General features: G+C 36.4%; 5 protein-coding genes, 1 long non-coding RNA gene and 1 pseudogene across 6 annotated transcripts; 4 read left to right on the top strand and 3 right to left on the bottom strand.

Annotated features, from left to right (window-relative positions):
* The first annotated feature begins 5,039 nt into the window (after window positions 1-5,039).
* On the top strand, window positions 5,040-8,515 carry LOC132626674 (uncharacterized). The gene is made up of 2 exons (XM_060341625.1): window positions 5,040-6,713; window positions 8,085-8,515. The coding sequence occupies exons 1-2, from the start codon at window positions 5,379-5,381 to the stop codon at window positions 8,256-8,258; spliced, it is 1,509 nt and encodes a 502-aa protein (XP_060197608.1). The 5' UTR covers window positions 5,040-5,378; the 3' UTR covers window positions 8,259-8,515.
* A 20,851-nt stretch (window positions 8,516-29,366) lies between these two features.
* Window positions 29,367-30,135, top strand: LOC132628692 (uncharacterized). Its single transcript, XM_060344457.1, has 3 exons — window positions 29,367-29,744; window positions 29,841-29,933; window positions 30,004-30,135. Exons 1-3 carry the CDS (start codon window positions 29,367-29,369, stop codon window positions 30,133-30,135), a joined length of 603 nt encoding a protein of 200 aa, XP_060200440.1.
* Window positions 30,136-30,528: 393 nt separating this feature from the next.
* LOC132621083 (uncharacterized) lies at window positions 30,529-32,959 on the top strand. Its single transcript, XR_009575410.1, has 3 exons — window positions 30,529-30,660; window positions 30,763-31,367; window positions 31,477-32,959. It is a non-coding gene; the product is annotated as an uncharacterized LOC132621083 (long non-coding RNA).
* Window positions 32,960-33,704: 745 nt separating this feature from the next.
* LOC132628691 (uncharacterized) lies at window positions 33,705-35,810 on the bottom strand. Its single transcript, XM_060344456.1, has 5 exons — window positions 35,395-35,810; window positions 35,227-35,236; window positions 34,687-34,969; window positions 33,976-34,586; window positions 33,705-33,761 (listed from the first exon to the last, which is right to left on the bottom strand). The coding sequence occupies exons 1-5, from the start codon at window positions 35,808-35,810 to the stop codon at window positions 33,705-33,707; spliced, it is 1,377 nt and encodes a 458-aa protein (XP_060200439.1).
* Window positions 35,811-42,320: 6,510 nt separating this feature from the next.
* Window positions 42,321-43,454, bottom strand: LOC132628690 (uncharacterized mitochondrial protein AtMg00810-like). Its single transcript, XM_060344455.1, has one exon. It carries the CDS (start codon window positions 43,452-43,454, stop codon window positions 42,321-42,323), a length of 1,134 nt encoding a protein of 377 aa, XP_060200438.1.
* Window positions 43,455-45,617: 2,163 nt separating this feature from the next.
* LOC132628688 (uncharacterized) lies at window positions 45,618-46,542 on the bottom strand (annotated as a pseudogene).
* Window positions 46,543-53,874: 7,332 nt separating this feature from the next.
* On the top strand, window positions 53,875-57,113 carry LOC132626673 (ethylene-responsive transcription factor RAP2-3). The gene is made up of 2 exons (XM_060341624.1): window positions 53,875-54,161; window positions 56,373-57,113. Exons 1-2 carry the CDS (start codon window positions 53,954-53,956, stop codon window positions 56,942-56,944), a joined length of 780 nt encoding a protein of 259 aa, XP_060197607.1. The 5' UTR covers window positions 53,875-53,953; the 3' UTR covers window positions 56,945-57,113.
* The last annotated feature ends 14,976 nt before the right edge of the window (window positions 57,114-72,089 follow it).

Below are 72,089 nucleotides of genomic sequence, written 5' to 3'. Positions count from 1 at the left end.
TAATAAATTCTTACAAAAAAAGGAGTAAGATTTGGCAAATGCCATGCTACTTGTTCAAGTAGCAAAAATAAGGTTGCAAGCGTATAGGGGTGAAGAATGGGATTCTCTTATTGCTAGGGTGTCTTTGTTTTGTATCAAGCACAAAATTTTGGTACCTAACTTTGAGGAGCTATATTTTAGATCTTTAATATCACGAAGGAGACTTGGTGACAATAAAGTCTCTCATCATTATCGTGTGGAGGTATTTTGCAATATTATTGATTGGCAACTTCAAGAACTTAAAGATCGTTTTGGCGAAGTGACGACTGATTTGCTTCATGGAATTTCTTGTTTGAATCCAATTGACTCATTTTCAAGTTTTGACATCAGGAAAATAATGAAAATGGCTAAATTATATCTTGATGACTTTAATGAATTCAATATGGGTTCTCTTGAGAATCAACTTGCAAGTTACATTATTGATGTTCGTGATGTTGATGAAAGGTTCTCCAATCTAAAAGGGCTTTGTGATCTTTTGAAAAAATTAGTTCAGACAAAGAAGCATTCAAATTATCCTCTTGTATTCTGCTTAGTGAAACTTGCTTTGCTTCTGCCGGTTGCCATTGCATCCGTTGAAAGAGCTTTTTCAGCAATGGAGTCTATCAAGAATGACTTGCGAAGTCAAACGAGTGATGATTTTTTTAGCTGTTGTTTGGTGCCTTATCTAGAAAAAGATGTATTTGATAATGTTTCTAATGATGCTATTATTAAGATATTTCAAGCTATGAAACCTCGTAGAGTACAATTGTAAAACTCCACGGTTCTTGCTTGTGTAGTCTAACTTAGTTTCTTTGTTTTTGCTTCAAAAGCTCCCAAGCTTTTGCTTTTGTAATATGGCATCTTCAAGTTGCCTTTGTTAATGGAAACTTTTTACTTTATTAGCTTTTGCTTAGTTTATTAGCTTTTATTGTGGCATTTTATTGTGACTTGTGAAGCTATTAATTCTTTTGTTGTGATGGTTTACCCTTACTGAATATGACTGATCTAATCCAGGTTCTCTGTGTATATTTGTCTACAAATATGAACAGCTTATATGTGATGAAAAAAGCTATTATGGTGCTCAAACTATCAGACCATAACTAAGCAAATTGGCTTGGTAAGATGGATGATCCAATTCCTTTATGATACCAAGAGATGTCTCCTAGGTAGCTGATATTTTTCTTCATCGTGAGCGGAGGTGCCTTCACAATCCTTTTGATTAGTAGTGTCTGGTAGATTGGTTCATTTAGTTATTAACTTCTTCTACATCCTTTTGTTCCTAAGAATAGTGTTCTGAGTGACTGAAATCGTATCGTACTAGAGATTGTGTTCACAGTTCATTTTAATAGCACTATCTTGATGCCAAGTAGTTGTTTGTAGCTTAGATACCCATTTTTCGTTTTTTCTGTTAATTTGGGAATTGAGAAACTTGATTTGGAATGTCATTTCCAGGTGAACTAACTCCTGCTCAAACACTGGACATGATGTGTTCTAAGAATTATGTCTTGATTGATATTAGAACAGAGAAGGAGAAGGATAAGGCTGGAATTCCTCGTCTTCCATCTAGTGCTAAAAAAAAGATGATTCCTATCCCGTAAGTTGGAATTCTTCAAGTTTATGTTCTTGCTTAGTAGAATTGTTATCCTCTAAGAAAACGTGAACTATGCTCTATCATTACACGCATGAGTTTTTATGGTTTTCTTTTCATATTTATCAATGTGCCTATAAGGTACTGCTAGCAACAATTAAAATTAAAACATCAAAAAGGTCATGTTCTAACTCATTGTTCATCTACACCTTGTGTAAATTAAACTTAGCCTGCCTATTATGTTCCAGGTAGAGCTGCAGCTTCTTTATTGTTTCTCGTCGCATATCTGTCGAACTTTTATGTCATGTCTTGTTCTTGGTTCTCCCTATTAGTTACACTGATTTTTTTGGGCTGCTATACTTTGTTAGTTTTTACTTAGTTTTTGATGCTTTCAGATTGGAAAAAATAAATTTTCTTTTTGAAAATTTGACATGGATGATGAATATTGAACTTTGATCCGACCCCTTTTTTTATTACTGATCCGACCCGCTCATTTGCCAACACAAGCGTGCTTATTTTATTTTTTGAACCCCCTGAATGGAAATCCTGCCTCCGCCACTGGACCCAACCCGCCATGACTGGCACCCACGCTAACTCCTAGTGGATGAACCAATACATAAAGCCATCTACTCATTCAAGTCCATTTTATATTAACCAATTCAATCAGTTTATAACCATTCAAGCACAAGATAATTCAAAAATTAATCATGCCATAAAATAATAACGTAAATGCTGAAGTCCTAACTATTACAACCCCAAAATCCGAAAGTCACCGCACAAGGACTCTAATCCAAAACATGTCTAAGGAATGTATACTATCTAAAATAAATAACCATCAATGTCTGGACGGAAATAGACATTAACAAAAGAAGATCTTCGGGCGGTCTGCAATGGATAAAAGCTCACCCTAAATCTGTCAGCAAATTGCCTCAACGCTAAATATGAGGTCGGATAGCAGTCTCTGGATCACAATCTGCACTCAAAAGAATGCAGTAAAGTAGTATCAGTACAAACACTATGTACCGATAGATATCATAGGCCGACTAAGATTAGTATCATGCATGAATCATAAAATCAATAAAATAAACAAATCGGCCAACAACACATAATCACTATCCCAACAACAAATCAACCAATGATTATAACAAACAAGTCACCCAATGATATCAAACCAGTGAACGGAAACAAACAACAGAATTAAATCTACCAGCAACGACCAAACACATGTTGTACATACATGCTAACTGATGTCATTGCTCAGTAGTCATGACCTGCAGGGCACTTATGGTGTCCATGTACCACTCGTTCCGGACTCACTCCTCGGACCCGTGCTCATAACTAGGCCACATCCTCACCCCAGTCAAATGTGCCTGCTCATATCTAGGCCTCATCCTCACCCCCCGGTCAAATAAACCTTTTCATATATATCCATATCTATTGTCACATTGTTTTCAATAATCGAATTATCATTTTGTGTCTCAATTTCACCAAGAAGATCATATTAACTTCTCACCACAACATCATCAACCTATAGGTTCCAACACAACGAATAATGGCACGAAGCCCACATAATCACTCAATCAATAGCATATAGGAATTTCAACCACACACATTATGTTTGAAGAATAGACATGCTTTCTCTTATCAATTTCACAACACATATAATCAACTAATCAAAGTCTAACTCAAGTAGACCGTAACCTACCTCAACCGCAAAGTTGGAACAATGCAGATTACTCCACTATAGCCTTCCCCTTCTGTACAACCACGAAACCCTCAAAGTCTAGAAATCAAGATGCTAAATAAGTCACAATCACTCTAGTCACAAAATCGATTCAAAGCACACCCTTCCCTTTAGCCTCGTTCCAATGGGTGAATGATTTAGGTGTAAATTAGGCTAACATTGGCCGTGGCAACCACCAACCATCAATTTACAAGGCTATTTAATCAAAACATCTATTACAAGCAGTTTCCATGGTCAAACTACCATTTTTATGAAACCCTAAGTCTCAACCCTAAGTCTCAATTCACTTAGTTCATGTTTCTAATGGTTCAATTCTTGATTAAAAAGTGATAACCCAAGCCATTAGATGATAAACACACAATGACAATCATAAACCCATCAACTATTGAAAGTCTATTAAGCTCTAGGGTACTATTCCCAATTCACCATTGTAGACCCATAAAAGGGATGATAATCATGGAGATGAAAGCGTAATGATGAAAAGAATGGTCGAGACTTACCTCTCAAGGATATTCTTGCCCTAGCTTGAAATTTCGTCCTAGGTGCTTGTGGGGAGCTGTTTTGGAGTTTTATGAATAAAGAATTCTGAACTAAATGTTTAAAAGCCGACAGTCAGTCCCCGTCGACCGCTGCGGCTGTCCACCCGTCGCTGCAGTGGTCCTGCTACAGCGGGCAAGTGCCCGCTGTAGCGGAACATAACAAAATCATCCCACCGCTGTGGCGAGCCTGGTCCCGCTGTAGCGGTCCAGTGTCTGCCATAGCCGAGACCCCATTTTCCCAAATGACCGCGACACTTCTTCCGCTGCAGCGATGCCACTGAACTAGTATGCTCGCTGATTTCACAGTTTTTCAACTCTACCACCCAACACTTCATCCGAGGACTCACAAACACAAACAAAACATGCACATAGATATAAAAACACCATACAGACTCACACGTGGCCTCGGAATTCCCAACGGAATTCTAAGTTCCTACGTCACTCCCCAATGGACTAAACACAAACAAATAATAATCACACACAAGCCAAGTTTTCAGTTCTTGGACTTATACGTTCGAGTTTCTATAAGCTCGTTCTACCCTCGGGAAGGTCCTCTATGGTAGGGTGATCCTATATTTTCCATAACGACCGGGAGGGTTGTTACAATAACCTTGACCTTTTTCAAGGCTTGCTTCACTAAATTCATGCCCGATAGCCTAGCCTCACCAGGCTCAAACTAGCCAACTGAAGAATGACACCACCTACCATATAAAGCCTCATACCGTGCCATCTAAATGTTGGACTGATAACTGCTATTATAGACAAACTCTGCTAATGGAAAAAGTCAGACTCAATGACCTTCATAGTAAATCACACACACTCCCAATATATCCTTTAAAATCTAATGGTCCGCTCTAACTGGCCATCAGTCTGCTAATGAAAAGTTGTACTATGCTTTACTTGTGTACCCAGCTCTCTGTGTGCAGACCACTACAAGTGAGCATGCATGAACAATGTTCCCAGTTTATTTTCGTAAACTAGAGAACTTGTAACCGATATCTTTTGAGTGCGCTCTAGATAAATGTCACTCCTAATGCAATAGTATGCGACGAGCTCAAACTGAAAAGGTTGTTGGCAAAAATAATTAATCTCAATTTTTTTATATGGAAAATCACTCGCTGAACTAACTGTGGGTTGCTTCCAATTGTTAATAATGAAAGAAGAAAAAAAAAACAAAACAAAACAAAATGGGCCTCCTGGCAATAAATTCCATGTTCCTTTTAATTACCCAAAATTATCGGCATTTCCTCTTCTTCCACCTCCACCGTGTCGCTTCATTCTCCGATTATCATCTTCCCGGAGCTTCACATTAGCATCATCAACCTAATATCTCCGGTATCTCAATTATCATTTTTTGTTTTCTTCTTATTTTTAGTTTCCATTATCATCAGATACGTTTCAATATTTTTACTCACGTCTCATTCTTTTTCTCTCTGATCTACAATATTACCCCCTATCCTTCCTGATCTGTACACTAAATAAAGAAACTATGAATTCAAATTACGGGAAATCAGGTAGTAATAGCTTCGATTTTGATCTGGGTTTGAACCCTGGTCGATCATCATCTCGATCTCTCAACGATCAGAAGAATAAAACATCATCGTATTCTTCTTCATATTCTCAATCAAAACCTAATTCTGGATCTTCATGGACTCAACCCAACAAATCAACATGGACCCTTCAACCAATCGGGTCGTCTTTATCCGGCCCCAATTCAATGGCTGGTGATATATTTGGTAAGACTTGGGGATCTTCAGTTACTCCTTCAACCACTACCAATTTAGCTTCAACTGTTGGTATTGCTAATAAAAACCCTAATTTGTTTGGTGATTTGGTTAGCTCTGCATTGGGAGGTGGAAATAATAAGAGTAATATTAATGTTCCGTTAAAAAATGCTGCCCCAACTGCGAATAAGACCGCATTTTCGATGGGTGGTATGGCTGATAATCTGCCAAAGAGTGGTAATTCTGTGAAAACTGGTGGTTATAATGTTAATAGTTATAGTGGTAGTGTTAATCTGAGTGGTGGTAATAGTAAAAGCACTAATCTTGGAGGTACACCGTTGAAAATTATGGCTGGAAGTGGAGTTGGAGTTGGAGGGATGGGTGTTAATAAGGATCCGTTTGGTTCGCTCGTTGATTTTTCGACTAAGCCTGGGAATAATATGAAGTCGAGTAGTAGTAAAGAAACTAAGAAGAATAGTTCAGGTGATAATGTGTTTGGGGATTTCCAAAATGCGGCGAAATCAGGTGGATCAGGATTTCCATCTGATCCGTTTGCTGCGAGTAATGTTAACGCTTCAACAGGGTCGAATTCGGGTGGTGCTTATGCGAAAGTAGATGATTTTGGATTCACTAGTGCTCCGAGTCAACCGTCTGCTACTCAGTCTTCGGGTGTGGGTGATTTTGGATTCGCTAATACTCAGACTCAACCCTCTGCCACTCAGTCTTCGGGTGTGGGTGATTTTGATTCGCTTTTTGCATCAACTACTGCTTCATCTGGGGGTGAGAACCAGCAGTTTACAGGGGGTGATGATTGGGGGTTTGAATCGGAGTTTGTGGGTGCTAACGATAGCAGTGGGACAACTGAACTTGAAGGGCTTCCACCACCGCCTTCCGGTGTCAGTGCATCCGCAGCGAAGAACAAAGGAATGGACAACCACAAGCAGGGACAATATGCTGATGCCATAAAATGGTTGTCGTGGGCAGTCATTCTTCTTGAGAAGGCCGGTGATGAAGCTGGTGTAACAGAGGTTCTTTCAAGTAGGGCTTCATGTTACAAAGAAGTAGGAGAATACAAGAAGGCCGTGGCTGACTGTACCAAGGTATGATCATTAACCATGCTTTGTTTGTCGCGCTAAGACCTCTATTTCTTTTAGATATTAATTTATGGTCATTTAGTTTTAATGCGCTGTTGATGGTATTTCATGAAAGATTTTGCACCTTGTTTTACTTAAAAAAATATTTACAGACTTTTTTTTGCAGTGTAAAAGTCAGGCTAGCTATAACAAATAAGGCAATAAGCTTTCATTAAATCCTAGTTTCAGAAGAGTATTTGCTCATTTACACAATTTACTAAATAGGGGAAAGTGGTATTGACTAAAAGCACGCATCAGTAGGTGCATTCTCCATATTTTCTTTTGTAAAGCTGAGTACAATTTGAATGAACATCAATGAGAGAAAAGGTGATACAGTGTTATAAACAATGTTCTCTTGCTATTTTATACATTTCACATGTGGTTTTGATTGTGTGTGATATAGAATCTTGGCTGTTCGGGTATCGTCATCGCATATATTATCTTATACCACCTATGACACTAATAAAGTTGTAGAACTTATAGAAGGTAAAATTTTAAATCCAGATGGTGCAAACATAAACACTACCATTCTGTGTTCTTCATGTCATTGCTGACATGCTTCATCTAGATTCGTTTACTTGTCAAACAGTATCTTTTACATGGACAGTTTCTGAACTAATAATTCAGATTGAGGACCTAGCAGATATAAAGTGCAGTGTGGAAATCGATATTTCATATTTACACCATGTCATTTTATAAATATCAATTTATTTTTCATTGAAAAATGATTAACACTGATATACTAAGTAACTAGGCAATGATTAAGAAGAAATTAGTGAGACAGTCATACATGTGGTCAACATATGAAGCAAAATAACATAAGAAAGTGAGCAGCCATAAAAAAGGTTTAAAACAAAAAGGGGTTTGGAGAGCTAAGGAGGTAAGTGGTGTGTGAAGGGGAGAGGGTCTGTGTAAGTTGGTTTATTTCACTCCTAATCCCAGCATGTGATATATTAGGCCATCAAGGGGAGAGGGTCTGCGTAAATTTGTAAGTTCTTAGTTCTTCTCCTCGTAAAGGGTCTACTTGAGGGATCCACTTGACTTGGGTTACCTTCTAGATATGCATCAATTATTTTCTTGATGCCTCTGGAAAGGAAAAGTAGAGACCTTCTCTGAAGTAACTTTTGTTTTTGTCAATCTTCTGTGGGAAGTTATGTGCATGAATATATGAATAATACAAAAGAGAAGTTCAAAAGAAGTAACTGGAGAAAGTCTGACCAAAAAATTATTCTGGAAAAGAAAAGAAGAAAAAACCTTTCTCAGTATTTAGAACTTTGGCTGATTAGATGCAAAGACATTGCCATGAGTAACGACTTATTGCTGCATTTTGTTGTGCAGGTGCTAGAACAAGATGGCACGAATGTTTCCGTCCTTGTGCAGCGTGCTCTGTTGTATGAGAGTATGGAGAAGTACAAGCTTGGGGCGGAAGACCTCAGAACTGTTATGAAAATTGATCCCGGTAATAGGGTGGCAAGAAGTACCGTACACCGCTTGACTAAGATGGCTGGCTAAGAGGGCTTTTCACATTAGTTCTCTTAGCTTTTACTAGCACAGATGATTTGAGAACTCCCCTTGTCATACCAATTCTGGGGAACTTTTACGTAGACATTCTTCCCACATATTCTGGTTCTTGTTTTGTGATCTATTGTATTTTAATCATATTGTTGTTTGCCTCTGTGAACTTTCATTATAATATCTTGAAATTGCTTTGTACTGGAAATTTGAACTGCTGCAATGATTCATTTGATGTGTTCTCATGCTTATGGTCACAGCTTGTGTGAGATTAATGCCGCTGTCTATTATTATTACAGATAATTAATATCTAGTTCTAATCAAACTTCAGGTGATTGTGATTCTAACTATTTGATAGTGAAAATAGTTTAATACTTGTGAAACTATCTCATAAGTCATATGCAACTGATATTGCACGTTGCAATTCTGCACAATTGAACTCTTCTGCACTATGTTAAGCCTGACAGCATTTCCTAAGATCATATTAAGTGTAATACTACTTTGTTCTGAAGACCAGCAAATACAAAATCGAATACAATAAGGCTCAACAGAAATCATGTGCTGCTAAAATTGAGATAAACTACAATAGAGCATGAGGCAAACTCGATTAATTTTTAACAGACTAATATGCTTTCTTCCAATCACACAAAATCAATTAACGTATAAAGTTTGTGCATTTTTATCCTACCATAAGTTTGCATCCAATCATATTCATTATCCTTTGTTGGAGAGTTAAATAGTGAGCATTATTATAGTTATAGAAAGAAACAAGATTGAGAAACCTCCATGAAAAGAAGACAGCATAGATGAGGGAAGCAGAGTCACGTTTTGTGAGAGATGCATAATTGAGTTCCTTTGTACTGTTTCTCAGCAAGAAGCCATCTCAAAAAAGGCTTATAAGTTGTTGGGAAACAATAACCTACAAACTACTTTTTAGCCTTATTTTTTGCTTCCCAACAGAATACAGACAATGGTCTGTGCTCTTGCTGTTCACTTCTTCTGGGTGACGCTATTTACTATTCTCATCTTTCTGTCCTTTCCTCTTTGCTGATTCTTTTCAGTTGCCTTTTTTCCTTCAACTGATTTTTTCTTCAACTGATTCATCATCAGTGTTTTTTTTGTCCTTCTATCGCATATTTAACTTGTGATTTTAACCACACTAGTTTTCCCCCTCTTTCTACTTTTTCTGCTTAACCTAATTCTTTAAGGACGCGTTTGGTTTGTAAATAAATTATACTAGTACATAATGTGGCAAATATATCCTCAAACTGTGCGCGTGAGATCAAATATGCCCTTTATATGGGGGCCTGGTAAGTCTAGGGCTGTAGGATTATAACACATGTCAAGATTTGGTGCTAACTGACTAATTAATATCATAATTAGGTTAAATGAGGAACTGTTTAAAATTAGGGCATATTTGGACGAAATATTTGACGGTAAGACATATGTGAGTTAAAGTATTAACAGAGAACAAATCTGCTCAATCTCGCATAGTACGAAGGCATATTTGGACGTTTCTTGTTTATATTGTATTCTGAAAACATTATCCAACATAGAATGTGTTATAAAAATGATATCAATGGTATCCGGCTGTACTTGTATCGGAAACAAATTCAACCAAACACAAAATAATAGGAGTATCCAGTATGTTATCCCGAAATTATTATCTCTTTCTCGGTAACCTAATAACTGTTGGGCTCAAACAACCCAAAGATATGGTAACAGGGTCAAAACAACTTATGCCCCGCTAGGCATAAGTTCGATTGCTAAAGGGAAAAAAATTGAAGACCCGCCCACTTGAAGGGCAAAACGTGCAATTTCCTCACCGTAGCATGGTGTGATATTGCCCTTTTTGAGCCAAGCTCGCATGATTTTTCCCAGATGACTTCATATCATTAAGAGTATCCAACACCTTATAAATAACTTATTTTCCTTTTCATTTACCAATGAGGGGCTTTATCAAACACACCCCAACAATCTCCCCCATGAACTAAGTTCCACCTGGCCCATCACCATGCATGAGATAATTTGGAGATTAACTATGTGCCACTCAGATCAACTGAGTATTTATGTCCACCAAAGCCCACTAACTTCTATTTTTGTGTATAATTTGAAGATTAATTGTATGTAACCTACATCAACCGAGTATTTATGACCACCAAAACTCACTAGCTTTTTTTGTGTATGCGTCTTTTAAGACGAGGGTAAAGATAGAAAACCAGCAAGTAGATGGACAAAGACACAAAGTCAGGTCAGGGGCGGATTTAGACTATTCTATAACCCCCATAGGAACCCCATACATTCTCGTGGATCCAGTATTTGTATTGAAAAATCCAGTAAATATATAAAAAATACAACTTGAGAATCCTTCAACAAAATGTATTGTTGGTCTAGTGGCAGAGAAGAAACTCTTTAAGCCCTTGTTCCTCTTGGTCAAGGTTTCAAGTCCCTTGGTCGTCACTCGCCTCTGAGTCAGGCCATATGCCATCACTCCACCATCTCCATACTCATTTTGCATAACCATGGTTGTGATATCAATTGTTGGGCTAAAACAGCTCGTATAATCATGGTTGTGATATCAATTGTTGGGCTAAAACAGCTCAAAGATACTTTTAACATGATGTGATATTATCCGCTTTGAGCCAAATCCGTATGTTTTTCCCCAAAGGGTCTTACACCATTAAAAATATCTAATACCTTATAACTAACTTATTTTTTTTTCCAGCTACCAATGTAAAACTTTATCCCCACACACCCAACAACGACGAGTTGCCATTTTGAAGAGCTCTTGAAATGTTTTTTCAAGACTTCTGAAAACTGTCTACTTGAAATTTAAAATGCAAGAGTTAACCTTGAGATTTTAATTTTTCACATAACTAACATGAGAGTGGGAATAGCCAACTGACTTGAATTTCGAACCGAGTAATTTTGCAATTCGAGTCGTAAATTTTTTACCATTTACTTCTCTCTTTATGACTTATAAACATCAAATAGATATGTTTCAATCTGCAATTCTAAAACTGAAGATAATGTCTACTATTTGCAATTTTAGGTGACAAATTATCATGTCTTGCGGGTTGATGATTGAATTCTTTCTTTAGTCTGCGGATAAGATAATATGAGAAATAATACTACACAGTTAAAAAAGGAGACGATAACATTATTAAAAAAAAAAAAGATAATTACGCTGTGATAAAACCTATGCGTCCACCAAAACAGACTAGAGGACCAGGTCCATGAACTGTTTAACGGTTAAGTGCGGAAAGGTAAATAAGATAAGATATTTTACGTGGAAAACTCATTGCTCAAGGGATTAAAAATCACGACCTACCTCTTGTAGGCTTTCAGCTTCACTAGACTGAGCAAAGTGCAAGGTTACAAGTTTTTGTCCTCGGAATTAGTTCCTAAATCTACCCCTCACAACACCTCTATTGTAGGTGAATCTAGGTCACTAATTTCCCCTCACAAACAACTCCACAACTTTCACCTCTTTTACTCCTCTAGGTCAAGAAACTAATACACCTAGACTATCCTACAATCCTGGTGTACTACTCAAGGGAACCCCTTGAGAATTAAACCCACAATGACTAACTCTAGCCAAAGTGTTGACACACTGTTTGAAAACAAAGAAAAAGACAATACCTACAAACAACCCTTCTTTAAAGGAGTGTAGGTTTACAATATATAGAAGAAGGAACAAAGACTCTCAACAAACCTAAGGACTTAAAGAATCTTCAGTTCTTGGATCTGGTCCTTCGGCTTGTTGTAATGACCCGTTTGGTCGTTATAGTCTTTCGGCAATTCTGCCCTTTCTCGAGCATTGATTAGCTCACTTTTGACTCGAGGGGACCTTTGATACGCTTCCCGAGGTGTCTAGACATGATTCAGACGACTTTTTGTGAAATATGAGCCATAAGTGAAAAGGAGTTGACCCAAAGTTGACTTTTGGGTGATAGTTGATCGGTTGACTATGTCCGCTCACTTTGTTCCAGTTCAGGTTTCCTATACCAAGAATTTAGCCAAGTTGTACATTCGGGATATTATGAGATTGCATGGGGTCCCTATTTCTGTTGTATCCGATTGAGGTACTATCTTTACTTCTCGTTTCTGGAGGGCATTTCATGAGGAGTTGGGTACCCAATTGGATCTTGGTACAACTTTTCATCCCCAGATCGATGGCCAGTCCGAGCGGACCATTCAGGTGCTCGAGGACATGTTGAGAGCGTGTGTTATTAATTTTAGTGGTCATTGGGATCAGCACTTACCATTGGTAAAGTTTGCGTACAATAACAGTTATCATTCGAGTATTGGCATGTCGTCTTTTGAGGCTTTGTATGGTAGGAGATATAGATCTCCGGTTGGTTGGTTTGATGGGTTCGAGGATCGACCCTGGAGTACGGATCTGTTGAGAGAGTCCCTTGATAGAGTGAGAGTTATTCAGGCCAAGCTTTTGGCAACTCAGAGCCGGCAAAAGATGCATGCGGACCGGAAGGTCCGAGATTTAGAGTTTGCGGTTTGTGACCAGGTTCTATTCAAGGTTTCACCCATGATGGGTGTTATGAGGTTTAGTAAGAGGGGCAAGTTGAGCCCCAGGTATATTGGTTCATTTGAGATTGTTGATCGTGTGGGTGATGTAGCTTATGAGTTGGTTTTGCCACCAGGCTTGGCGGGAGTTCATCGGATTTTGATGTTTCGATGCTGAAAAAGTACCATGCCGACGATACCTTCATTGTTCGTTAGGATTCTATAACTTGATGGGAATTTGACTTATGAGGAGGAGACTATTGCGATCTTGGATAGGCAGGTTCGGAAGTTGAGGTCGAAAGAGATTGCTTTTGTAAAGGTGCAATAGAAGCACCGCCCTGTTGAGGAGGCTACTTAGGAGACCGAGTTCGACATGCGTAGCTGATATCCCCAGTTACTTACCGATTCAGGTATTTCGACTCCTTTTTATCTTATTCGCTCGAGGACGAGTGATGGTTCAATTGGTATATGATGTAACGACCCGTTTGGTCGTTATAGTCTTTCGGCAATTCCGCCCTTTCTCGAGCATTGATTAGCTCACTTTTGACTCGAGGGGACCGTTGACATACTTCCCGAGGTGTCTAGACTTGATTCGAGCGAATTTTTGTGAAATATGAGCCTTAAGCAAAAACGAGTTGACCCAAAGTTGACTTTTGGGTAAACGGGCCTTTTTCGAAAATTCATCGATTTTGAGAGGTCCGGATGGTCGTTTAGAACTTGTGTGCATATCTGGTTCGGTTCCCAATGCACTCGGATGCATTTTAGGACTTGGGTTGGGAAATTAGAAATGAGGTATCGGGAGTTGACTCGATCAATGAGACCTCTGTTGGAAATTCCGAGGCTACAAATGCGTTCTTAGCGTATGTTTATGTGGATCTATGTATGTAGTTTGTCAGCATATGGCTTCGGGAGTGGTTCGAGATTTCAATTGAGACTTAGAAAATTTAGTTGGGTTCTGGTACCTGGTGCCCGCATTGGCGGCACCAGTGTCGTCCCAGCGGCACCGCTGTTGCGGCGGGATGACCGCTGGGGTGGCCAAGTGTTATCTGGCCCAAATCATCCCAGCGGTCTGCGGGGGCGCTAGGGCGGCGTCGCTGTTGCGGCTCCGTTACCGCCGTGACGGTAACGGGCCTGTTATTTCATTAAGTGTGCATTAAATAAGCCATTAGGCTATCATTTATAGCCATTACAAAAACTGAGCTCTTGGGGATTGTTTTAGAAAACTATTGGAGAGAACTCTGGGTGGTAAGTCTTGCTAATCACCATAGATTCCTCTTTCCTTAATAATTTCTTAGTAATAGAAGATAAAAGTGGAGTTAATGAACGTTCCATCGAGGCTTATTAATGATGAAATTGATAGAGTTTATGCTAGATTTTGATGAATCTAAGGTTGCTAATCATATATCTTCCATTATTAGAGTTGAATTCTGGAATCAAAGAGTTAAGATTTATAACCAAAATTGGGGGTTTTACTTAAATTCGAAATTAGGTGAATCCATAAGTTAAATCAGCAATTAGTTGTTGGGATATGATCACCTAGTGCTTAATTGGATATTTTACTCCCGAATTTCCTGTTTTGGCCTTGTGGGCCCCGTTCCCCCAATTTCTAGGGTTGGATTTAACCTAAATAGCAATATTAGTATCGTTCTTCACGATTTCTAATCTAGATATTGAATATGCCTAGACTTCTTTGGTTCTGAGGCTCAGGGGAAGGGCAAGGCAAAAGAGTGATTGTTGGTGTTTGTTGTTCGGCCATCTAGGTAGGTTATGGTTTACGTTTGGTGAGACTTCGTATAGCGAAGATAGATTTAGATTATATTGTAGGAGAGATCATGTAAACATTCCGGTATAAAGTTGGGTTGGATATTGCTTTAAGTTGGGCCCTGTTGTATGATTGGGGCTAGACACCCCATTGTGTTGTGACTTGATTGTTCTATGTGTTGGTTTGATGCCACGTACTGTTAGTAGATATTGAACTTTGTTGTTCCTTCTTGATTGTGCTATTGTAGTATCTTACGGTTGACGTTAAGATGAGGATAGAGACCTATATGACTTGTATAGTTTATCATGATATTGTTGGCGTACCCCTTGTTGGTATTTGCGGCCTTGATATATTGTTGGGGTACCCTTTGTTGGTACTTGTGACATTGATTATATTGTTGGCGTACCCATGTTAGTACTTGTGATATTGAGTTGATTCTTGATGTTGACACATGCATTTCACCCATTCTCATTTTCATGATATACTATTAAGATACTGTTGGTACTTGGTGAAACATTGTGATGAGCTTGGCTCGGTTTTTAAATGAGAGTGATGTGAGAGTCCGATATCCGATGTTAGTCCTGGAATCGTAGATTGAGTGAGTGCATGGACTCCGCGAGTCCCCGGGGTGGTGCCGGTGAGAACTCCCGTGGGCAAAGATCCGTGATAAGTGACACTTAGACTTCGCGAGTTACCTTGGGTTGTGCTACCAAGATATCGATATTTTCGTTCGGAGTACATGTGTACAAAGCATTTGTATGGCATTGCATTCATACATTATTGCATTACATTGCATTCACGACTTACTTTGAGATAATGGGTGTTGTTATTTGTGATGTTGGTTTCAGATTGGACATATTGGGACTTGGCACATTTGGGATTAGATGCTACACTTAGGCTATGACACATACCTGGTTTGATTATGTTTGACTTATACTTGTTGGTTTATCTACCTATCTTGCTTTATTGTATGAATTATGTTAGCTATACTTAGTCGGCCTATGATACCTACCAGTACTATGGTTTTGTACTGATCTGTACTTGTTGGGTTCTTTTATGAATGCAGAGTATCAGGCTGGGTCATTATCTGTCTCCGTGGCTGATAGTCGCTTCAGCATTAGCACCGAGTTTTCAGGGTGAGCACGAGCCATTCGCTTCCTTGAGGACTTTTCCTCTTTTTTGTCTTATTAGTCCTATTTTGAGAGATAGACAAATTTATGTATTATTATCTCAGACTTGTATATTTTCATAGATGCTCTTATATGACATAGATCAGACCCTGGGGGTGTTTCCTTATTCCGCACTATTCTATTATATATTATTATGAGACTTACGTATTTATTCTTTTCCGCTTGATCGATTTAATTATTCATGTGTTTACTTATCGCTGGGTTGAATGTTCGCTTACCGAGGTGGGAAAGGTAAGTGCCCGCACGTTTTAGTCCAAATGGGTCATGACACTTGTTGAGGCTTTCCTCTTTGGAGTACCTTGAGAAAGGTAGCGGGTGCACTTGAGAGAAATATAATTTTCAGATTTGCAAGTGTTATGTCAAATAATCCCAACATGTTGAATATATATAAGGCCAAGAAATGAGCATGTGAGGAACTTGTGACCACGGATAGTGACCTTACAGAAGCCTTAGACTTTTGGCACACATACAACTGTTCTGCTATAGTTCTGCGTGAACAGTGCAACAACTTTACAGTTGTTATTGTGCTGTGCTGCTCTCAAAGCAGTGGAGGACCTGGTCCCTTTCTTGTTTGTCAAATCATCAAAACTATGGAATCTTATAACTCATCAATTTCCCCCTTTTTGATAATGACAAACTTGTGCATGATATTCCCCTTGAGGACCAGGTATCCTTGCATAGTCAGCTACAACAATTTGTTGAGCAATGAGAGAAAGTCAACATTCTTCATCTTCTATCAACACTTAAAGAACATGTCATGTTCCCCCCGTGGGATTAGAGCAATGTCTTCCAGACTCAATTGGATCCAGGTTCAAACCGATTCCATGAAAGAAAATGATCCAACTTTATCAATCAATCTTCCGTCTTGAGACCAGGTTCCCCCTATCGATTTGTCCCTTAACAGCAGGTGATCATTTTTACTTTTAAGAACAATTAGCAATTAGCCGCCACTTAGACACAGAGAAACATCAGTTAATAACATTATCATCATTTATTATATCCAATTTCATCTTCACTTATCTAACATACAAAAAAAATTCATACTTCACTTATCTTCCCCTTGTTGTCATCATCGAAAAGAGTTATCAACAGCACAAACTTAAAGAAGTGCAGAGATATTAACTCAGGTTGTTAAAGCGACTCAACATGAACAAAATCAGAAGCAACAAGACATAGATTAAGGAGAAACATATGCATAAATCAAAGATATCTGCCACTGATAGGACCATAGCAGTCAATATGAGCATAAACATACATAATAAAGTCCTTAAAAACATTATCAGTATTATAGTACAAAAAGAAAAGACAAAGGAATAGGAATAGAAAGAGATTAGGAACAGGGTGATCAAGAACTTGGTTTAGCAAAGAAAGAATCAATGGGTGGCTAGTTTGTTGGAGTTGAGAGCTGCAATCAGCGTGTCCACTCTAGCATCTGCTGCGTGATGTGCAGCCAATAGTTTTTCTTGGAGCTCATCAACCTTTCTCTTTAGTCTGGTATTGTCTTCTCTTAGCTCAACATTCTCGACCTTCAGCACCGTCCTAGGACCATGTCCTTCTACTTTCAGATTTGCATTTTCAGTCTTTACCAGAGCATTTTCAACCTTCAGCATCTCTATATCTGCTAGAGCTTTATCGTTCGCCTCAATCAGTCACGAAATGGTGGAAGTACATCCTGCTCCTCCTTTCTTAGGTACGATTTCACATTCTTCTAGTGTACCTAGAGAAAACATCTATTTCTTGATTCCTTTGGTGGCAATTTCCACAGTAACCTCAAAATGTTTAAACACTTTTGTCAGTAAGAATCCATAGGGGAGTCCATGTACACCGTCCTTAGTATTAACAAGCTTCACCATGTGTTCGATCATAAGAGAGGGCAGGCTGACTCTGTTTCCAGCATCCAAAATTTCCATAAGGACCAGGTCCTTCTTAGAAGCAATGCATCTTTTCTCTTTTCGAGGTAACAATACTTTGTTGACGAGTTCAAAGAGAAGCTGATAGGTGGGTTTTATCTATTTTTTGCATACGGTATAAGTGGTTATCTCTTCACCAAATCTGACTATCAGACTTTTGAATTCGTTAGAGGCCTTGTCATCCCCAAGCTTTTTCACACTCTCTATGGGTACTCCCAAGATCTCACCAAAGTGAGTCTCATCCAATGTAAAATCAACTTTTCCAACTTTGTACACCAGAGTGTTATCATTGGTGTATTGCAGGTTCACAAAGAAGTCAGCAACCTCTTCCTCATATGCTAGAGCAGGGCCATCAAGAATATGGTACCATCCTTGAACTCTCAGAATTTCAAATAGCTCAACCATTCCTTGGTGCCCCTCCACTTCTGAGTCAAACACCCTGCCCAGTAATACCCTCTGTCCTCTTAGATTTTCTAATCTCAGTAATTGTTTCTCCCTCTTTGAACTTCTCTGTTTAGAAGAACAAGGTTCCTCATCCATGCCTTACTTTCTTATTTTTAAGGACCCAACATCTTCCTTTTCATGTGATTTTCGTTTCTTAAGGGTCTTTTGTACCTTTTCCCTTTCAGCACCATCTTTCTCTCCTACATCAACCTCTACTCTTGCCTTTTTTGTGTCAGCAGCAGGTTTTTCCTTACCCCTAGAGCTCCTTCTTATCAGAGAGGTTTCCTCCTCTTCCTCTTTTTAAATTTCATCCACATTTTCCACAGCTTCTTTGTACCTTAGTTGACTCAACTCAGCAGTTTTTACCAGTCTCTTTCTCTTCTTTGTACTCTGCTTACCCTTGGACTGTGAGGCAAGTTATCCTCTAGTCCTTGGTCTGGAAGGGGATGGACTTTCGATATGTTAAGAAGAAGTCTTCTTTTGTGCAGTAGATTTACTCTTTCCCAACTTTCCTTTCTTGAATGTTTTGCGGTACCATGTCCCTTAGCAAATACTTTATCAGAGCCAGATCCCTTTGTTGATGACTTTTTCCAAGGGACGACAATAGTAGATAGAGGCATAATATCCAAGGTTTCTTTGTTGGGACCAGGTACCTTTTCAACGATATCTACTTCACTACCCCTTTCCTGGATCGCTATCTTCTCCTGTACTTGAGCGCTCACTTCTTCATCCTTTCTTTGCTTTTCTTGCAGTTCTACAGACACGCACTCCTCTCCTACATCGACACATCCACTTACAAAAACTTTTATATTCCCAAAAAGATTTGCACTACCCAAAGATTTGTTCAAGTTTCCACTTTCTACCAAGACTTCAGGTGTAACCTCATCCCTAGTTTCCATATTTTCAATGCTTTTATCAACATTATCAGCAATTTGGGATACACCCAGTCTCTCTTTACACTTAGTGCTTTCAAGAACAACATTTGAATTTTCAAATTACCCTCAATTTCTAGTTCACACCCAGCATGCATATATTCTTGATTAATGTACTCATCTACGTTTGCTTCTTAGTCCAAGAGATTTGGATTACCTAAGTTTACTGCTGCTTCATTTGATTTTTCTGAAACTCTCTCCCCTTCTTTGGTAGCATCTTTGGTAGTTATCTCCACTCCACCATCCTTTTCAACTACTTCCTCAGTAAACCCGAAGAGTTTGAAGGTAGTGACAGAATTGACACTGATGTTGGAGATAGGTTTGTCAACTGAGAAGGGTTTGTGGATTCAAAGGCACAATCTTGTGATTTTTTCTCTTTTTGAGTTTCAGAGGGACCGGGAACGGTTGATTTAGAAGCAGAGCTTATTTGGTTTTCTTTATGGGAATTTTAGGTTTCTAACTCAAATACAAAGAATGGATGGTCAGTTTGAAGAGGGGCTTGAGAGGATGGATATGTAGAGATGGCTTCAGAGGCATTTGAGGAGGTTGAATCTTGGTTAGACATAGCAAGATTTTGGGTATGAAGAGGTGATTTTAGAGGAATAGGAAAGGGGTTTGATCTAAAAAATATATGAAGTAAAGAGAGAGAAAGCATTTTGGTTTGAATATGTATGAATAAAACCCTTTTGATTGGTCGAGAGATGGTTATCAGACCAACACGGGTCAGATTTGGAGAATATAAATCGATATGATGAATTTTGAAAAGGCGGGAGAAAAACTGACAAGGTATTCAGGAGACATTAGTGAAGTATCTACATGCTCGACAAGACTACTAACCTGAGCCAGAGAGACCAGGTCCCTTGGCATTGAGATTGTTTAGGCAGAGAAATCTAAGAGATGCAATGTCTCCAACGTTTAGGCAGAGAAATCTGAGAGATGCAATGTCTTCAATGCTTATGTTGTCCAGAGATTGTCATGTAAGCATACCTGTAATAGTATAGGAGTGAGTTAGATATTAAAAAGAAACTTTAAGCATTTGTACTTATTATCTCAACATAGCCAATCATTGAGGAATATGCTCAGTTCTAGCTGATTTCTCTCTGGGTGCCCCCTGCTTGATGCTTTAAGCAGGATGTATGCACTATAATTCTCCATCTTTCATAACTTCGGATGACTTGACTTTTCCTTCACATTTTCCCTTAGAAGAGGCTGTTCCATATTGTTGTGAATGCTGCTACTCAAGTGCTCAATTTGCTGTGGATCGGAGCAACACTCCAAATGATAGCAAATTCATTTCAGCTCCAAACGGAATATATTTAAGCCATCTACCTTGAGGTCGTCTTCAAAGGAGGATGATGAGGACCAGGTCCTTTAAATTTTAAGATATTTCTGAACCCTCTTAATTATCAACGAGAGAAACTCCGCTTTGAACCATGATAGACATCAGAGGTCTCAGTATCCTTTATCCAGAGTATTGAATACGCTTGAATCAATCAGTAGAAATGTTTCCTTCTTTGATGATGAAGAGTTGTCACTTTCTTGGATTCAACTCCCTGAGTACCACGTCCCTTGATAGAGGTTGATTCAACTGAAAAGGACCTGCCCATCTTTGTAGTAGGTGACAATGCTTCTAAGACATTTTCATTTATAGCACAGAGAAGGATCAAGTATCCATTTGTGAATGATCTTAGGATTAGCTACATTAACTTCTCCTTAGTTAACGATTTTCTCTCACTTGTAGCCAAACCTTTCAGTCTTGGTGCACAATCTCACAGAAGAGTGTCTTGTAGTTTTGCTCATATAAAGAATGTCTCATTTTTTTCATTTTTGACACCGACACACTCCTGTTCTTTAAGGCTTTGAGTGAAAGACTATCCATTTCTTCGGTCTTATGCTCTGAGCAGTCAGCGTCTATGTCTACTGCCCTTTCTCACTCCAGCCTTTTCCTTTGATCACTTGTTGACCCTAGGAACCAAAACCAGTTTGGGTCCCATTTGATAATAGAATGGATAAACTTGATCTTTGTTTACCCATCCTTGTCGCTTACTCTTCTTCTTCCAGGGATCGGGTCCCTTGTCTCTTATTCTGTTTTCAAACACCTCCCTTCTTCTCTATTCAGCTCGAGCTCTTGCTTTGACCCATGTCTCATAATAACCAGTATGGTCATAATGAGAGTAACTTTAGTTTTCATACCCAGATCAGCATTTGCCCTGAGTATTGTGTGAAATTCTGGCTCTTTCCGCACCAATGCTTTGTTTTACATCATAACAAGCACAGACTGGAGTAGCTTCACCAAAAGGCCATGCCCAAAGATATGACATCTCAAGATTAGTCTCAACTTGCTTCACCTCCTCCTGAATCAGCTTATTCCTTTCAAGTTCAGCAGTGAGGTTCATTTTAGCCTTTTCAAGTTTTTTTTTCAATCTCAAGATGAATCTCACTTATTCCCTGTTTTACCCTGGACGGAGTGTTCATTTGCTTCTTTATTTAACTGATCAGTAGAGAATTGTCTCTGGTTGCTATCTCAACATGCTCCTTTAGATTTACTATAGTGACAGCCATATCATCTCTAGCTTGTTTCAACACACTAACCGTCTCACATATAGAGGTTTTCTCATTTATCAAGCTAAGACGGCCAACAATCAGCAAGTCTATAAAAGATAGCAGTTTCTCTTAAGAGTAGCTTTCCAGACCCTTTTGAACATCAAGAAGGTTTACCTCTTGATCAGTATCACATTCAAATGCAACAAGTACAAAGATGGAGACATCTTTTAAGGCCTTTCCAGTGTCTATCATGGGTATCTCCTCTGTTGCAGCATCATCTTCTGATTCATTTGAGGAGTCTTCCCACACATCCAAGGCTTGCTCTACTGGGATGTCATTATCATTTTTGTAGTTAACCTTGTCGTCAGGGACCTGGTCTTCCTCTGCATCTTTCTCTTGATATTCCTGAAGGTGGAAGGAATATGTTTTCACACTTCGACCAGGTTTCCCACATTTTTTACTGCAAGGGTTTTCTTTGATAATTCTACTGCTGCGTCCTATCTTTGACAACCTTCTGGAGATGGTAGCAATTGCAAGCTCAAACTCATCTGAATCGCTTTTAGTCTGGAGGCTCTATAGTCTCAACCTTTTACCTTCTTCTTTGTATGGTGGAATAGCCATGAGAGATCCTTTCTAGGTGTTACCCTTTTAGAAAGAACCTGCTCTGATACCAATTAATAAATCGATGCGTCCACCAAAACAGTCTAGAGGACCAGGTCCATAAACTGTTTAACAGTTAAGTGCAAAAAGGTAAATAAGACAAGATGTTTTACATGGAAAACTCCTTGCTCAAGGAATTAAAAACCATGACCTGCCTCTTGTTGGCTTTCAGCTTCACTAGATTGAGCAAAGTGTAAGGTTACAAGTTTTTGTCCTCGGAATTAGTTCCTAAATCTACCCCTCACAACACCTCTGTTACAGGTGAATCTAGGTCATTAATCTCCCCTCACAAACAACTCCACAACCTTCACCCATTTTACTCCCCTAGGTCGAGAAACTAATACACCTAGACTGTCCTACAATCCTGGTGTACTACTCAAGGGAACCCCTTGAGAATTAAACCCACAATGACTAACTCTAGCCAAAGTGTTAACACATTGTTTGAAAACAAAGAAAAAGACAATACCTACAAACAGTCCTTCTTTAAAGGAGTGTAGGTTTACAATATATAGAACAAGGAACAAAGACTCTCAACAACCCTAAGGACTTAAAACATCTTCAGTTTTGGGATCTGGTCCTTCGGCTTGTTGAGGCTTTGCTCTTTGGAGCACCTTGAGAAAGGTGGCGGCTGCACTTGAGAGAAATATAATTTTCAGATTTGCAAGTGTTAGGTCAAATAATCCCAACATGTTGAATATATATGAGGCCAAGAAATGAGCATGTGAGGAACATGTGACCATGGATAGTGACCTTACAGAAGCCTTAGCCTTTTGGCACACATACAGCTGTTCTGCTACAGTTTTGCGTGAACAGTACAGCAGCTTTACAGCTGTTATTGTGTTGTGCTGCTCTCATGGAAACCAGTGGAGGACCCGGTCCCTTGCTTGTTTGTCAAATCATCAAAACTATGGAATCTTATAACTCATCACGTTGTATGTTAATTTGGGTAGCAATGCGATCAAAATTGACTCACATTTCTAAATCTTAAAAAAAAGACTCACTCCCTCCTCCTGTTCCCTCTCTCTCTGCACCCACTCCCTCCTCCACCTCTCTCTCTCTCTCTCTCTCTCTCTCTCTCTCTCTCTCTCTCTCTCTCTCTCTTCTTCACGGGACCATAATCGTTGGCATCTCTGAACAGCTGGTGGTCAACACCACCGAAAAGGTCAGAGAGAGAGTTTGTTGTCAGGTCTGGTGGTGGTGTGGCTGGCCGGCGTGCAACTGAAATTTCTCTCTCTGCAACTGAAATTTCTCTCTCTCTCTCTCTCTCTCTCTCTCTCAAATCTGGTGGCGGTGTCGGAGTTCGTCGAAGAACGGAATTCTGGCGATGGCCGGTGGCTGCTGTCGTTGGTGGTGTTAGAGTTAGTTTTTGTATAATAGTAGTATATGGGTGTATACACACCGTTTATACATTGTTCTACACCTATATACATAATTCTTATTCAAAATTGATCCAGATCTAAGTTTATACCCACTTAATATAATATTGTATAATTGTGTATAAATGTGTATAAGTGCGTATTTTCGTGCATAATATTGTATAATTATATTTTTTAGTGTATATACCTACATATTATACAATATTTGTATAATTGTGTATAAATGTGTATAAGTTTGTATTTTCGTCTATAATATTGTATAATTATATTTTTAGTGTATATACCTACACATTATACACCTTCAAAAACCTATATACATAATGTACATGTCTTTTGTATATAAGTGTATAGCTTTGTATAAAAGTGTTTGTGGGCTAAAGCTTTGCAATGTATGTTTTGGGCTATTTGTTTGCAATGTAAGTGAACAAATTGTATATTTCTGAAATTTTCCCTTTAAAAAAGGGGCATAAAGCACGATGATTTACTTAATACGGGGCGAGGCATAAGCCACGAGACATGGAGCATAAGTCCAATAAATCTTTAAATTTTTAATTTATAAATTAATAAAATATCATAATATATCATAATAACATAAAACTAAGAGAAATACATTAAACATTTAAGAAAAAAAAAAGAATTAAAAAAAACATATTGAATAATGCAATAGTGCAAGGTTATTATGAAATACAAATTAATTACCACATTTAACTTTCAAACAATTAAAACATTACAATTTCTTAAGAAAAGTTATCCAACTACACATTTACCTCCCTAAAGTAAATAAGCGATAAAACTTTATTGGTATTATAATTTAAAAAATTACCTCTTTATGAATAAATAAAATTGCTTTGAAATAGCACAGTAATATAAGTCTCATAAATTTGAGAGACATATATAGAACTAAGACATGAAGATCAATATATTAAGTGAAATTTCAGCTATCTATTTTCCAAAAATGAGCAAATGATATTCACCCTCACGATGTTTTCAATTACTAAATATGCAATACTATGACTCGTTATTTGAGTTATTCTCAATCTTGATATTTTTTAAATGAATTCAACTTTAATCATTTTATTAAAGAATTTTGAGAGTCAACAATGTTAATTAGGTAATTCCCCACACGATTTTGCACAGGAATGATAAGACAAGCCCCGAACATTGAGGGTTAGGTGGGTTTAGGGTGAGCAATCAATTGCTTGAGGCATAATCCTCACAAACCAAAGAGCATTTTGCAAGTGATCCACCGACAGGCTACCCCTGGGACCCAAAAAGCTTTTTACAACAACGGATGATAATTTATTGAAGGAATAATTACTTGGCATAGCTACTTCTAAGAGGTAATTATTAATAATAATTATTTTTTAATTTATTTATATTTAGTAGCTATAGTGATGTTGTAAATTACCATTCGTAGTTATACCAAAATACATCAAACTTCTGTGGCCGGAGTAGTTATTGAGTGTGGCTCTACCCCTACCTGCCCAGGTTCGAACTCAGCCAACTACATTACTTTTCTTACATATTTTTCCTTGCTTCTTCTCCGTGTGTGATGCCAACTACATTTCAAATAAAGTTCAAATATATGTGACATCAAATACAACTGAACATGTACACTTAAATACTAAGAAGAGATAATAAGATAGTTATTTATGTAAGTTTACCTTTGTTGAATTATCGATAATATTAATATTAAGAAATGTACAAATATTGAAACCGAAAGAGATACATGTGAGAAAAAATGCAAAAAAGGTCGAATTAGTAGCTTTTGTCCTCCGTTTAACTCTTGGTCCAATATTAAAAAATAGAGGGAATTTTTTTTTTTTTTTAATTTTTGCCCTTGACCTCCTAACAGAGCTCAAACTTGAGGGCAATTTTAAATTATAGTCAAAAGCTGATTGGTAAATTTGGAATTTTTTATCAAAGAATTCATACACGTCACCCGCCTCATGCTGAGTTAATTTTCTGGATGGTCACCCAAGTTTAGGGAATTTCCTACAAAAGTTACTTTTGTTTCATTTAGGATAATAAAGTCACCCAAGTATCACTATTTTCCTCAAAACAATACCCCAACACCTCAAAAGCCTCTTTCTCTCCTAGTTGGCATGCCACGTTATTAAAGCCCCATATTTAACTCATCAAACTCATTTACTTAAATTCATATTCTATATCCAATAAAAAATGGCCTGGTTAAAAAGCGGCAAAGAAACAAACTAGCATGTAATCTAAATGAATTAGAATTAAAAGATGATTTTTTTAAATCTATAGATACCTTTTGCATGAGAAATAAAAAGACCTCGATGGTATGGAAATGGTGCCAAAACTTACATTAATATATTATAAAAGGGCCAATCCAAATTTTTTGTAGTATTTAGTTGTAGACTTTAGTTACATTACAACTAAGAGGTTCCTTCTTCCAAATTTTCTCCCATAGTTGTCTTTTATTACTTCATCTACTATAAGATATTATATAAAGATTAAGTACTTTCAAGTCTTTTTTTGGTAATACAAAATCCCTTAGACTAACTTTTTTGAAGATGATGTAACGTGTACTTTAACTTTTTCATATGCCACATTTTTACTTCTACTATATTTCTTTATTACTTAGGGTGTCACACTTTAAAAATTTAACAGATAAAATTGATCTTCGTTTGAATTAGATATTGTTACCTAATTTGTTTATTTTTATCTAAATTATTTGTTAACAATATTGAAATTTGAATCCCATCATCACCGTGTTGTGTTGGTTTGTGCATTGATTAGCTATATCATTCATGTTTAACAAAATTAAATTTTTTCGGATACTATTTGGTATATTCTAATATTTTATTTTTTAAAAATGCATGCGTACTTAAATATTGCATAGTTTCTAAAATGATAACATAATGAACAATGTATGTTGTAGCTTATACTCCATTCATCTAAAAAAAAAAATAGTGTCAGGCGTACTACGCGCAGTGGCGAAGCCAGGATTTTTATTAAGGGGGTTCAAATATAAAAAAGTAAACACACAAAGAAGCCAAAGGGGGTTCAACGTCTAATATATATACATAAATAATAATTTTAACCACATATAAACAGTGTAATTTTCTGTCGAAAGGAGTTCGGACGAACCCTCTTGACCCTTCCTCCCTCCGCCTCCGACTACGCGATATGAATTCATAAATATATTTCTTAATTTAAATTTACACTTTAAAAATTACATAAAAAGAAGGGAAATCTACATGGCATAGAGAACATTAGGATTTATTTATGTTTAGTAGCTATACTTTTCCTAAATTACATCTCATAGCAAAGTAGTGTATCTCAATAACAATACATAACTAATACAATAAAAGTAAGGATATTAGTAAAACTAACCGTAACTTAAGGTCTGTATGCACAAATCACCCCCATTCAAACTAATTTCTCTCTCATTAACCCCAATCTCTTCCGTGTTTTCCTCCGTTTTCATTCCCCACGATTCTCCATCAGATTTCTTTTACCTAACTACTAGCTACGCACTAATAGGTAAGTTTTTAAGTTGTTTTATACGATTATTTTGTTAAATATCTTCTTCCATTTTTGTGATTTTAAGCAAAAGGGTTTCCGCCAATGCTAGGGTTTTTTAACAAACTTCAATTTTGAATTTTGGGTTTAATTGCAGACGGAAGCACTCCATGCAGAGTTACTAGAGGTATACCCAATTTTGTACAGAATTTTGATGATGCTCCATCTTTTGATTTGTGTATAACTCAAGATGAAAAAGATTTTGCAGGCTCAGTTGCTAGAATGGTCGCAGAGAGTAGTATTAAGATGCGACATGACCATGTAAGTATGGAAACAATGGATGAGGAAGGTTCAAAATTTATCAAACAAAAATAGGTCGTTCATCCATCGAATTCCAAATCCCCCGCACCGAGTACTGAAAAGCGAAGAAAAGTCATCGATGGCAGTTCAGTTAGCAAGGGCAAAAATGTTGTTGAAGATGGACCTTCCAAATAATTGGAGGTACTGTATTTCAGTTTTTCTCTAGGAATCTTGTATATGTTTTTAATATTGAATACAATGTAATTAGAATTATTTGTTCTGGATACACCTAGAATAGCTTACTTTTGTTTTGACAATAGTGTATATATATACACATACAATTACTTTTGGATACACTGTATACTTGATTATTGTATTTGAACTGAGACTGCAAAATTCTCTGTAAATGTTTTTTAATAGTGAATACAATGTGACTAGAATGCTTTGTTTTGGATACACTTAGAATAGCTTACAGTGAATACTTGAATATTTTGGATACACTGAATACTTGATTATTTTATTTGAATACACTGCACTTGATTACCTGTATATGTTTTTAATAGTGGAAACAATGTGACTAGAATGATTTGTTTTTTATACACTTAGAAGAGCTAACATTTGTTATTGACAATAGCATATATGTATACACATACATTTTATTTTTGTGATACACTGTATACTTGATTATATTTATGAATACAGTGTACCAGCAGATGCGTTGATGTATATGATATAATAGTTGAATTTAATGAAATTATGCAGAGTAACTTCTTTGTGAAAGATACTCCTACTCACCCGGTGCACATGAGTTGTTAGACCAATACAAAAGTATCTAAACAACTAAAGGAAAAACTTACTGACAAGCAGTACAAAATGTTTGGGGAAACTTGGTTTGGTGTATTTCTTCGAATGCAACACTCTGACATTCAAGCTCAGATCCTGAGGTGTTGCATGGTGAAAGATCTTATGGAAAGTACTCCAGATGCATTTTTAATTGATATCAATGGTAAGGAATTGCAGTTTTCTATCAGGGAATTTGCACTCATAATTGGGCTGAAGTGCATTGGCGATGAGAATGATTTCCCATTTAACCGAAAAGGAAAAAACAGAATTTTGGAGAAATATTTTGGTGGTTCTAAAACCATGCCTTATAAGGCAGCTTTGATGGAATGTTTCAAAGACAAAAACTGGGGCCTTAATGATGTTGATGCCGTTAAGATTGCGATATTGTATTTCATACATACTTACATCTTGTCCAATGAGAAGAAGGTTATAAAGATACCAAAGCTACATTTTGAGTTGGTAGAGACCGAAAGATATGCAGATTACCCATGGGGTAAGAAAGCATTCACAAAGTTGGTTAAAAGTATGACACACAAGATGAATTCGGAGAAAAAGTTTTATAGGCTTCACGGAATGCCCCTTGTAATGCAAGTTTGGTTATACGAGTGTTGTTCACATGTTGATGAGACTCTTGCAGTCAAGTCAGGCAACGACATTCCTAGAATGCTAAATTGGAGGACCATAGAAAGCCAACCAACTTTCAAAGATCTGATGGATGGCATGTTTAAAGAAGATAACAGCCTGGTAATTTGTTTTAATCAACCTTATTTATATCATTTTTTATTTTTACTTGTATCTGTTGCTTTTTTTTCCATATGAAATGTATATTGTGATGTATTCAAGTTGTTGTATTCAAGTTTAAAGTTGATAATAGACCGTCATATTATTGATACACTGCAGTCAATAACATAGTGTTTACACAGCTTGTATTAAAAAAATAATACTTCCTATGTTCTCTATGTCAAGTCATTTATAAATGTGTGTCTTTGTATTTTATATTTGGTTTGATACAAGTTCTAACAGAATTATAATGTTGATGTAGGAGATGTGTACTTTTGGTAATATAGTGCCGACGATTAATGAGGTTGCCTCCTTCAACTGCGCCCCCCCCCCCCCCCCCCCCCTTTGTTATCGATGCACAAACTACCACTGTCCCAACCCCTGCGTATGATGATTTTGCTTCTACCCCACCCCATATGGGTCATGACACACACAAAAAGGGAGTTGTTGCATCAGACTCTCAACCTGCTAAGAAACGTAGGCACGTCTGCTGGGGCTTCATCACCAATGAAAGTTGATATGCAGCCCAGAACAATTTCAACTTCCAACATCACTCCCCGTAGGAAGATGTTGACTAAGATGCCCGATATTCAGACTAAAAATTCAGTTCCTACAAATACAACTGAACAAGTTCATCCAACCCAACCATCTGCCGAGCGTGATGTCCGGACAACCAGCAAACAAGACGAGTTGTCTCTCATGAGGAAAAAGCTTGATGATTTTAAGAAGTTGGTATGTGTAATTTATATATATATATTTCCATTTTTCTCTGTTTTTCTTGATATTGCGTGGTAAGCATGATATGTTGTTATTTGTTTCAAAATTTAGGAGACGGACGAGTTCAAAAATCTCCGCATATTGATCAACGACAACCTGACAAAGGTCCTTCAAGCAATAAAAAGGGATAATGATTCAGAAAAGGTAAAGTAAAGCAATTAAACACACTAATATATTCAAGTGAAATAATCATACATAGATTTTTTTTCAATAGTGTGCTGCCAGCGAATCTCCGTTTCAGCGACATGCTGTTGACTTTGACCATACAGTTGATCAGAACACACTCCACAAATCACTTGTACAAAATGATACTAATACAGCTCATTTTCAAACAGAGGCATTATAAAAGACTGTATTCATATCACTGTATATGTATCGTTTCAGTTGAACCAGTTGTATGTATGAATACAATATTCACATATGAATATTGTATTCATATCACTGTATACAAATATGAATTTTTATACTTAGTGAAGTGACTACTTCACATATGAATATTGTATTCACATCTATGTATGTGCCAACTATATACAAGATTGTATCTGTGCAAACTGTATATAAGACTGTATTCATATCATTGTATATGTGTTTGTTCATATCACTGTATTCAAATATGAATATGTATTCAAGATTGTATCTGTGCAAACTGTATACAAGACTTTATTCATATATGAATATTGTATTCATATCTATCTATTCATATATGCCAACCGTATACACTAATTTTGTTTTGTGATATATTTTCCATTCATTTTTATTCATACAGGATGTTGATGTCAACAAGCTTAATTCTAGTGGCGATACAGTAAAAGCTTCCACTGAAGAGATTCAGGTAGCATGCGACATTACAAGTGAACATGGTGAATCAAAGGTATTAAAATGAATACAATCTCTGGTGCAAATATTTGTTCAAAGATTTTAATGCATTTCAGAATCGGAATAATATTAAAATGTTCCATCTTTTTGCTTATAGGGTTTTGGATCTCAGATTCCTGTCGAGGTATATCAAGAATCAGCACGTGGTGTCATGCCTACAAATGAAGGAAGCCCCAAGTCAGTTGCCGATAAAAGTGTTGAAGGTGTATCTTCTATATCAAAAGGTTGTTCTTGCTGCCGATTCAAATCGAGAGACGCTGCACAATGACAAAGTTGACATTAAACAAGGTAATTACCTTGTTGAGTTTGAGGACAGGGATGCTGTAGTGGAAACGGAACACATTTCTCAGATTGAGTTGGCTGATGACTTACTCCCATCTTAAAAAACTATTGCAAAAATTGTGATGACACTGCGTAAAGACAGGCGCCCCGGCCCTTTGCAAGTTTCTCCTTATAGGACAAATTTTGGGTCAGCTTCGGGTTAGTATTGAGTTACTTTTCATTTTAAGATTATATTCAATTCTCCTTTTATTTAATGTGATTTAAATTTTGTCAGGCAGGTAGTTCAGTTAAGTTGACGGAAATATTTGACAAAAAGCACCCATTTGAGAATAACTGTATCAACAGGCCACATGATTCAAAGCTTTTCGATAATTTCTCGAAATGGATTAGGGAGGGGTTGCTTGTAAGGCATGAGAACAGGTAATTTTTTTTTTTTGATCGCAGATTCAAGAATGACATGTTTTTTGATATATCTTACATAGTGTTGAGTATGCTTGATAAACCAGGTTTTTTTTTATGTATTGTATAGAAAGAACAAAGATGACCATTACAAGAAGGGCAAGGCAACACTGGCGTTATTCTTGGATTGTGGTATAGAGAAAATCAATGACAAAAATTGGTTCTACCTTTTAGAAATGGATGGTCAAATGTGGAATGACGAGGTGCGATATACCTTATTTTTTCACATACAGTTTAAAGTTGTACGTATTCAATAATAATTGTTTGTAGTCTCTGTTATTGTAGCACATTGATGTCATGTTTTATTACTTCCGAAAGAAATCCAAGTATGATTCAAACAACACATACAAGTTTACCACTGTCGACTGCCTTTTCAAGTAAAAGATTGATGATATTCACAAAGCGTATACTGACTCGGATGGTGTCTTAAGCCTTGGTCGACAAGAAGATGCTTTATCTGAATACGTTAAAGGCCACCGGTTGCTATGCACTCTCCCGTGGCATTTGGTTGACCATATATTCATTCCATTCAACATTGAAGAAATAAATCACTGGTTGTTGGCAGTTCTGTCATTATTGGACAGACGGATATACGTATATGACTCGTACAGAGCTGCAGGTCACGATGCAGCTGTTACGTCTGAAATTGACAAGCTTGCCTCGCTATTGCCATTGTTCTTACATATCACAGATTTCTATCAAGAAAGACAAGGAATTGATTGGAATCATCACCCTGCATACAAAGGCAAAGCACCGGCTGATAAATTAGATGTCGTGTTTGTTGACAATCTGCCACAACAAAGGCCAGGGAGCATGTACTGATGTTTCTCTTCTTTTTTTTTCTACAGTTACATATATTCGGATAATTCGTCTTTTTCATATACATTTTTGTTTTTTCTTTCCTGTGTGTAGGAATTGCGGGATGTATGTGGCTGCATTCGAGGAGTATTTGAGTCAAGGAGAAAGTATTCCAACCGGTGACCTTGATGCTGAATTAATCCGTATGAGATATGGTGCACTTCTGTGGGAATACGCTCAGAGGAAGTTAGAAGCCGATGTCGAAAGCTATAACGAGGCACCTCCAAAGCCAGCCAGTCCAAAGATTGATTTTGATCAAGTTGAAAAAGATCATAGTGCTTTAGTGTTTTTTTTTTTTTTAAGTTTTCTGGATATGTGAAACGGAAGTAGCAACTGGATATGTTTGGTTTTATCATCTTTTTCTGGTGGTATTGTGATAAACAGAATATACAATGTTCAGTTTAACATTTTATGAATTCAATAGTTGTGTTATACATTGTGCAGCGCAGTTAATCATTTATACTTTTCTTTCTTTCTACATAGCTTTATTCAGAGGAAATACATTGTCCAGTTATTCATTTTTATCGTTATGAATACACATTTGAATGTTGTTGCTGGTTTTCATTTTATTTTTTTTGACGGATTGTGGGTGTAGCATTCAACTAAGTATAGTTGCTACTTCTGTCTACTGCTTAATTGTGAACTGAAGAGGTAGAAATAGCCCCTGTATGAATAAAATACTGCTTGAACTTTGCGACTGCTTGGACGAAACAATCACTGCATGCGTTGTGACTTGGACACCAGATAAATATGTTCAATGAATACATTTTTCAGTTTATCACTTCTTTTTTCAGAGTCTGGTATATATCTGGTTACTAGGAGCTAGTAGCTGATGTATTCAGAAATCTTGCACTGCCATATACCGTTCTTTTTACTCCACTGTATTCATAATTACTGGATATTTGTATTCAGAGATATACATTGCTATTTTTCCAGAATTAATGCAACATAAAACAATGAAAATTTTCCAAAGTATTCATGTGGAATTCCTTTATTATCAGTGATCCAAACACGCATACAAGAACAGAACCAGTGATCCAAAACAGACATAAAGGAATAGAAAATTCATGGTGCTTTAAAGCCGACATGGTCCAATACAGTAACTAGAAAAAAAGTACATCTGGAAAAGAAAACATCAACTACTTTCTTCGAGGCTCATTCCTACAAGAGCTTCTATTATGTCCGGCATGTCCACATCTACTGCCCGAGTTTGTACGTGTATTTGAAAACCACTCAGATAAAGACTTATCGCGCTTCTTTTTTGTCCTTCCGGGCGGTCTCTTGTACCTCGGTGGGAAAACCACCACTTTCTGAAACGTGTACAGGCATATTCCATTCACTCTCATCCGGTAAAGGATAAATTGGGACATCATAAGTCTTCATCACAGTTTCTGATTTGTACAAATTTGAGCAGAAGTTGTTGGCAGTGAGTTTTTTTTCTTAAGAACAGCCTAAGGATGGGGGCAAGGTATCCCATCCATTTGGAACATTTTGCAACTGCAAGTTTTATATTTTCAATACAAACAATGAAACGCTTCCTTTCATCAATAACCGTGTGCAAGTATTCGGTTGATGGAATTTCCTAAACAACAAAATTCAAACAGATTTTCGTCAAGTCATTAAGCGTATATGTATAAGCTATAAGTATAAGAATCATACAGATTAAGGTATAGAACCAACAAAACACATAAATAGATACACAGAAACAAACCCTCATGCGCGTAGATTTATGTTCATTGATGGATAGGAACTCTTGAATTTTTTTCCCAAGTGTTGTGAATGTGTAAGAACCATTCTGTCGGTTGGTGCAATTCCACCGTCCATACATTAACCTAACTTCTTCCAGAAAATCATAAATTGGCAATTCTCTAGTAGATAGAAATGCCGCATTGATGGACTCAGCAATATTTGATGTCAATGTCCATGCTCGATTAACTGGACAATAGAGCCTAGCCCACTTTTCTCTTCCAGCTAATTCCAAATACTCCTTCACACGAATATCCTCCTTCTCAACCTTTTCCATTAGCATATCAAAGTCATTTTGCGCGTATGCTTTTGCCAATTTATAGTACACCCCACTCAACACTTCATGACTCTTCCTATATCTATTGTATACATTCTTCCAAAGATGCCATATGCATGCTAAATGCGGAACATTAGGATAAATTCTACATACAGCCTTGATGATGCTTTCATGTCTATCAGATACAATACACATGTTATCCCTTACCCCATACGCTTCCCTGAACCGTTGAAAGAACCATGACCAAGACTTATCATTTTCTGAATCTATCACGCCATATGCTAGAGGCAGTATATTCCCTGCAATTTCAGTTCAATATATGCACAAAGTTACTCATTGTATCAAAAACTGTAAGCACTGTATGCAAAAAAAAAAAATGAATACAGAGATATGAAATACCTGCACCATCCAATGTTCTTGCCGAAACAAATGTACCTGTGTATTCTTGTTTGAGGTGGCTGCCGTCTACAACCACGATGGGTCGACAACAGTCGAATCCTTTTATAAACGCATACAGTGCTACGAACAGATACAAGAACTCGTTTTCAGGCGATTTGTGCATTCTTATATGAGAACCTGGGTATGTTTTATCCAAAATATATACGTATGCAGGTAACTTCTTGTATAAATCTGCTGGCTCTCCCCTCAACTCAGTCATAGCCTTTTCTTTAGCACGATATGCCTTCATGTAGTTCACATCCACACTAAATTCATTTTCACATCATCTGCTATATTCTTTGGTGTATACTTCCTCTTATAATTTGTTATTTTTGGTTTAATAATGCTTGCTATAAAACCGCTACTTGCTTGATTACAAGAATACACCTTATCTTTCAACGGACATGTATGTTTGTCCACAAACTCTCTCACTTTGAACATTGCTGATTTGTTAATGCTCGAAGCTTTCAATTTCTACTCACATTTTTCTGATAGACATACAATTGTATAGCTGCAAATCCACAATTGTAGATGTATACATTCAGTGACCAACACATATCAAATGATTATGTGAAAATGGAATTTAGAATTCATATACCAATCAATAATAGATATTAGGATACATGTAAGGAATTGTACAAATACATCAAAAACTATTAATGAACTGACCTTATAGAATTTGAATTCTCTGTACGGAATTGAAACCTATTGTCAATTGCATATTTCGTTATCACAACCTTCAAAGTATCCTTATCACTGTATACTTGATTTACCATTATCTCCTTTTGATTACGATTTGAAATGATGAAATCATTGTACAAAACTATTGGCTGACCAGAAGTTGATGCTACCAGTGCTATCGAATCATCTGTATTCATAATCTGTAATTGATGATTGTATTCTATTTGCGGTATTTCACCTTCAACAACACTTTCACTCGACATAATATATTCACTCACATTATCAGTTGTAGTGATACATAGAGGATACATCCCGAACTGCCAACTATCTTTCTTTAGTTCAACATACACCCTGACACTCATGTCATTGTGTATTTCAAGAGGCATAGAATCACCTTCGATCATGTATTTGATCTTAATTGTTTTGCTACTCGTATCTATTTTCAACTATTTCGCAATTACATCAACCAACTCCTCATAAGAAGCATAATCCTTGAACATTATTGCATCGATTGTGTAATTCACAAAATAATTTTCATCATTCCAAAAACTGAAATGTCGCATTACTGTCGTTATGTTTGATTTTTGTGAAATTGTGTCCCTTGTAAACGAAAGAGCTCATGCCATAAATTGCTAATGAAGACCGGGTCCCCAGTCGCTAACAATTGAGTGTGGCATTCCATGCAATGAATATATCAGTCAATGACGTCTTTGTTGCCAAGGTAGATCTTTTTCTTTGCCTTTCAAGATATTGCGTATAAAGAGAAAGATAGCCAGTCCTCTTGTGCAACAATGAAATTTATAGTAAGAGAAAAATCCGTCGACTTTAAAAATCGTGAGGGTTCAAGTCCCTCTATTCCCTTTTTTTTGAATTCAGGAATGCAAGCGAATATCACAGCACAAATTCAACGTAAAACTACATGTTTGATCATGAACATCAATTGAACTTATTTTTTACCTTCAAAATGCAGAATCAATATACGCATCTAATGCCGCCGAATCAACGAATTATGTATACAACTCTGTAGAAACCAATATGAACAACAACAAAATGGAATCATCGGAACGAAATAGATTCGCAATTTATTTTTAAGAAATTATTATGAATGTAATTTGTATATTTGAATTGATTTTTTTGAATCGTTTTTTGGTGAAGTGCTTTGTTTTTTAACGTTTTTTATTTCAATTTTTTGAATTCGAATTTGAGTTGATGGATTAGTAAAGAACCGTGTAGAATTAGGAAGCCAGGTCATTGAGAGTGATTGTAGGAAGATTTTACTTTGTTTGCCATGTTTAGGAGATTTCATCCCAAAATTTCAACAGATTTTACTCACTGTATTCACGAATACAAGCGACGCAGAAAATTGAATACACCGAAATCATAAGCTGGATTTTGCTAAAACTTTGCTACAAGATGTAAATACCATAAATGTAGCTACGCACAGCCAATAACCCTTAAAAGGTGGTCATTTATGAAATTTTCCCTAAAAAGAAATTATAATCCAAACTTGATGGAGTAGTTAAAAATGTTGAGAACATCTTTGAAAATATGTAGTTAATGAAATACTCCCTCCGTTTCAATTTATGTGAGCTCATTTGACTGAGCACGGAGTTTAAGAAAATAGAGAAGACCTTTAAACTTACAGTGTTAAATGAATCACATATATTTTGTGCGACTATAAATGATTGGATAAAGATAAATTGTTTCCAAATATAGAAAGAGGTCATTCTTTTTTGCACGGACTAATAAGGAAATAGGTTTACATAAATTGAAACAAAGGGAGTAAATTTTTAGTTTTTCAAGCATTAGTAATGTCAAACAACTTGTGATAAAAGGGAGTACTTTTTTTTTTAGGTATCGTTTTTTTTTTTTTGGGCGGTTGGGCGGGGGTAAAAAAATATTATGCAGTGTTTGTTAGCATAGTGAAACATGGTTAAATGAATCATGCAGCATTGAAGCTTCATTTGTGTTCGAGAAAATAATCAAAATATATATTTTATAAAATAATGTTTCACTTAAACTAACAAAAGGAAGAAATGTCATTTTCTCATTACATAACTTTAGAAAGTAAAAGGAAAGTTTAATTATATTGAGAAAAAGAATTAATTTTCTTCATATTTTCAACATACTTTGTATAATTTAAATGAAGTGATATCTACAAATATTGTAAAGTATAAATTTTATTTAAAAGTTATCTTTGTTTTATAAGTAACCTCATAAAAATCTCAGTAAAGAATAAATGTAGCATATAACTGTTGTCTCTAGAACCATATTATTTTTCTTCTTTTTGGAAGAAAACGTTATAGTTCATAATGGATGTTGTTAATCACACATATGCTATAACTAAGTTGGATTTCAAGAAATTATCAAAATCTAAAATTTAAATAAAATTCAACAAATAACAATAAATAAGAGACTTTATGTCATATAAATGTTTGAAGGTAAAAAGAAAGTCTAAAGTAAGGACAAAGAAATCTATGTTCAATTTTTAAATACTTTTGTTCAATTAAAATATTAAGTCTTTTGTTTTCAAAAGTTAGCAAAGACTGTCAAACTAATTTTTCGATAACTTAATATAAAAAAGGGAAAAAATAATTATAAGTAATTACAAATGTAACTTTTAATCTTAGTTAAGCCTGGGCCAAAATGCCACTGGTACTACGTATATAAGAATAAAAAACTTAAAATAAAGAGGAAAAATTTACACTAACGTTATAATAAATACAATTAATGAGATTTTTTATAAATTAAATCGATACGGATGTAACCTTTGTGTTATATGTGTAATTCCATTTTAATTTGGAAAGAATATGTTGTTTAATGTGCATAAAAATATGTTATTTAAAAAAACTTGAATTTGATTAGAAAGATCAAATTACTTAAATATTAATTTCAATTGAAAGATAATATGTTTAAATAGAGATTAAAAAAATTAGATTTGAAAAAATGGCTTAATAGTAAGTATAGTTTGATTCTTTTGCCGCTCTTTAACCATGCCATACTTAATTGGGTATAAATATGAATTTGGCTAAATGGGTTTAATTATGAGTTAAATATGTCTATTATTAAAATTAAAAAATGAGGCTTGAGTGACATGGCATGCCAACTAGGAGAGAAGAGATTTTTGAGGTGTCTAGGTACTTTTTGAGGAAAATAGTACTAATACTAGAGTGACCTTACTATCCAAAATGAAATAAAAGTGATTTTTGTAGAAAATTTCCTAAACTTGGGTGACCATCTAAAGAATTAATTCATCTCAATGCTGGAACACTGTTGATATCAAGAACAAACACAAGATGATTTACTAAAGTTAAGGCCATGAATGACCAGAGTATGAGGGGGGTCACGTGCAGGGGGCGGATCCACCCTTTAGGGTGGGGTGGCATGGCACCCCCCTCGATTAATATTTTTTTTTTATATATACTTATGTTGTAATTTGCTTAAATTAGGTTAAATATTTGATCCTGCCACCCGCAGTTATAAATTAGACAAAGGTGTCAGTAGACGCAAGTTTGAATCTATCTTGAACATTTTCCAACTCCCATTTTTCTTTACGCTTTATACTTCCTTTGTATCATTAATTCCCTTTTCGGCCCTCCCAATTTTCTATTTATCTTTTTATTATTTATATTGCCTTTCCTCTTTTCTATTATTTTATCTGTGATCTCTAGCGAGAACACACAAATAGAAACTTCAAAATCCCTTAAATTAAGCATTTCTTTTAATCTCAAATTTGTGAGTATTTAAATCGAAAAACTTGGGTCTCAATGGGAATTTTGGATTGAGATCAAAATTCATTTTTTTTAAATATAATTTCTTTTGTTTATTACTCCCTCCGCTCACGTTTACTTGTCTATATTTGACTTGGGACACTCTTAATAAGCAATAAATAAAATGAGAAATGAATTGGAGTACTTAATAATAAGGGTAAAATGGGTATAAAATGGTAAATTATGTCTTGATTTTTCAAACTATATAACTTACAAGTAAAAGTGGACATATATTTTTAGTATAATGGACAAATAAAAATGGACGGAGGGAGTGTATTATAAAAATTTATGTTATTCTATAATTGTTAAATTCAATTTAAATCACTTTACTACTTAAATTGTGATGGAAATTTCATAAGCACTGCTTAGAAAAAACATGAAATTTATGATTTATTTTTAAGAACTTGTAGTTTATCTAATTCTACATTTACTTATGGGGTGTATTTACCTATTGAAGAGTTTTTCTATTATTTTTCTTATTTTGATTGGTGTAATTCCCTTATTGAAGATGTTATTTTACTTGTGCAATTTAATTTTTTAATATACATAAGAGATGCAAGTCTCTTGGTGAAAATGTTGATTTTACTTCTGTTGTTAATGAGTGTGATTCCTTGTTTAAGATACTAATTATGTTTGTTTCTTGATTTTTGAGATGTAATTTTCATATTTGCAAATAAAAATAAAGCCTATTAAGTTGACCAGAATAAACTAAAAAGAGATGGTCCCGATCCAAATACACATTCCTAACAAGATGTACATTAAAAAGAATGTGGTACCTGCCACCTTCAAATCCTAAATCCGCCTCTGGTCACGTGTCGCCCCTAATCTCGGAAATACCCTGTACATATATGGTGTATATACCTTAAAGAATGTATATGTACTTAAAAGGACCGCTGAGAGATATCCATTGCTTTGGTGCATTTGTTGTTGTGCCCCTTAGGTCCTTATATGACACCTAGGTTTGAGTCTCACTTGCAACACCTTTATTTCTATTTTTTGTTGAGTTTGTTTTGTTTCCGTTCTAAACTTATTTTCGTTTCTTCTAATTTTGAAGTTTATACTCTATACTACTCCTTTACTAATAACTTAGCATAATTATTAAGTTTTCAAAGAGTTGCACGCCAAACTTTCACATAATAAGTGACATATCTATATTAAGGTAGTGGTCATTGGTGTCTCCTTTGCGTCAAAATTCTGGGTCCGCCTCTGACCAGAAGTGTACAGGACTCCGGAGGACAAATTTGAACATTTTTCCAACTACTATGACATTCGGGAAAAAAATTACTATGTACCAATGCGTACATTTCCTCTCAAGTTTGTAATGACCTTAATCACAAAATAGATGAGGCATGCTAGTCAAATTCTGTCCGTCCGCCAGGCCAAGTGGGCACGAAGTGTGAGCTTGTAACAGTCACCATTCTGAGCAACAAGTGTTAACTACTCCCTAAAGCCCTCGACCGTTTAGTTCTATTTCAACCCTTTAATTTGGAGTTTATTGCTTTTTTGGCCTTTTTCTTCTGCAAATGATTTAATTGTGAATTGAAACCTGTTTTCTATATAAGATCCTTAAGAGATACGTTACGAGTTGTTACTATCCACAAGGACAAACTTGTGAGTTTTCTAGCAAATTAGTTGGCCCCACGCCAAACGCAGGTTAAGGGAGGTCGGGTGGTTTGTTAAGAGATAGAAGGGAAAGTAAGAGGAGAGAAACTCACTTTTGATAAAGGAACATTTTACTTAATTGCAACTGCATTCAAATTCATCGAATCTAACAAATTTTAAACACTGAATTTCTAAAGTTAAAGGAAAAATGAGAAGGACGAAAAAATGCCTTTGGTGAATTTTAATTTGACGGTGTTTTAAGCTATATTTTAACTGTTAAAGTGACATGACATAAGTGTATACTTAATTTCTTTTAAGCAATGTTTAATTACATGATTTCCCTTAATATGAATTTCATGAACTATTTGAGCACTTGTATTATATTTTTTGTTAAGAATGTTATGACAAAATACGAACGATAACGCACGTTATGCAAAGTTTGAAGCCAAAGGTCTAAAGTATGTTTCTTGAAATGTTTTGAGTTACCCTAAATATCTAAGAAGGGTATTCACAGTCTTTGTTGGATTGCGATTTACCCTGAAAATACCGTGTAAGAGTAGGATTAGTAAGATCGTTGGTTAGGCCACTATGAAATTGCATTAGTAAGGCAAATACTTGTATTAGTAAAAGAACATCAAACTGTGTAGCACCACGGGAAAATAGCACAGTCGATCAGCGGAAATCGTGCGCCACTGATCATGTGGTGACTTAATATTAAAGATATTAGAGTCGAGTGCTACTCTTCAGGTTAAAGTAAAGTATATCCTTATTTTATATATTGAACTATTTAAGTTTCCAACTTAATAAATGTTTTATGCTTGTAAAAGATTTAAGTGCTTTTTCATAGTTATATCAGTTTTGTTTCAGTTTTAGTGAGGGAATCTTTGATACTCACTAGGTTACGAGGAAGTCAATACTCTAGTTAGAATTTTCTTCACACTCCACATATTTTGATGGACTCCACTTTTGTTGTTCATTAGGGACACGATCAGCTTCTCTTTAATATTTGTTTATGCTCTAGGTGGAAGAGCCAGAAATCTTCTTATCTCCTGCATTCTGGATATTCTTATATCGTAGAGGATTGCAGACATCATTGGATTTTTATTTCATATGAGTAGTTTCATTATGACATATAAGTATGTGATATTCCCTAATGAAATTTTAGATTAAGAAAAGATTAATGATAAGTTTTGAACCTTTGTTATCAAGATAAGTTTATAAGTCTACAATTGAATCCTTTCAAAGATTTTTATAATGATGCATCAATTGGTGTGACTTAAAGTTGTCGTCTACCGGTTACCATTTATTCATAAAACATGTCATGACATCTGTAAGAAGGTAATAATCTGTTTGCATTATTCTTTATCAACATGTGTATATATACAAAGATCCTAGGCTATAATGAAGGTAACTAAATATACATCTAACCATAATGGTAACTAAATATTCTTCTAATATATTTACATCAATAAAGATGGTAACTGAATATTTACATAATATTCTAACACACCCCCGCAGTCGAAGCGGGAGGTTTGCGGACGCTTAGGCTGTCGCGAAAATCTTCAAATAGAACCAAGGGAAGACCTTTAGTAAATATATCCGCGATCTGATAGCGCGATGGGACATGTAGGACACGTACATGACCACGAGCAACTTGTTCACGGACGAAGTGAATATCCATCTCGATATGCTTAGTGCTTGATGTTGAACAGGATTGCCAGATAGATATATGGCACTAACATTATCACAGTACACCAACGTAGCCTTTCGTATTGGACAATGAAGTTCTAGAAGCATATTGCGTAGCCAATAAGACTCAACAACAACATTGGCTACCCCTCGATATTCGGCCTCCGCACTAGATCGAGACATGGTGGCCTGCCGCTTGGTGGACCAAGAAATGACATTATCACCGAGAAAGACACAATAACTAGAAGTCGAACGCCTAGTATCCGGACAACCACCCCAATCTGCATCCGTATACGAAATGAGAGTGGTGGGTTTAGATGGATAAATATGCAAGCCATGATCAAGAGTGCCCTTAATATAGCGCACAATACGTTTGAGAGCATTCATGTGGACCTCCATCGGGTTATGCATGAATAGAAAAATATGTTGCACACCATACGAAATGTCTGGTCTCGTGAACGTGTGATATTGCAGTGCACCTGCCAGGCTGCGATAAAGTGAAGGATCCTTAAACGGTGAGGTAGAGGTGGCACTTAACTTCGGTTTGGTGTCAACTGGCGTGGCACTTGGCCTACAAGACGACATGCTAGCTCGTTCTATGGTCTCTTCGGCGTACTTCTTTTGAGATAAAAATAAGCCACCTGCATGACGAGTAACTGCTATTCCCAAGAAATAACTGAGTGGTCCCAAATCCTTCATAACAAATTCAGAGTTGAGAAGTGTCATGATAGACTTGCGAAGATCATCAGAGGAGGTAGTTAAGATGATATCATCCACATACAAAAGAAGATACGCCATATCAATACCTTTTCGGTGGATGAACAGAGAATGATCAGACTTGCTGTGGGTGAAACCAATACTAGAAACATAGTCAGCAAATCGTTTGTACCAGGCTCGGGGAGCTTGCTTGAGGCCATATAAGGACTTCTTTAGTAAGCAGACATAGTCAGGGTGTGTAGGGTCTCGGAAACCCACGGGTTGATGCATGTAGACAATTTCCTCGATTTCACCATGTAAGAATGCATTTTTCACATCAAGTTGGTGAATAGCCAAGCATTAGAGAGAGCTAGACTGAGAACGGTGCGGATAGTCGCCGGTTTCACCACTGGGCTAAAAGTATCACCACAATCCACGCCAACTTGTTGAGTTTTTCCATCACCTACAAGTCGGGTTTTATGCCTCTCAAAGGAACCTTCAGAATGTTCTTGATGTCTAAAAATCCACATAGACCGAATAACATGCACATTAGGTGACGAGGCACTAACTCCCACGTCTTATTTTTAATAAGAGCCTTATATTCATCTTCCATAGCCATTTTCCAATTCGGGTCACGAAAGGCAGACACGGGGTTATGAGGAAGGGGAGATCTGGATGCATGAGTGATGCATGTCGACTCCTGGTGATCGGGTTTTGGACTGGGAGAGGACAGTAGACTGTGGCGGACGGGGGCTGGACAGTGGGGCTAGCGGTAGCAGCTGAGGGTGAGGCAGATGTGGCCGTGGGTGGTGGGCTGCTAGGACCAGTGGGCAGCGGAGTATGGTCGCTGGAAGGTGGGCTGTTTTGTGAGGCTAAATGGTGGATTACATAAGGAGAGGGTCCATCATCTAGAAAATCATAATGTTGACGATCTAAGGGAGTATGTAACTTTGCAAAAGGAAATTGGGTTTCATCGAACATGACATGATGAATTATGATGATTTTCTTGGATAATAAATCATAACATTTGTAACCACGATGATGGGATGGATAGCCTAAGAACACACATGGGGTGGAACGGGCTTGAAGCTTGTTAATGGTATTAGATGGAAATAGCGGGTAACATAGGCAACCGAACACCCGAAGATGAGAATAGGATGGGTCTTTGTGATAGAGTACTTTGAAAGGAGATTGATAGGCTAATCCTTTATGACGAAGAATGTTGAGGAGGTAGGTGGCCATTTGTAATGCATGATGCCAAAACGAAGGAGGTAAAAACGCATGAGTGAGTAAAGTACGAACAAGGTTGTTTATTGTTTGAATTTTTCTTTTGGCCTTTCCATTTTGTGATGAGGTATGAGGACAGGAGAGGCGAAAAGACAAGCCATTAGATTTACAAAACTCCCAGAATGGACCGTTATCAATTTCCCTACCATTATCACATTGAATGTTCTTTATTTCTTGTTCAAATTGAGTGCGAATGAAATTTCGAAAGACTAAGAAAGTGGATAAAGTTTGATACTTAGTTGGTAAGGGAAATGTCCACAAAAAATTAGAGTAATCATCCAAGAACAAAACATAATATTTGTGGCCCGAAGAGCTCAAAAGGGGAGGTGTCCAAAGATCACTATGGATAATATCAAATGGCATACATGTTTGTGAATGAGATGCAACAAATAGCAATTTAATCTGTTTTCCAAGAGTGCAGGAATGACAAACATGAGACTTAATCGGTCCATTACATTTAATAAATTTATTTTGCCTAAGGGAGTCGAAAACAGGTGCTCCTGGATGACCCAAGCGATCATGCCACATAGATGAAGTTAAAGCTACAAAAGACGATGGTGGTGTGGTGGTGATGGGATAAAGCTCTCCCCGACTATCACATCTCATTAGACGCATCCCCGTCTGGTAATCCTTCACAGAAAAACCAAAAGGATCAAATTCAACAGAAACTGAGTTATCTATGGTGAATTTTCGAACTGAGACTAGGTTCTTGATAAGATGAGGAGCATGAAGAATATTTTTTAAGGCTAAAGGTGGGTTGGGGGGGGGGGGGGGGGGAGCTAAGTTGGTATGACCATAACCACGAATTGGAATTGAATGACCATTTCTGACAATTATACCACAATTATTGCTCAAATTAAAATAAGACTAGAGGTTACCTTGCGCGGATGTCATATGAGAAATGGCTGCGGTATCCATGTACCAATTTGCATTCGGAGGAGTGAGCCCAAGTGTGTGCATCGCTGCCTCGATATCGGTTGGAGTGGGCTGAACGTCGGTAGAGTAAGCTTGTGGTGGACGTGGCACAAGTATGCCAGCCTGCCTCTGTTGAGTGTTGGTCAGTGGCCGTAGAGTAGTTGGATATGGACAAAAAGGCACAAGACACGGCATGTAGGGCCACTGCCATTGATGTGCATTCCCTATCCAATGCCGCTGCCACTGTTGCTGCTAGTCGTGGTGCTGCTGCCAGCTGCCGCGTCCACCACCGAAACCACCACTATTTCGGTTATTGCTGCCCCTATTGCCACCGCCTCTGCCACGGTTCTTTCCACCATTGTTGCTGCAGTTTTGATGCCTTTTACCACTGTTATTCTGACGGTTTGGGTGGTTATTTCCAGAAGAGGGATTATCGTCGTAATCCCGAGCAATCATGGCATTAGCGGATCCCGTGGCAAGCTGTTTGGTGAAGCCTATTTCTTCGAGAATGAGCATGGAACGGGCTTGATAGAAAAGAGGAAGAGGATTGCTTTGACAGATGAGTGTACCCACCCTCTTATAGGCGTCAGTGAGTCCGGCTACCATTTGAAGGACGAGGCAGTTGTTAGAGACTGGAGCACCGACATTCTTGAGTTGATCGGATAGAATCTTGAGTCGTTGACAATATGCGAAAGCATTAGGGAAGTCCTCCATATTAGTGTGAGAAAATTCATGCTCAAGAGTGACGGCTCGAGAATTTTTGTTGTCTTGGAATATGTCACGCAGCCTATTTCAAGCTTCCATGGCCGTGGATTCGGGTTCAAGGATAGTATGCAATAAGTCAGTAAAGATGGTAGCATAAATCCATTGAAGAACCGTGGCATCAAGAGTCGACCATAACTCTTTTTTAGCATCGGCTTTGGGCACCTTTTCTTTCCCGGACTCCGGTGGAATGATATGGTGGAGGACTCTGTGGGATTTGGCGTGGATTTTGAAGAGTTTTTCCCATGTCCCATATTGGACGTTTTCCATCTCAAGAGTAATGGAGATGTGATTTTTGATGTTGGAGACAGCCAAAGCTGGGTGGAAGAAGGACTTGGTGGAGTCAGATGAGGAGGAATCAGTCATGGTGGCTGATTGTAGGAGAAAGATGATGATGTTGACGCAGAGATGGAGGAAGAGAGAGGAGCAGAATCGTGCCCTAGTCTGATACCATGTAAGAAGGTAATAATCTGCTTGCATTAATCTTTGTCAACATGTGTATATATACAAAGATCCTAGGTTATAATGAAAGTAACTAAATATACACCTAACCATAATGGTAACTAAATATTCTTCTAATATATTTACATCAATAAAGATGATAACTAAATATTTACATAATATTCTAACAACATCACTGTAACAAATAAAAATATTCGAACAAATTAGATTGCTATAAAGAGGTTTAACTGTATAAACATGATTATGCTATATACATTCTCTTTTATCTGTCTTTGAACTTTTATCAACATCAACATAAATGCGAGTTGAAGCAAGCCTGTAACCTGGTTCTAACCAAGAAATAATCAGTAACTCAAAACTGGTGTTGCAATTTCTCTTCATTGGAAAAACATTTAACGAGTCCGCAACTTAAATGACCCAAAAAGTGGTTGTAGGGACCAAAATAACCTAATAAAAAAAAAAGTTACCAAATATGACCAAATTGCAAATTTGTTAAGTCCTATTTCACACTAATTTAGTGCGCAATAGGGGTTGTATTTTTTTTTTTTTATTTTTACAATTTTAAAGTTTTGAAATTTCACGTTTTTTTCATACTTTGACCAAAGATTAGTCATGTTTCAAAAAGCCGGAATATCAATATTTTATATCGAACCTGATATCTTTTTCTGCGAACAATAATGTAAGCTCAATACATCAAGTATACGTAAACGTTTGGGTCGTCGTTTTAGGGGTTGTAAAGTGCCCCAAAGTAAGTTTTGTTTGTTTGAAAACTTGTTATCTTTCGGTTTAAGTGTTTTATTTATAATTAGATTAGGTTTAAGTGTTTTATTTATAATTAGTTTAGGTTTAAGTGTTTTATTTATAAGTAGTTTTGGTTTAAGTGTTTTATTTATAATTAGTTTAGGATGTCACGCGAGTTAGTTATAAGCGATAACAAAGAGTCATTATTAAGAAACATATACGCAAAAATATACTTAATGTAAACCATGCATCATGCACCCAAGTTGTTTTCTCAATGCTCCCGCCTAGATTTGATCCCAGGTGGTTGGCATAAAAAAGAGATGGCTAAACCACCAAGCCAAGTTGGTGAAAGCTACCGCGTAGACACTTTTTATTTTTTTATAATGTTCACTAATGCCATCTAACTTGTTTTGATAAATTGAGTTTTAAGCATTGAAATTGACATTCAAAACATTACTACCACGGGATTACCATCTTCAAATATATTTTTTATCACTAGAATTTTACTAAAGATGAATGAAAATTGTGCACCAATTTGGGGAAAAATTCAAATTGGACCAGAAAAAAGAGGTTTTACTAAAAATTGGCCAGGCGTGGCAGTTTGCGCGGCTAGATCTCGCAAAATTACGCAAAATCAACAAAAATAATTGCATAAATCGGACGTCCTAGTGCAAAGTACTGTTTAAAGTTTCACCAATTTACAACTACTTTTTCTCCCTATACTCATTATTTGATAATTTTATCTTATTTTTATAATTACTTAAGTCTACTTGATAAAAAAAAATTATGGGACTTGCATAGCGCATTAATTTATTGCGTTATTCAAACATTTTTTTTAATAACGCAGTAAATTACCATGCTATAAAATAAAACACTTAAACCTAAAGATAACAAATTTCCAAACAAAAACCTAAAGATAACAAGTTTTCAAACAAACAAAACTTACTTCGAAGCACTTTACAACTCTAAAATGACGATCCAAACGTTTACATATACTTGATATATTGAGCCTACATTATTGTTCGCAGAAAAAAATATCAGATTCTATATAAAATATTGATATTCCGGCGTTGTGAAACATGACTAATCTTTGCTCAAAATATAAAAAATAAAACGTGAGATTTCAAAACTTTAAAATTGTAAGAAAAAAAAATACAACCCCTATTGCGTACTAAATTAGTACGCAATAGGACTTAACTCTAAATTTGTTATTTGGTCCTATTACGCACTAATTTAGTGTGCAAAGGTTACTTTGGTAACTTTTTTTTTATTGGGTTATTTTGATCTGTACAGCCATTTTTTGGGTCATTTAAGTTGCGGACTCACTTTTAACTATAGGTTTGAAGACCGGCTTTAACTTTTAACTATGCCTGTTAACCGGTTTAACCGGAACCGGACCGGTAACCGGTTAGGGAACCGTCCGGTTTCCGGTTAAAAACCCGGAACCGGTCCGGTTCAAACTGGTTAAAACCTTTTTTGTTTTGTTTTTTGTATTATATATATATATATATATATATATATATATATATATATATATATATATATATATATTATAGTATTTATTAGTATATTGTAGGTATGTTTACATATATTATACAAGTTTATAATTAAAGTTTAAATATTTACTAACTAACAGGCTAACAGCAAGTCAGCAATACAGAATAGTGTTTTTTGTATACATATATATGTAAAACTTAATATATATATACTATATATACTTATATATATGTATAACTTAATATATATACTATATATACTTATATATATATATATATATATATTTTTTTTTATAAGTATATTCTTAATATATTTTAGTTATTTTTCAAGTATATAACTTTCTAATTTTTAATTTAAGTAGATGTATATTATAAGTATATTCTTAGTATATTTTAGGTATATTCCTAACTTAATATGAACACAAGTAAATAGAAGAAAGCTCAATGAGCCATATATTTTATTCATTCTTCGATAACATTTATTTGCAAGTTGTATTTTTTTTTTTTAACTTGCAAATAATACATGAGTTGTACAAAAATAGTAGAATAATAAAATCACCAATTTTGAACCATTTCGTTAATTTCCCCCACATCATATTCGGTCATGGAAATATCTTCAAAGTCTTCCATTTGGTCCGGTCCACTAGCTATCAAATCTTCAATTTCTTCCTCTTCGCCTTCCTCCGCTACTAAGTTTTGGTTGCGTCGCTCCGATCTAATCCAATCGCGAATGCACACTAGTACTTGCAAGCTAAAGCCGGATAATGAATGTCTATGGTCTCCAATTTGCTGTCTTCCTTGGCTAAATGGGCTCTCCGAAGCCACGGTTGATACTTGAACCGTAAGGATATCTCGAGTCATTCTTGAAAGTACCGGATAACTTGCCTTGTACTTCTTCCACCATGCTAAGACGTCCAACTCATCCAGTTCCTTGATATCCACATTTGGCTGCATCAAATAAAAGTTATATTCATCAAAGTTTGCAGTAGAAGAAGAAGTTGGCTGTGAATGTAAAACTTTTAAACCCGACAAGCCCTTTTTGCTACTATGAGAAGTAGTAGGGCGTGGAGCAACGGGTGTAGCACGTTCTTCAAAACTAGAATAATGAGTAAAAACTTTTCTAAACTCATCATCAATAGCGAGTTCGGCTTCAGCTAAAGATGGTTGAACTTCCTCTTCAATTTCTAAAAATGTATAAATTTGACTAACCAAATTTTTAGTATAAGACACTTTTAAACAAGGATTTAAAAGGGAACCCAATATAAATAAAGTTGGGATGGGAAAAAAATACTTCTTAAATTTGATTATCATTTCAAAAATAGCCACTTGATAATCGGGTTTATATTTATACTCTTGTAAAACTCTAGCTATTTCCGCTAAGTAGGCTAAAATTCCGGTTACCGTGGGATAGAATTGTCTAGAAAAAGCAAGAGTTGCATTATAAAAAATTTCTAAGAGTTCAACACATTCTTTAACATCTTCCCAATGCCTAAAAGTTAACCAATCCTCACTATTAATATTATATTTGTTGTGAACTTGTTGTATGGGAATCCTATACTCATATGCTTGTTGTAGCATAATGTAAGTGTAGTTCCACCTAGTCTCAATTTCTACTAGAATTTTCCTAGGTCTAAGGTTATTTTCCACACAAGCATTCTTAAAATCTCTAATTCTTCCCCTATTAGCATTACAAAAAAGAAACGCAACAGCATCTCTAACTTTTTGAACAGAATCATCAAAATGCACAAGACCATCTTTAACAATTAAATTTAAAATGTGACAACTACATCTTACATGAAAAATATTTCTTAGCGGAGGGTTTAGTTCTCTTTTTATAAGACCTATCGCCTTTGTATTATTAGAAGCATTATCTAAAGCAATACAAAGTGTTTTTCTATAAATGTTAAAAAATCTCATAATAGTGGACGTTGAATCGGCTAAAAATTTTCCATCGTGACGACCTTTTCCTTCGTCATATAAAAAAGCTATAATTCTTGTTTGCATAACCCAGTTGTCATCAACCCAATGACATGTAATAGCAAAAAAATCTAAATGGTTAATACTAAGACCCAAATCAGCGGTAAGACAAACATTACAATTTAAAGAATTAAATACATGGCGCAAATAAAATCTATATTTTTTAAACAAATCTATAACATCGGCTCTACAAGTACTTCTAGGAATACCCTCAAATAACGGATTATAACAACGTTGAATGTAAGTAACAAACCCCAAACCTGAGGGAAAGGAAAATGGTAAACAATCATAAGCTACCATTTTAGCTATTTCTACACGCTCTTTTTTCTTGTCATACTTAAAATTTCTACCGGTTCGTGGGTCTATCGTCATTTGAATCCCCCCCCCCCCCCCCCCACACACATTTGAACCCGTTTGCTCTCCCCAAACATCCATATGTTTGGTTCTCATATGAGCATTTAGTGTACCCGTTCCACCATCCTTAGCAGTTCCTTGCTTAAAACTAAATACTTGTCCACATATGGTACATGTAGCTGATTGATTTTCCCTATTCTTAGTCATAAATTTTCAAACTTTAGTTGTTGGCTTACGAGTTCTAGGCGGTTTGTCTTGTGTATGTGATTGGGCAGGACATGTATCTCCTATGGCATTTTCGGGGGGTTGTGTTTCATCATCATCATCATCTAAGTCTTCATTAAAAGTGTCGGTAAAATGTTGTTGCATTGACTCATGACCTAAAAGTGGATTATTTCCACCAACATCAATACTTAAATTAGGTGTTTCTTTCACAAATGTTTCCTCATTAAGCGCCCCCCTAACAATACGACTACTACTACCGGCACCACGTCTTAATCTCTTTGACATTATTAAATAGAATTAATTTAAATCACAATCAAATAAATCACAAGAAAATAAATTACAACAAATTAAATTGCTAGAATTAAATTGCGTAAATTAAATTGCGAAAAATAAATTGCGAAAAATAAAGATAGAGTTGGAACGAAGGTAAGAAATTGCCGAATTAATTTCCAACAAAGTGAAGGCGGCTAGAATTGCAAATCCACCAAAGCTACTTCGGATTGTTGCAAAATCACCAACTCCACCAACAATATCATAATTGCAAAATTAATAATTGAAAGTTGAAACTATAATAAGACTTTGTGGCTAATTATTGCAAAGTAACTATAATTGAGAGATTGAGATTTGAGAGAAAGATGAAGAAGAGTGAATTGGTGTGAATTAAAATGAAAATGAAGAAGGGTTTATATAGGGGTGGGGGATGGGTTAAAGTGTTTTAAAAAAAAAATTTGGGGGCCAAAAATTAATAAAATGACCGTTTGGAAACGGCCATTTTTGCAAATGGACCGTTGCCAACGGTCCATTAACGCACAGGCGGCCCAACGACTATTTTTTTTTTAATTTCACCAGTTTAACCGGTCCGGTTCCGGTTTCAAAAATATCGGAACCGGACCGATAAATTTTTAAATGGTTAACCGGAACCGGTTAACCGATTCTGCCGGTTCCGGTTATCGGTTTTAACCGGTTAAACCCAACCGGTTAACAGGTTTACTTTTAACCAAGAAATTGTGCATTTTCGTCATTTTCTTTTTATCTTTCCCAAAAGTACTTTTATTCCCATACAAAACTAAGGAGATAACAAAGTCTACGAGGTAAACTTGAATTTAGCACAAGCGAGTGCACTCTTTTGACTTCTCATAATGAATGATTATGTGCAGTGTTTGGATTTTGGAGGCAGACCACTTGCTATGCCTATCACCATGATCTCACCCTCCAATTAGCTGGCCCTCTCTTTACCGTCTGATCATTTATATAAAGGCCCAATTGCAATATATTTTGTCGTTATCCTCACTGATTGGGGGTAACCGCTTATTCCTATAGGAGAAATTTGCACTTCTAAACTTTTTGATCATTGATAAATTTTTAATTAGGTCTTTGAATAGTCAAGTATGCTTAATCTTCAATTCATCAATTTAATCTGTTACTACTACTTGCCTGTATTGTTTGAGCTTCTGAGTTCCTAATTGGTACATACTTATTATATACAACAACGTATGTAACCCTTAATTGTTCATCTCAATGTGTGTGACAACATTTGGCGAATACAGAGTTTTGAAGTAACTAATCCAATTCGCTTCTATCCGACCGTGATGAATCAAGCCATCTAAAACATTTACGTTTATTTTTAATTGCTTATACTTACTAAGTACATACGAGAAGGGGCGATTTTAGGTATAAAAAATGGAGCACGTGAACACATGGTCTCTCCATAGGTATTTTATGTATATATTTTCTAAAATTAGTATAATACTATATACTAGAACACATGCTACAAAAAGCTAAATGGTGCACTCAGTGGAAAGTTAAGTTATTTACCTAGAGGTCCAGGGACTCACTTAATACATTTTTTCCTTTTTTTTTTTTTAAGTAGTGAACCCATATTTCAGAAATCCTAAATTCACCTCTGCTTACGTGTATGGTAGCGATAAATTTTGAAGCTTATGGGTTTGGGATACTAGTTCTTTTAAGTTACTAGGTTCTAAATTACTCTCTTTGTTCTAATTTAAGTGTCTTAGTTTGACTAGGCATAAAGTTTAAGAAATAAAAGCAGACTTTTGAATCTTGTGGTCCTAAATTAAAATTAAAGATATGTGTAATGTACTAAAACGCCCTTTGAATCTTATGATTTTAAACTTGTTATGTAGAATGTTTGAATTGTAAAATTACTAAATATAGAAAGATACACTATTTTTTTAACAGACAAATAAAAAAGTAAGACAATTAAATTGGGAGGGAGGAAATAACAATTTGACACACATTCAATAATGCTTTTTAGTATAAATATAAGATTTGAAGCAAAGCTACTGGATTAGACCAAAGATGTAACCGAAGTTGCGAGAATTTTATGTGAAAGGACCAAAAGTGTACATTCCAAGTAATTTGAGGTTATATGTGCATAATTGGATTATCACGAGAGACGAGATTAAAATTAATAAATAAGTAAAGGGCTAAAGTGAAACTATCCCTTCCTATAAATAAACACTCACCCCAAGCACATTAACACCGTCTCTTTCATTTTCTTTCACTCCAAAAAGGAAAAGACAAATAAAGCAAGAAAAGACTTCGCAAAAGATGTGTGGAGGTGCGATAATCTCAGATTACGAACCAGTGGGAAACCGGTGCCGGAAACTCACTGCTCGTGACTTGTGGGCTGAGCTTGACCCTATCTCCGACTTCTGGTCCATTGCCGGCAAAGTTGATTCTGCTGATCAGTCTCCGACTAACTCTCTTGATAAGCCTAACAAAGCAGATTCTGGCAAACCTAATCAACCCCAAAAAGGTAAACTTGCCTCACTCACATATGTGCTTGTGCTCTATAATGTACCTATATATGTCTGTTTAATGATTGTTATCTCGAGATTAGCACGCGATACACCAGTATACGTACCGTGTCTGTAAAAATATAAATTAAAAAGAAAAAAACGCTCCTTTTTTCGGAACACCAGTAGTCATTTCAGATTCTCTGTATCTTTGTTTAAAATTACTCCATATCTAATTTTCAGGTGAATTTGGACATTTCTACCTTAAATTTTATGAAATAAAGTTTATAGAAACTGCGCGAATAAATATACTACCGCCTCCTCCATCCCAATTTATTGGTATCTTTCAGATTTTTCGAGATTCAAACAAATTTCTCTTTGATCATAATTTTTTTTTTAATATTTTTTAAATATTTTAAATTGTCAATTCTTGTGACTTAACGTAAGAAGTTTTTAAATATGTAAATTTTATTTTAAAAAATATAAAAAATTTATGTTCGAATTTACGATCATAATAATAAAAAGTTTTTACTCTCAAAAGTTAAACTACACATAAATTGAGACAGCTGGAGTATTTCATTTTTTTTACAATTGGAAATATTTTAAAATATTTGAAAAATGGTATTGAAATAAGAAAAATTCAGTGTTACAAACGGGACAGAGGGAGTAAATAAAATACTTCTTTCGTTTCAATTTGTTTGTTTTATTTTACTTTCCTAATTTGCCAATTTTTTAATTACGACATTCCCCGTGATATGTTTAAGGGCACAAGTTTAAAAGATATTTTGATACATAGCACATATATTTAGTTTAAGACTACAAGATTATTTTTTTTTTAAAAATAATTCTTAATCAAACTAAGCTTAGATAAATTGAAACGGAGGAAGTGCTAAATGTTTTTATTACAAGTGATGTTATTTGAATTTAATTTTTATTCATACGAATTAGAAATAAATAAAAGAAAGAAAAGAATAATGAAAAATTGTTGGGATAAAGAGCGAATAAATGCAATTATAGGACGTGGCAGTCTCTGAGAATCCAAGTGACCTATAATTTTGTAGAACATACCTTGAAGTTTTATGGCTTTTTGGATTGTATATTAGTATATTGGTATATGATTATGTAGATATGTACAATATGTACACGCATATAAACTGTATCTTTTCATCTTTCTTGTGCTTCTATTGCATCAGGATGTATACAAGAGTTTACTCCCAAATTATAATTTTTAAAAAAAACAAATTAAATTGCGGCAATGATGTAATTTCTGAATTTATTTTCTTTAAATAATTAATTCCATATTACGAGTATCCGCCGTCAATTGCGTTAATCTATTCGAACATGTGTTCTACTTCAATCAAATTAATAAATTGTTTTTTTTTTGTCGTTTTCAAATTAATTATCATGTCAAACTTATTTAAAAAAAAAAGGAGAACAAAAGATAAACAATCATCATGAAGTCATATTTGTTGGAATCTCTCTCCAAACAAAATTTATTTGTTTTTTGTGCAAAAAGAAGGCACCCCCTTTCCTAGGAGCAGTTCTTTACCTTTTTATTGTTTTTAATATTCCTTCGGTATTTAAATGTTGAAAATTACTCTTGGTCATTTTGGTTTGGGAGAAATATTAAGTTGTGGTGTAATATATTTTTTGGGATTTTTTGAAATATTGAACATGTTAATCAAAAATAAATTATTTAATCCGCTTTAGTTCCAAATATTGACCAAATCTATCCTTGATGAGGGAAAATCATAAAAGGAAAATTAGACATCAAAATTCAATTTTACCAAGAATTAATATTTACCTTACTTTTTGCATGCAACAGAACTAAGTGAGTAGTCACTTTTTTTCACATGTATATACAATCGTGTGGGCCACTTCATATTGATATGGAAGACTTTGCTTTAGTTCATGTCATCTGATCATATTAAGCCATCACGTATTGGGGCAGAAGCTGGTGAATAATTTAGTAATGTCAAAATAATAAATCAACATGGCATTAAATTGATTATTGTGGTAAGATTCAAAATAGAATTAAAATAATCCAGAGATGTGGAATACGTGGCGAAGAGAAGCTATCAATAATCATATGATTGTTTTGTCTATAATAAATATGTATGTAGCAATCAACAAATACTTGTGCATATCATTAGTATAAAATTTGTACACAGCTGTGGAAATTAACTTTTTCTGGTAAAGTACGAGGTGAATTGACAAAATGTGATATGCAGATACGAGTGTGAAGGTTGAGAAGGAGAGCAGTGGGGCAAGGCCGAGGAAGAACAAGTACAGAGGAATAAGGCGGAGACCATGGGGAAAATGGGCTGCTGAGATTCGTGATCCTCAGAAAGGCGTCCGCGTGTGGCTAGGTACATTCAACACTGCTGAGGAAGCTGCCAGGGCATACGACGAGGCTGCCAAGCGCATCCGTGGCGACAAGGCCAAGCTCAACTTTCCCCAGGCTCCGCCTTCCACCCCATCACCACCCACCAAGCGACAGTGCACTAGCACCCTCCCATATCCTCCAGCACTCCTAGAGAGCTCTAACATAATGCCTGACAACCCTTCGTTGATGAACTTCGGATATCAGAACCAAACAGTACCCTACTACCCCATGGAAATGCCCGTTGCTGAGGAAAATCATCATCATGATTATGAGCTCAAGGAACAGATTTCCAACTTGGAATCTTTCCTCGAGTTAGAGCCAGATTCATCTCAGTTTTCAGGGATCGTCGATTCTGACCCCGTTGATATTTTTCTGATGGAGGACTTTGCTGCATCTCAGCAGCAGCAGTTCTATTGAACATGATCAAATTATCATATAGTTACTTTCATCCTAAGTTGTTTGGTGTGTATTTTCTGGATGAGTGACTCTGGTTAATTAGCTTTTGGTAGTAGTAATGGTAGTACAATGGAGAAAGTACGTATGATAATAATAAGTTGCGTGCCTTTGCATGCAATTGTAATTTTAATGCTATGTTGTCTTGTGGTGTTTATGGTTTCTAGATCTTGGATTACGCTTATGATGTTTGGTGCATGCATTATCTTTGCTTTTAGACATTAAGAAAGGTCATTAAGCACTATGTTGTATATAAAATTATTCTACCCCTTTTAAGTAATAGTGCTTATAGCAAAAGTGTTGGGAGACATCAGAGAATAAATTAAAATACTCGTCCTTGTCCACGAATGTTCATTGAACCTCTTTAGAAACATCTATTATGTAAATAGGAGTTGGAATTTTGTAATGGTTTGAGTGTGAATTTGAGCATTTTTTTTAAAACCGCCTTCAGCATTAATTTATTCTGACATTTGTAGGGCGCATATATAATCTCAGCATTAGTTTATTCTAACTATGACAAAAAGCATAAATATCAGTTCAGCATATCCCAATAAGGTCACATCTCGCTTCTTTTGTCAAATCATAAATACTACTACTACAAGAGGTCCAAAAAGTAATACTGTAGTCAAGTTCTACAGTTTTAATTACCCTCAACTTTTCAATAGCGATGTTATGTACAAGTTATTGACGTCTATTTCGTTTTATATTAAAGCTGGGTTTACTTTTAACTGATAATTGGACTAGACTAAGAAAAGCAACGACTCTACCATTTTATGATGAATTGTACACTTTTTACGAATAATGGGCTAAAAAAGTTATTGTAACTACAACTAATAAAACGATACATTGAAAATGAAATATGAACTGATACATTATTTAAGGCCTCATTTGTTTGCACTTATTGGAGGTCTGAATCTGAATGGTTCAGACCTTAAGTCATTAAGTGCATTTGTTTGCATTAAGATTTAAGCACTTATTGGGTCTGAATAGGTCTTAATCATTAAGATCTTGAACTAAGTCTGAATATCATTAAGAGGTATTTTTGTATGAAACTTTTTCAACCCTAACCCCAACCCCAACCCTCCACCTCAACCCCACCCCTACGCACTCTCCACTCTAACCCCCCCCCATCCACCTCAACCCCACCCCACCACCCACCCACCTTCCACTCCAACCCCCCACTCTCCACTGCCCCCATCCCGCCACCAACCCCAATCCCACCCCACACCACCCACCCCCACCCCGACCACTACCACCAACCCCTACCCCATACGACCCACCCCCACTCCCCACTACCCCCACCTCCCACCACCAACCCCACTCCTACTCCCTACCAACCCCACCCCCACTGCCTACTCCTCACACCAACCACCCATCACCCACTCACCCCTTCACCCCCACTCACCACCCACCACGACTACAAAATATCTCCACCATTACTAGTGAAAATAAATGTTTCATATTTTTTAATCAAATAATATTTTATTTTAGTAAATTTGTATTTATTTTCTACTATTTAGTTACTTTTTAATTTGAATTGTATATTTATTATGTTTAAATAAATACATTATGCACATTCAGATATTGAAAAACAAACAGTCTTAATCATTCAGTGTTCAGACCTAGAGACAACATCTTAATCATTCAGATGTGCATTTAGATTCAGACGTCTTAATCTTAATAAAAACGAACGGGACCTAAGGTTTGTTTGTTAGCGCGAGAGTACGGGAGCGAGGAAGAGGTGATCTAGCCGTACTCGTCAACTAGATTAGGAAAACCTGTGAAAAAGGTAAAAAAGTTGGAGAAAGTAAATTAAAAGATGCGAATGCATTTACACTCTCTTTCTCAAAGGTGGAACAAAACAAAATTAGTGACTAATTTCTAAAATGAATTATTAGTACACTTAAAACAGTAGTGGTATCTTATTTTAAAAAATGGTAGTGTATATGGCAACTGGAAGGATCAAAAGCACAAGTAAGCCCAGCTTTCAACCACCAGACACAAATATAGTGTTTCTAATATATTAGGAATTAGGGAAAGAGGAAAAAAGACGGGATAGTTTTTAAAAAGTGGTAGTGTATATGGCAACTGGAAGGATCAAAAGCACAAGTAAGCCCAGCTTTCAACCACCAGACACAAATATATAGTGTTTCTAATATATTAGGAATTAGGGAAAGAGGAAAAAAGACGGGATAGTTACTTTTTTGGGCTGCCGTAAAAAATAATAGTCGATAAATATATATGTTATACACACATAAGATATACATAAATATACATATAATTACATAATCAGTATATATGTTATGTGTATTTTAGCTCCCATAAGATCAGATTACCAAATATCTTTTCCTCAAACCCATCATCATTGATCAATACATTTTCAGCTTATCAAGTTTAAAAAATAAATTCATAATTAAATTTTGCCCCCATAGTATCCCATTTTAGGATAAAGAATCAAACATTTGAAAAGATAATCGTTAGATAACTATTGTTTCCAAACCAAATGATCCCTTAATGGAGGACGAATTTTAACCCACAAATATAGTCGGGGAAAACTATATACAGTAGGAGCTATCTAACCCATCATTTAAAACACATCATTTGTAGGTGAACTCCTGCCAATCTAGTTTTTTCCCAATCTCATTGTCACAATTTTTTTTTGTCGCCAATGTTTTAAAAGGCAAACTAGTCATTTTATTGTAATGGTGTGAGACATTAACTACACCCAAGCCATGGAACGCAGGTCCCTATTCTATTTTGAATGTTTAGAATAGATTTTATATATGGAAAATTAAGGATTATACAATAAAAATGTATAACATTTAAAATTGAACTTCGTATAAAAACTGATCTAGATATATCATAGTATATGACATAACAATACAACAGGCCACTAGAGATTTTTACCGAACAAAATGTTGAAAGAACTCAGTAATGGTGAGGGTAGAAGCATGGAAGAGAAGTTGAAAGAAATGAAGAAAATATCTGTGTTATTCAACTTGTTTCAATGTATAGAGTATGTATATATACAGACTAACTAACTCTAATATCTATAACTGCCTACTTAAGTTACTAACTAGTGGACCCTACACGCCAGCTGTGTACAGCTAGCCCACTACTCTTTATTTGAGCTGGCCTATTCCTCTCAATACTCCCCCTCAAGCTGATGGATGAAAACAGGTTCTTCTTCCCCAGCTTGTCTATCAAGTACTCATGTTGAGGTCTGCAAAGTGCTTTAGTAAGCAGATCTGCCAGTTGTTCTCTAGTGCCAATGTGTTGAGTTTGTATCAAACCTTCCTGGATTTTTTCTCTGACAAAGTGACAATTAATATCAATATGTTTGGTTCTTTCATGAAAAATTGGATGAGCAGCTATTTGGATGGCTGCTTTACTGTCACCAAATAGAGTCACTGGTAGCTTGAGTGCAGCTCCCAGTTCTTTGAATAAGCCATTCAGCCAAGTGATCTCAGCCACAGTTGAAGCCATGCTCCTGAACTCTGCTTCAGCTGAACTTCTAGACACAGTCTGTTGTTTCTTGGATTTCCAAGATATCAGTGCTTCACCCAATTTGATTGCATAACCTGTGACAGATTTCCTTGTTTCTACACAAGACCCCCAATCAGAGTCATAGAAAGCTATGAGTTGAAGTGTTGTATTTGCTGGCATGAACAACCCAAGCCCTGCTGTGCTCTTAATGTATCTGACTACCCTCATAGCTGCTTCCATATGAGAAGTCTTTGGCGCATGCATTTGTTGACTCAAAGCCTGAACTACAAAAGCCAAATCAGGCCTTGTCATAGTCAGGTATAACAACCTTCCTATAATTCTCTGATAGGCTACTTTATCTAGTAGAATGGCATCAGTACCAGCTGATTCATGTTGAACTACTTGATCAAACTCAACTGAGGTCACTTTCTAATTGAATTCCATTACGGTAGCAGCTAGTTTGGTAGCAGCTAGGCCCAACTCAGATACTAGTTCAAGAGCATACTTCCTTTGGCATAGATGAATGCCCTTATCAGACCTAGAGAACTCAATGCCAAGAAAATACCTGAGTTCTCCAAAGTCCTTCATTTTGAACCTTGCTTGCAAATCTTTCCTTACCTATTGAATGAGCTTCAGATTGCTGCCAGTCACAAGTAGGTCATCAACATACACCAACACAATAAGTATCTCACCCTCCTTGTGTTGAGTGAATAAGGAATAGTCTAGATGAGATTGTATGAACCCTATGTTTGTCAGTGCTTCAGTAAGTTTCAGGTTCCATTGCCTAGGGGTCTGCTTCAGTCCATACAGGGACTTGTGCAACTTACACACCTTCAAGTGTGGCCCCTGATACTCCCCCTGACTAAGAAAACCATCAGGTATTTGCATATACTTCCTCCACCAGATCACCTTGCAAAAATGCATTATGGACATTCATTTGAAAGATGTACCAAGATGAAGAAGTAGCTAGAGCAACAACAGCTCTGACAATTACCATTTTAGCAACTGGAGAAAATGTCTCAGAATAATCAACACCCTCTTGCTGACTGTAGCCTTTGGCAACAAGCCTGGCTTTATACCTTTCAACCTCTCCAGATGACTTGTATTTCACTTTAAACACCCACTTGCATCCTATAGGAGATTTATCATGTGGCAAGTCTACAATAGACCAGATTTGATTATCCTGAAGGGCCTGAAGTTCAGCTTTCATAGCATCTACCCATAAAGGGTCCTTACATGCTTCTGCAAAGGAGTTTGGCTCATGAACTGTTGAAAAGGCAACTAAAGAAGCACTGTAGGAAGGGGAGAGATGGTCATAGGAAATGTAATTTGCTAAAGGATAATGATAGGTTTTTGAAGGCATGATATAATCAGACAGCCAAGCCTGTTGTTTTTGTGGTCTGGAAGATCTCCTGACATCAATAATTGGAGGTGGAGTAATGGAGGAAGGATAAAAACTTAAAGGATGAATAGATTGAGGGGAAAGTGAGGTGTAATTGCATCAAGTATCTGGGTCTGTGTTTGTGGAGATGGAGATGCAGTAGTGATATGAGGAGTGGATGGTGGAACTGACACTTGAGTATGAGACCTAAGAGGGGACACATCATACTCAGGAAAGGACAGAACAGGAAAAATAGAAGATGTTTCAGTCAATAAGTTGTGGAAAAGGAAGACATTTTCCTTGAACACTGTATCTATACTAACAAAGAACTCCTTTTTAATGAGATCAAACAAAATATAGCCCTTTTTTGATGAAGAATAGCCCATGTGAACAGAGGGAATAGCTATAGGGCCAAACTTGTCACCCTTCTTCACCCTAGTGGCATAACACAAGTTTCCAAACACTCTAAGATGGTCAATTTTAGTAGGTTTGTTGAAGATCTTAGCATAGGGATATTTCCCATTAAGAACCACACTTGGCAGCCTGTTCAATATATAGACAGCAGTGGCAACACAGTGCCCCCAATACTTCAAAGGAATATGGGCTTGAAATCTTAGGGCTCTAGCCATATCAAGGATAGTTCTGTGTCTTCTCTCCACCACCACATTTTGTTGGGGTGTGTACACACAAGAACTCTGATGAAGTACCCAAGATTCTCTAAGTAGTGAATTAAATTGCTCATTAAAAAACTCAGTGCCATTGTCAGTTCTCAGGCACTTAAGTGTGGTATCAAATTGAGTCTTTATTAGAGCAAGAAAGTCTCTGAGAATCATTATAATGTCAGACTTAGTGGTCAACAAAAAAAATCCAAATATACTTAGAGTAATCATCCACCAGAGTAAGAAAGTATCTTTTTCCATCAAAAGTTGGGAGTCTATAGGGACCCCAAACATCAGCATGCATTAAAGCAAAAGGAACTGTGCTCACAGACAAACTTGAAGGAAATGAAAGCCTTGATTGTTTTGCAATGGTACATACAACACACAAATGACCTTGCAGTTTCATATGTTGTAAGCAATCAATATGAGATAACACCTTGAGAGGGGAAAACCCTAGCCTTCTATGCCAAACAGAACTATCACACATGCTATTCTAAGACACAATATCACACATCATTTTATTCCTAGAGGCAGCAGCAGTATCACACATAGCAATATCACACGCACCATTATTAGAAACAGAACTACTAATATTTATAGAGTTAGAAGTACAACACTCCTGTCTGTTGCTTGAATCACCACCAGACTTATCCTTGTAAGCCTTCAAGATGTACAAACCATCATCCTCTCTACCAATCCCTATCACCTTCCCACTTGTGATTTCCTAAAACACATAGAGATCAGGGAAGAAACCAACCATACATTTCAATTCCTTGGTAATCTTTGACACAGATAGCAGGTTATAATTGAAATCTGGGATATACAATACATCTTGAATAGTTTTGTCTTTAAAGATGGATGAGATTCCTTTATGACTAATCTCTGCTTGCTTCCCAGTGGGTAGATGAACTTTATTCTTACCATATTCACTCAGCTTCTCACATTTTATGAGAAACTCTTTATCATGCACCATGTGATTTGAGGCTCCAGTGTCTACATCCAGTTAGATTCAACTAGATTAGACAAAAGAGCAGTAATAGTACCTGCAGCACTTGATGAAGTGTCTGCTGTGTCCAGTTTGACAGTGTTGACTGTAGGTGCATTCTCCTTTCCCTTCAGAATCTGCAAGATTTGAGAGTATTGTTCATGAGTAAAAATAGGAATAGATGGATGAAATCCTGTAGGTTGTGGTGCTGCTGTATGTTGTGATGCTGCATATGTATGTTCATCAGGGACAAAGGTATTGACAGCATTGTGTGCATAAGAGTTTGAGTTTCCTCCATCTGAATTCCCCCTCTTTTTATACTTGAAATAACTAGGATAGCCATGTATTTTCCAGCAGGTTTCCCTTGTATGCCTTTTGTTCTTGCAGTGATCACAGAATAGTCCTGATTTGCCATAGTGATTCTTTGGTCTGAACCCACTGTTATATCTAGAATTTGAGTTTGAGTATCCACTGTTGTATCCATGGTTAGAACCTCTATTGTTTATAGAACTAGATGCTTCACTCCTATTATTCATAAAGTTGGATGGTTCAACCCTATTGCTCATCAGGGCTGATGATGAAGACTCTCCAACCTCCTAACTTGCACAATTCACCATATTCTTCATTTGACTCTCCATATTGATTGACTCTCCACATTGATAATCATAACATATGCTTGATTAATATTGGGAAGTGGATAAGTCATGAGCACCTGACTTTTAGAGTGATCATATGACTCATTTAAGCCCATTAGAAACTGCCACAACTTTTTAAATGGAAGTGTTCCTTATACTTTTTGGATTCAGGACAAGGACAACATGGAGGTGGGATTAAGTCTTCAAATTCATCCCAAAACTCTCTAAGTTTAGTAAAATAGGCAGATACAGAAGATACTCCTTGTGTAAGTGAGGCAATCACTACTAAAAAACTGCCAAAAATCGACGGACAAAAAACCGACTCACTGCGTCAGTTTTTTGCATTTCTAATTTTTTTTAATTATTTTAATTAGAAAACCGAAGGACGACGTCAGTGTTTTTGGCAGAATTTTGAAAATATATTTCCGCAAAAAAAAACCGACGTCCCACGTCGGTTTTATTAAAAAATAATAATAATAATTAATATAAAACCGACGGACGACGTCGGTTTTATTTTTAAAAATATTTTAAATAATATGCAATTCATTTTGTTTTTTAAAAAAATAATAAACAATTTTTTTTTAAGAAACCGACGGACAGGGTCAGTTTTTTTTTTTTGGGTCAAAATCTGGTCAATATGCGGAAAAAACCGACGGACAGGGTCGGTTTTGTCCGTCGATTTTTTTTTTTTAACAAAGTGGCAGACGGGTTTTATTCCCATTTCTTCTCCTCTTCCTAATTAAAACTCCCAATTCCCCTCAAACCCTACCCGCCGCCTGCGCAGCCCGCCCCCACCTACCCAGACCCGTTTTGAAGTTAATAAATTGAGGTTAGTTTCTCTTAAATTAGGGCTTTTAAAATTCTTTCAATGTTAGTTTTATTTGTAAATTTTAGGCCTAATGTTAGTCTATTTAGCTTTGTTAAACATCATTTGCAATGTTATTAATGTTGAATTTGTGAAAAAAATGTAAACTTTATTTGACTAGTTTACTTGGCTTTTTTTTTTTTTTGTTTTTGTTTTTTGGCTTGAGATTGTGCTATATTTCATGTTCTTTGTCAATGTATTTGTGTTAGCTTAGTTATCATTCTTTGTAATATTATTGATGTTGAATATGTGCAAAAATATATACTTTAATTATTTGATTAGATTTTTTTTGTTAGAATCCATAAGTTATTAGAATTGTTATTGATCATTCCAAATTAGAATTGATTGAGATTGTGCTTTTCAAAGTTAGAATTGTTAAGTTATAATATTTCTATAACCTCAATACTAAAATGTAGACTTTATTTCTCTAGATTTACTTTTCAATTTTTAGAATTAGTTGGGATTGTGCTTTTCAAAGTTAGAATTATTAAGTTATGTTAGAATTATTAAGTTATAATATTTCTATAACCTCAAAACTAAAATGTAGACTTTATTTGACTAGAATTACTTTTCAATTTTAGAATTAAAGTTAGAATCCATAAGTTATTAAAGTTAAAATTGTTATTGAGAATTCAAAGTTAGAATTGGTTGGGATTGTGCTTTTCAAAATTATATTAAAGTTAGAATCCATAAATTATTAAAGTTAGAATTGTTATTGAGAATTCAAAGTTATAAGTGGTTGGGATTGTGTTTTCTTAAGTTATATTTTAAGTTAGAATTCTTAAGTTATATTATATTTCTATAACCTCAATAATTTGTGGGTATATTTTTGTAGATGGATCGTATGTGGTTGTATAATACGAATAATAGTAATCGTATGGGTGTACATGATGAATTAGTTGAAGATGTTGATGGGTTTATCACACATGCAATATCACTTCACCCTTTTCAAAATGAAGGGGTAATTAGGTGTCCTTGTTCTCATTGCCGGTGTATGAAGTATTTGAAACCGGAAGCGGTTAGGGTTCATATATATAGTCGTGGGTTTAAGCAGAAATATTATGTTTGGACTGATCATGGAGAGACTGATGGGGTCAATGGTATATTTTACAATATAGTTGTCGGTGAAAGTAGTGTGTCGCAGGAATATAGTCATGTCCAATATGATAGAGTTAATGATATGATTAATGATACTTTTGGCGCACAGTCTGGATTTGAACCTGAGCAAAATTTTGAGGAACCTCCTAATGAAGAAGCAATGCGCTTCTATCAAGAATTAGAAGAGGCTAGTCGTCCACTTTGGGTAGGGAGTCAACATTCTAAGTTTCCTGTTGCAGTTAGAATGATTAACATCAAATCAGATTGGACTGTTGCTGAAGCTGCTATGGACTCAAAGATTAAGCTTGTAGGGGAACTAGTTAGTCCGAAATTCGACATACGTAAGAGTTACTATGAAGCAAAGAGATTGGTTTCCAAATTAGGATTGTCGTATGATAGAATTCATTGTTGTCCAAACGGTAGTATGTTGTTCTATAAGCAAGATGCTGATTTAAATGAATGTAAAACATATGGACATGCGCGTTATAAGCGGACACCTAGTGGAAAGATGGTTCAAATTAAGGCGATGCATTATTTACCTATTATACCTAGGTTAAAGAGGTTGTTTGCATCACCGAGTTCTGCTCCTCACATGAGATGACACAACGAAAATAGAAGGCCACTTGGTGTTATCTGTCATCCATCGGATGGAGAAGCGTGGAAACATTTTGATAGAACTTATCCTGATTTTGCTAGTGAACCAAGAAACATTCGTTTGGGTTTGTGTGCAGATGGTTTCACACCATACTCTGTTTCGGTTGCACCCTATTCTTGTTGGCCTGTATTTCTTACTCCCTATAATCTACCGTCTGAGATGTGTATGACAAGTCCCTATATATTCCTAAATTGTGTTATCCCTGGTCCTTGTAATCCAAAAGTTTTGATTGATGTCTATCTACAACCTTTGATTGATGAGTTAAAACAATTGTGGTGTGAAGGTGTACTGACATATGATATATCAACTAAGAGCAATTTCAATATACGTGCTTCTTTGATGTGGACTATTAACGATTTTTCTGCGTATGGGATGTTGTCTGGTTGGATGACTACTGGAAAGCTTGCTTGTCCTTATTGCATGGAAAATAGTAAAGCTTTCACTTTAAAACATGGCCACAAAAATTCATGGTTTGATTGTCATCGTCAGTTCTTGCCTATGGATCACCAATTCAGGAAAATGAAACAAGCATTTAGAAAGAATAAAACTGAAAATGATCCCCCACCTCAAACATTGTCAGGCGAAGAAATTTGGGGAAGGTTTGTCACTTGCCTAAGGTCACAGAAGTTTCCCCTTATAGACTACCTGGCTATGGTGTTGAACATAATTGGACTAAACAGAGCATATTCTGGGAGTTACCGTATTGGAAGGATAATCTTCTACGGCATAATCTTGATGTGATGCATATTGAAAAAAATTACTTTGATAATTTGTTCAACACTGTTATGGATGTTAAAGGCAAGACAAAAGATAACCCAAAAGCTAGATTGGACCTAAAGGAATCTTGTAGGCGCCCTGAATTGAACTTGCAAGAGTTAGCGAATAATAAAGTGTTCAAGCCCAAGGCTAGTTTTTCATTCACTTTGGAGGAGAAACGAGAGATTTGTCAATGGGTTAAGAATTTGCGGATACGAGAGGGGGTATGCGTCTAATTTTGACAAGCGTGCTGATATGAATGAAGGAAAACTGATTGGTATGAAAAGTCATGATTGCCATGTTTTTATGGAAACTTTGATTCCTATTGCATTTAGCCGCCTACCGGAAAGAATATGGGAACCAATCATACAGATAAGTTTGTTCTTCAAGGATTTATGTTCTAACACTTTGACGGTAGAAAACCTTCAAAGTATGGAACAAAATATACCAGTCATTACAACTAAGCTCGAGAAGATCTTTCCATGTGGATTTTTTGATGTGATGGAACATCTTCCCATTCATCTTGTACAAGAGGCATGCCTTAGAGGCCCGGTTCAAACTAGGTGGATGTATCCTTTCGAGAGGTAAGTAACCAAACTTACTACCTCTTTCTTTAATGTATTTTGTTAACTAATTATTGTTCCTATTGATATTAAACATGTGCAGGACCATTGGAAAATGCAAAAAATTGGCTAAGCAGAGATCTAAGATTGAAGGATCTATTTGTGAAGCGTATCTTACAAAGGAAACAACGCATTTCTGTTCATATTATTTCGGAGAGCAAGTGTCGTGTATGAGAAATAGGCCCAACCGTAATGATGAGGGTGGGGTTGATCCTAAATACCCACCAATGTCCATCTTTAATCAACCAGGACGAGGTTCTAAAACGCCTCCAAAACGAACCCTGAGTAGTATGGAGAGGCAATTAGCTGTGACACATGTTTTGCTCAATTGCCCTGAAATTCAAGTATATATTCGGTGAGTGTCGAATTATGTTACTGAATTAAATAGGTAACTGATAAGGGTGATGAAAATCTTGCATATGTCGCACAGTTACTTCGTAGAACTTAAGGGCGATGAAGCCATATATTCTAAGTTTTCCCATTGGCTGTACGATTTTGTAAGTGTGGAAATTCATTGCATAATTTTAATTAAATGTAGGATACATAGAAGTTATTGAATTTTAATTTTCCTCCTTATTATATAGGTTTATCATACAGGAGAACATTCCCAATTTATGAAAGATATAGCTCTTGGACCAGGCAATGAAGTTAGGACAATGAAAAAGTACATTGTTAATGGCTACAAGTTTCAAATCGAAGAAGTTTCTCAATATAAGAAGACGAATAATAGTGGAGTGTGCATTAAAGGCGATGCTGATGGTAGCGGTGTAACTGTTGATTATTACGGTGTGCTGCAGGAGATCGTACAACTTAAGTATCCAGGTTACCCTAAGAAGAAGATAACATTATTTCGATGCAAGTGGTTTGATCCAAGCCAAAGAGGTACAAGGGTGAATCGTCAACATAACGTAATTAAAGTCAAACACACAAGACAATACAACCGCTATGATCCTTTTATAATTGCACAAAATGCTAAGCAAGTGTATTATGCTCCATATCCTTTGCGTAGGGATAAGGCTGATTGGTGGGTAGTTATAAAGACTAAGCCTGTGGGGAGGATTGAGGTTGATAATGCATTAGATGTGGCGTATCAAAATGATGTACCAGTTGTTCATCAAACGGTTGACATAGAGTTAGAAAATAGTTTGGAACATCCTCAACACATATTAGAAGAAGTTGATGAAGATGATGTAACTATCATAGAAAATGTTGAGGAAGAATCGACCGATGGACCTGAAACAAGCGATGAGGAAGAATCATCTGATGAAAATGAAACAAGCGAGGATGAGTGGGAGGATAACTAGTTGAATGTTAGTTTATTCTATACTTGATAATAACACAATTCTATACTTGTTAAATTTTTTATTCTAACGTTATTAACTTTCTGTATGTAGATGTCATCAGGTGGTAGTGATCAAGGTAGAGGTAGAGGTAGAGGTAGAGCTGGAGGTACTAGTAAGAGAAAAGATAAGAGACCTATAGATCCTACAACAACTAGTAGTCACTCTATTCCGTCCGCTCCACATATGCAGTCTACTCTGCCTCCTTTTTTTTATGCCTGGCTCTTCTATGCATGCCCAGTTTGGTCAGTGGGTCTTTCAGCCCTTTCAGCCGGCACCGCCTCAGCCAACATCGTTTATCTATCCTACTTTTATACCTGCACCTATGTATTGCCCACCACGTGGCAGATCTCCTAGCATATCGGACACTTTGTCTCATTCTCCTTCTCCAAGTGGTACACCTCCCAGTATATCTAATTTGCGCCTTAGAGATAGCAGCTCTGAGCCTGAATCACTGCCATCTAGCCAGTCTCAGACCCATCTTCGTCCTCCTGCACCTGCACCTACACTTGCACCTGCTCCTGCACCTGCACCGGCTCCTATACAGACACCGGTATGTCATGGTTTACATCCGGGAGATAGAGATGCGATGGGTCGGATTTCATCGTGCCTGAGGGAGCTGGGTAAAATTGTCTTTTATTAAGTTTTCCTAAAAAAAAATTCATCTTAATCTTATATGCATTAAATTTTTTAACTGCAGGTTCTATCCAGATCACGAAACTACAAAAGCCTTGCTAGATGTTGTTCGGAGGCTTTAGGCTGATCAGTTTTATACTTCATGGGGTGAAATCCTATATGATACTCGACAGGCTATGTTTAGAGAGTTTAACGTATGCATCTTATTATACATTTCATAACTTGAATTTACTTTTATATAAATCATCTAACATTAGCTATTTGATTTGCAGATGTATTGTACATGGGATCCAATGGACAATGATAGGGTTGCTGCAAACTTTGAGAGGAAGGGGAGTGCAAAGTTGTCTGATTGGTTTTCGAGGGCTAGAAGGTATATGAAAATGCCCCAATGGCTAAACAGTGGGAGAAACTTAAGGCATATTGGCGAACTCCTGAGTTTATTGCCAAGTTTGAGCAGGCAAAGGCTGCCCGTGCATCCCAGAAAGGTGGCTCTTTACACACTGCGGGTGCAAGAAGTCAGGGGCACGTGGCTAGGACAATGGTAAGTAATTTTATACTTTTAAAGTTACCTATGATCAATATATCATTATTGAGTTATTAATTTTATCTTCTTTTTTTTTTTTTTGCAGAAAAAAGCTACGGGACAGATGCCGACTCAGGATCAGCTATTCCTAAAAAGCCACACAAAAAAGAAGAAGCAGGAGTCGGATCCGACCGTATGGGTTGAGGACAGGGCTCGTAGTTCCTATGTAAGTGATAATTTTATTATTTAAGTAATTATATATAAGTTTAATTATGATATATTCGTTATTTATTATGTTTGATTTTTTAATATACAGACGCAATTTATGGATGATGTGAACCAGTACAGCCAAACTCAGCCTGAGCATCCGAGCCGTCCTCCACCAGAATTAGAGATAGATTTTTGGTGTAGAGTAGTTGGGAGAGTACAAAAGGGTAGAGCGTACGGTCTAGGCCCAAGGAACAATTTGAGTCGCCTTCGGTCAGGATTGCGAGGTGAAGGGTCTTCTCGACAAGCCGAGGCAGTTGATAGTGTTCAGGTCGCAGCTATGGCGCAGCAAATTGCTAAACTTAATAGGAAATTAGCTGAGACTGAGGCAAAAAGAGTTGAAGAAAGTAATTCCATGAAAGCGAGCCTTGAATCGCTCATGACACAAGTTAAAAGCGACATTGCATGTGGACAATTTGGTGTGCCCCCTTCTCCCCCTCTGACCCAGAAGATGATGATGACGGTCATTACGTAGCCCGGACACTGGATGATCAGTTGTAGTAGTTTGGATTTAATAATGGACTTATGTTAAAACTAGTTAATGGTACTTTTGGTTGGACATTTAAATATTTCTGAACTTTGAAGGTCTATTTAGATCGTATTTGATGTGTTTTATTATTACTTAGGGTGATTTTATGTGTTGTAGCTCTTTTAGAATTGATTAGGAGTATTTAAATGCTAGTTTTGAGCAGCTTTTGGTACTGGTTTCTGTGCAGGTGTGGCTGCAGGAATTGCATGGAGGAAATTTTCTAGAAAACGACAGAAAACCGACGCAGTCCGTTGGTTTTCTGGAAATTAATTTTGGAAATTTTCCGGAAAACCGACGCAGTCCGTTAGTTTTCTGAAAATTAATTCTTAAATTTTATGAAAAAACCGACGCACTGTGTTGGTTTATTCATAAAATATATATTGTTTTTACATAAGATAAAAAATCAGAAATTAAAAAAACCGACTCAGTCCGTCGGTTTTTTTTTTTTTTTTAAATTATTGGATAAAACCCGACGGACCGCGTAACCGACGCAGTCCGTCGCAAAAAACCGACGCAGTCCGTCGCAAAAAACCGACGTGGTCCGTCGGTTTTCAAAAAGCGAGGCTATGTAAACCGGCGGACCGTAAAGGGTCGGTTTCCCGTCAGTTTCATTGAAAAAACCGACGCGGTCCGTCGGTTTTCGTCGTCGGTTTTTGCCAGTTTTTTAG

The sequence above is a fragment of the Lycium barbarum genome, chromosome 2 (assembly GCF_019175385.1).
Source record: "Lycium barbarum isolate Lr01 chromosome 2, ASM1917538v2, whole genome shotgun sequence".
Classification (NCBI taxonomy): Eukaryota; Viridiplantae; Streptophyta; class Magnoliopsida; order Solanales; family Solanaceae; genus Lycium; species Lycium barbarum.
The sequence above is the reverse complement of the archived record's forward strand: the minus strand, read 5'-3'. Positions and strand labels throughout refer to the sequence as shown.

Bases quoted from the DNA above. Each gene is read 5' to 3' on its own strand.
- LOC132626674 (XM_060341625.1), top strand. From the start codon at position 5,379: ATGAATTCAAATTACGGGAAATCAGGTAGTAATAGCTTCGATTTTGAT. The intron at 6,714-8,084 runs GTATGATCATTA...TTTGTTGTGCAG, and splicing joins CCGTGGCTGACTGTACCAAG to GTGCTAGAACAAGATGGCAC.
- LOC132626673 (XM_060341624.1), top strand. From the start codon at position 53,954: ATGTGTGGAGGTGCGATAATCTCAGATTACGAACCAGTGGGAAACCGG. The intron at 54,162-56,372 runs GTAAACTTGCCT...TGTGATATGCAG, and splicing joins ACCTAATCAACCCCAAAAAG to ATACGAGTGTGAAGGTTGAG.
- LOC132628691 (XM_060344456.1), bottom strand. From the start codon at position 35,810: ATGATCGAAGGTGATTCTATGCCTCTTGAAATACACAATGACATGAGT. The intron at 34,587-34,686 runs GTATTTCATATC...CTGAAATTGCAG, and splicing joins AAGAACATTGGATGGTGCAG to GGAATATACTGCCTCTAGCA. The intron at 33,762-33,975 runs GTTTGTTTCTGT...TAAAACTTGCAG, and splicing joins ATAAATCTACGCGCATGAGG to TTGCAAAATGTTCCAAATGG.
- LOC132628690 (XM_060344455.1), bottom strand. From the start codon at position 43,454: ATGCATCAACCCGTGGGTTTCCGAGACCCTACACACCCTGACTATGTC.
- LOC132628692 (XM_060344457.1), top strand. From the start codon at position 29,367: ATGCACAAACTACCACTGTCCCAACCCCTGCGTATGATGATTTTGCTT. The intron at 29,745-29,840 runs GTATGTGTAATT...TTCAAAATTTAG, and splicing joins TTGATGATTTTAAGAAGTTG to GAGACGGACGAGTTCAAAAA. The intron at 29,934-30,003 runs GTAAAGTAAAGC...TTTTTTCAATAG, and splicing joins GGGATAATGATTCAGAAAAG to TGTGCTGCCAGCGAATCTCC.